This window comes from Phytophthora infestans, genomic scaffold (genome assembly GCF_000142945.1).
Source record: "Phytophthora infestans T30-4 supercont1.16 genomic scaffold, whole genome shotgun sequence".
Lineage (NCBI taxonomy): Eukaryota > Oomycota > Peronosporomycetes > Peronosporales > Peronosporaceae > Phytophthora > Phytophthora infestans.
Genome location: NW_003303743.1, coordinates 1,941,616 through 2,012,576, shown reverse-complemented (window position 1 = coordinate 2,012,576; position 70,961 = coordinate 1,941,616). Strand labels below are relative to the sequence as shown.

Genomic DNA, 70,961 nt, shown 5'->3' with positions numbered 1-70,961 from the left:
CGATACGAGGCGTTGAAGCGGTACTGTGACGACAACAAAGGCATAACCATTTTCGCCTATTTCGAGAAGAACTGGCACTCATGCCGAGATATGTGGTCCAACTTTTCTCGTGGCAATTTTTTACAGCCGGCAATACTACTACAAACCGTGTGGAATCGAATTGGAATCAAGCAAAAATGCTTCTGGGACACAAAACGCGGATCGACAAGACAATCGCGGGACTACTTCAGCATCAAGTCACTGTGGCGCATCAAATCATCCGTACTGTTGGGCAGCATTGCTCGTCCACACGCTTGCCGAAATCTGTCACCCCCTTTTTGAGAGGTGTTGCTACAAGACTCTCTTCTGGTATGTTACTGAAAGTGACAAGAGAGTGGGAGCGTTTTGTGACTCTCATGGCCAACGCCAAATGCGAACGAATTACGTCTAGTGTTTCGCGATGGAAAGTTCACTGCTACAACGAAACACACAACTGTGACAGCGTAAAATGGACGTGCTCATGCCTATTTTACTCGAGTCATAATCTGTTTTGCCGGCATCTGATGCTGTTGGCCTCTACAGAGCATGAACGGGGGGCACTTCCCGCCGCTGCAGTTAAAGAGCGATGGAGTATGACGTCTGCGCTGGATATACAAGAGGAGTTAGCCTCCGCGGCAGCCTTGCTGGAGCCAATTGTGCAGATGTCCAAGATAAAGTCGCCGAAAGGGTCGCCGGAAGGGTTGCCGGAAGGGTTGCCCTATCAGCACCAGAAGGGTGGTTCTTCTCCAGTCAAACAGGTGGTGTACGTTCGACTTCGTCGCAATGAACGCGCAAAACATGTTGTCCTCTCATCGGCTGAGAAATATACTTACGCTAAGGCTATGATGGAACCTCTCCTCGAGCATTTGTCGAACATGTCAAGTTCCGAGTTTTACCAAGAACTAAGTGCGTGGAAAGACACAATCGACGAGGGACTGAAAGGCGGGACGACTAAGGTGAACACTGCCCATGACACTGAACACGCTACTGACTGGGAGAATGAGAGTGACGTACTCAGTGGGATCGATCCTACCGAAGCTATTGAGGCAATCGACATAATGAAGATGTTTGAAAGTGAAACCGAAGATCTCTCTGATAACAAGCACATTCCGGAGAATTACGAAAGACGATACTGTACGTTCGGCTGAGGCAAGCGGTACTGTAGCGACCGGTGCTCCCGCACTAAATCCTAAGACAAAAGTGCAAGAACGACAAGTGGACATTATCAGTGTGCCTAAACCAGTGCGACGAGGCAAAGGGAGAACTCAATTGAAACAGTTGAAGCTTGCTCGAGGGGCCGATCGACTAGCAGCTCATACCTACCCGAGTCACTTAACAGTTTCACTTAAAGAACTGGTGGCGTGGGCTAGGTATACTTCAAATCTAAAGGACGTTCTAGTGATGATGGAAAGATACCCCGTCCAGCTGGAGGATCCGTACCTGCGGTGTCGAACTATGGCGTGTCGTTGGGAAGTCGTGCGCCCATCTGATGTCATGCACAATTTTGTGATCCCTTCGGATCTTGCTCGGTCAATGCAAGCCGTGACGGTAACAACAGCGAAAAATGGTAACGCCCCTGACAAACTGGACAAGGAGCAGAATAAGCAAGGATTTGTCAACGATGTCGTTGTCACTATTGATCCAAAGATCTGATAATTCAGCGGGTGAGTCCACACCGACGTCACGATTGCTTATAGGGTTGCTGTAACCCGTAAGGTTGCTGAATGCTCGCTGTATCAAATATGAATACTGCAGGGTTGCTTTAATATGGTGCACTAACGTTGTGTTTATTTTTTATGCAGTGAATACGTGGGTGCCTTGACGACATTCTACGATGTTACGGCGAAGTGTAGATCTTGGATTGAAGACAGGAAATGGCTCGAACAAGACTGGAGACGCGTCGGGTCTGGATTGGAGCTTTTCGCTGTTGAAACGAAGACTGCAGGTCTGTCAGATGCCGCTGCCCGGAGTCGGCACCAAGTTCTAGCCAATGAGGCTATTTCAAAGTTTACATCAAGTAGATTGCGCACTCAATTTGTGACAAGGTCCAGTTCAGTTTTTGTTGGCTTCGAAAACATTGTGGGAAATCTCTGTCGAGGCTGGTTGAACGACAGTGCACTTGATTTTTGTCTGGAAGCTATTGTCGAATCAAACGGACAGTCACTATTGCTGTCGACCCTAGTGGTGGATTTTGGTTGTACCAAAATACCCAAGACATCTATCCAAGATACAAGGTTCATTGTCCATCCAGTGAATTTAAATGCAAGTCACTGGGGTCTGATTATGGTCCGAATCGACAATGACGATGCAGACAACAGAACACGTGTACGACCAATGATGTATGAGCCTCTTATACGAAGAATATCGTGGTGAAGTTGTTGAGGTATGGCAAGGAACTACGATGAATGACGAGCGGAAAGAAGGCCTTGTCGACTTTGTGGGGCGGTGGCATGCCTACTCTGCATTAAGATATAAACTAAAGATAGAACCGGAATTGTGGATTGAAACACCACAACAGCCTGACCACGTAATCTGCGGAGTACTAGTTGTTGCCCAAGCGTATAGCTACCTAACGGGAAGTATGCAGCTTCAGCAGAACCAAGTATCCAAAGAAGACGTCAGTATAATGCGCCTAAAAATGCTGTGGATGATGATATGTCATTCGCACGAACGCTCGTCATCCGAGTACGAACTAAATAGGGTGAACCATGTCCAGCAGCAGTTGCAGGATCAGCTCAGATAAAGTAGGCCAAGCTGATAACACTTCAACACGATTTTGGCAGGTCTTGATATCTTCTTATCATTATTCAGCTAGTTCATTACAAGCTCCAGCAGCACTCTTGATACCTACTTATCATTACTCAGCTTGTTCACCAGGAGCACCAGCAACATTCCAAACGATAGCGTCTCCATGCGAGATAGGGTCACGTTTTCATCTTTAACAGTCTTAGATAATTCGTACCCGTGCTCCTCCCTCTCTTCGATAAGGGCTTGGACCTCTAGTTGAGCCTTCATGATTACCTCCAGACCCGTGCTGATTTGCTCCAACTTCTCCTTCAACGCAAGCTCCTCAAGACGTGCGCTTACCAACTGCCGCGCCAGTGCTGCCTCCTTCATAGCAAATCTGCGCTAGATGTCAGAAAGTAATGGAGCTCATGCGAACTTAGCTCATATATCTAAATTTAGACAATTGAACGGATAGCTGTCATTTTGTGGTCCACAGGTAACTGACGACATGTAATTTATAATAAATTTCGTTTTGCTAAGGTTGCTTCTGGTTTGGCCAGGTTGCTGGAAGTGTTGCTTTAGTGACAAGGTTGCTATATATTTCGTCGTCAGATTGTAAATGGGGAAACTTATGGTTGCGGTAACGCCATTCCTCCGATCTGGGCTATAAAACGGAAGGACAACAATAATATGAGGACGAAGTAAGATGCAAAATTGTCAAATTCCGGGTGATTTTGTCCTTATGACCTCGATTATAAAGACAATAATCGAGAGACACCTGACGCCACTTTGTATGGAATTAAAACTATATTTCAAAGCACTTGATTGAAAGACTTCCAATAATCGCCCAAGCGCGCGGACCAAACCTCTCCCATCTGGTGGACCATGTGCGTACAAAACTGGTACCAAACATTGGTCAGACCCAAATTACGTCTCACCAACCCATGCGCTTGGTTCGGACCAAGCAATCTGATTAGAAGGGTTTACCCCAATTTAAATGTTAAGTACGAAAACTACCATACAAATTCTAATCTAGGTCAAGAGCTGCGTACATTATGTAGGAGGCGGACCTGGGGCCTCTGAATCGCCCTGCCACCTACATCAACACCATCTAGATCGCCCTCCTACCGCCTACACAGCCCACAGTTTCCGTAGCGCCTCCACTGTTGCTGTGCGGAGAGTTTAACGTTGCGAGTCCTTGGTCCATTTTTGGTGTCACATCCTAGACCAAGCTGGTACTAAACCGGTCCCAAGTGATGTATCATGTCTAGCCTAAATTTGGGTTTGGTACTTGCTATAGGAGATTTTTGGAAGTCTTTCATTATACTATCAAATTTGACAAATTTTGTTCTTAATTTTAGGAGGGGGGTCAGTCCAGACACCTTATGGCACAGCATCTCATGCCATAACGCGTAGGTTTAACGAAGAGTCGCTAGTATGGTTGTAGAGAGCTAATAGAGGGGTATATTTTTTTATCCATTTGTAGGAGCATCTACCAAAACTGAGACCAAGCAAGGTCATCAACTTCTGGTCCTCTTTGTTTTGCCCTTAAACGTTTTGTTGGGATTAATCAAATGAAAGTGATTTCCTCATTCAGTGCAGAACCCAAATCACTTAAATTGTATTTTTCTGGGATAGGTAAGCAACGCAGTCAAAATTAATTGGAGCCTGACCGTCTGTCCACAAACCGTTACGGGCCGGTAATGACAAGAAACAAGAACCGGTGATAATAAGAACGAAAGAAAATTATTGAATGACAGAATCCCCGAATATGCATAATACATATGGTAGTTAGCAAGATACCGGTATAGAGAGCTGTACACCTTTTCACCTTCAAAATGGCAAATTTGTAGTCCAATGTGGCAAAATATAAATTCAAAATGTCATCGTGAAAAAGGGGCCGACGCAACTGCTTATACAGTACTGCTACCAACATATCATCGATTTTCAGACCAGGTGACATTTTGAATTCATATTTTGCACATTGAACAGCGAATTTACCATTTTTAAGGCGAAAAGGTGTAGTTTCTGAAGCTATCCGAGGTTATGGGGCTAGTCGAGGGTTACGAAGCGTTGCTCCAAAATTAGACTCCATGGAGCTAGAGCGACCCCTCATAACGTCACTGGAATTAACTATTGGAGCATCTCAAAATATCTACACGGAAATCTATAACTGGCTAATCCGTTTTTTTACTTAGATATTCCTTACTACAACTCCAAAAAACTACAGTTCTCTAATACTAGTACTCTGGGAGCCCGCTCCGCGGACGCAGAGTATGGTCGGTCGGTGTAACGAGGGCTGGCCACCGCAGCGGAGCTGGGGTGGTCTTAGAAATTTTTACTGAAAGCAAAGTTTGATATAATAAGTATACCGTGTTCTACTAATTTTGCGCTCCAAAAATTCACTGTACACAACATCTTAAGTGTTTACATGTCCATCCTCACCAACCGCCTCTCGACCTACCTCCTATATTTCATGAAGTCACGTTTGACAACATCACATATAGTTATGCATGCGTGACAGCTGGCTGTTACAGATAGGTACCCGCGTAATAGACCTAGCTCGGGATAACATTGTCAATCGTCATGCTAACGGTAGCCATGTTTGTAAATCGTTGCGAAGAGGAAGTATTCGTCGCTACTACCGAGATTTAAAGTGGTCTGCAAGATGAACACCATCTTACCTAGGAAGATTTTTGTCTTAGCTCTCGGTTGAGCGCTTTGCTCCTGAAGGGCACCACTCTGAGGTGCGCACAATTGCAAAGTCACTCTCTCTCTCTCGTTCAGAATGTGGGCCATTATAACTGGTGCGCCAAACCTCAGCATATATCGGTGAAAATATTTCAGATAAACTAAGCGATAGTAAATACGCCTACCAAAGCGAATTGGGATCCCACGCCATCAGGTGTTTGACGACAGGTACTACTTTGTCTAAGCAAGAGGTACTCGTTACCGTATCGTTGATTGCGACGGTCAGGTAGATCAAGTTACGATCATCTCCGCATGCGTATTATAAATTAGAACCGCTAGTATCTATTGATGCTCACCCAAATTACCAATTCCTCCCCTCCAAATGGCTCGCTGAGTTCTTCATATTATCATGATATCACTAAAGTGCCTTTGAGCAATGTTCGCTGAATCGTCTCAATTAATCGGATTGACACTAAGAGCCAATTCCGTCTTCTAACTTTGGCATGATTGGATGTACGCCATTGACTTACTTATCGACTTGTTTGCATAGTTACTGACTAACAGAGTGGCGTAGATTCTCTCCGAGTGGCTGTTACTGGATCCGTTTTCTATGACGAACACACAAAGCCACATGACTGTAGGCAGATTATCATATCGTAGATATATTTATACTAGAATCGAATAGTCGCTCACGTACATTAGATGAAGTACTTTCGCAGCCTTCTTACCAGCTCGGCGTACAATATGATGTGTCCGTGGATATCTCGCAAGGTCGCCGATGAGTGTATATGCCACGTGCTCGTGATAACCAAAACCTATGTATGGGGTCACTGTTACGTTGTCGGTACTATTGCATCGTCGGGTTAACTTACTGTGCTTTCGCTTCTCTGTATGACCAAGCGCCTCACTAATTGGGCACAAGTCATACCAAGGTGATACAGGCAAGCTAGCTGCGCGTCTGCTAGCAGTAATAAAAGCGATAAATACGCGCGTAGCCATCCGCGACTCAACCGAGCTCTTATCTCGATCATTATGGCCAGGGCACTAAGTACAGTACTGCGTACGAGCACATCTACCTGCCACGCCGACCTGTGTGGTCTGCAATACCGCACAAATGCTCGTGTCTATACTGACAGCAACTTACCCGTCGCACGTAGTGCTCACTCAATACTGTTGTAGAGAAATGTCGAGAGCGCTTATAGCATAGTTTTACTTGTGTCCAAGTGAGCAAATGCATTTACCATCTACGGTGGCATATGTCCACATGGGGACGGACAGATTGCAGCAGTACACATTAAATATCATTCGCTAATATTTATTTGCAACGAGCAACGCGTTTTAGTTGTAGTAGCTCATGGAACTTTCCCGTGTGTCAGCACTATTTGCAGCGCCATACTCAGATTACCATATGTGCGACACCAGGCCACACCTTATCCGTCCGTATACAAAAAAACAAACAGCGGTTGGGTAATAAAGGCTTTATAATAGTGTATATTCCAAATTACTTGCGCTTCTGCAGTTTCTTATGCTCAACGTACTTGGAATTTCGGGTGGTCAGCTTGCGAGGGCGGCTGCTCCTCTTTTTCTTCTCGGGGTACCAATCAGGACCCATTGCCTTCTTGAAGCTCGTCAGGCTCCTGGTGACGCACTTCGACCAAACCAGGAAGTGGGGGGGGTTCCAGAGCCCAGCCGCTTTACGGCCGTTCTCGCAGGCAATACAGCGCCGCACGATGTCTCGTCTGCTGTTTGTACGGAGCGCGTTGTCGTGCTGCAACTTCCCGCAACATGCGCAGCGCACCCGTGGGTCCGTCGCGGACCGCTGCGGTTTCAGCAGAAGCAGGTCAATATACGCCTTGCACGTAGACATTGCCATGTTGCAAACGGTAACCAAACAGATTAACCACTAGTGCGCGTCAATACATTAGCTAATCGTCTGCTGGGTGTATAGAATTAAACAAAATATTAGCCAATATCACGGCCATTTAATGCTGATATTCATTATAAAACAAAGAATTGTATATTTTATTGAATATATTGCAATTGAAAATGTTACTTTTTCATTCTTTACCAAGAAGAACATTTTTTTTGGCAATAACAACACTACATATACTACGTAGGTACCATGCGCGCATGCCCATCACGCGCGGTGCTCGTGTGCAGCAAGCCCTATGGCCGTGAAGGCATCACTGATGCCGCGCGTCTGTACTTTAATTTACATAGAACAAATAACTTGAAATGGGAAGTGTGTGGAAAATAAATCGCAGAGCTCTTACAAATTGAGAGATTTACAGTACGTACGGCGGTTTTTGCGTAGCAAACTGTAAAAAAATACTTATATTCAGGTAGGGGTGCAGGTCTGTTTCGGCCAATCGGTGCGTTCCATGCTTAGCAGAAATGATTACGTCACGTCCAATCGTGAAAGTCAGAGACGGTCTGGTCGTGCGACTGATCCAGTCAGTGTCGCAGGTCGGCAAATATCGCTTAATCAGGGTGCGAGTTAATCGTGCCTGCGCTCTGGCTATAAATGTAACTTTTGCATATTTTGGTTGAGTCCGACAGATATGCGCGGTCGGTAAGATGGGAGGAAAATGTATCTGTCAGTGGAAGTATAGACATGCGAAAATTAAGGTCAAAGCAGGAAGACAGGGAATGCGACGGACGGATTGACAGACGGACGGACAGGTTTCGGTATGGATGAATATGATAGTTTATCGGACCATACTTGAATTTTGTATAGGTATATACTGCCAATTACCTGCCAGCAAATATCACCAGCCAATCACAGTATATCTAAACTATGATTTAAACCAATCGGATGTAGTAGGTCTAGGTGAGTCATCCAAGCCACCCGATCGGACGTATCAAGTCCGATAAAACTCTAAAATATGTGTATGTTCATTCAGCTGTCAAGTAGTAGACGTATCACTTTCATATTTCTCTTTATCGGACCTTCGCGATGGGTTTGGAGGAATTGCAACCTGGCAACACATTGCGGGCTACGGCAACTGCTGTCGCAGCATTTTCCAAGTTTTTAAAGGGTGAGGATGTTGAGGAGGAATACGTAAAGAAATGTATTGAGGAGGATGAGAGTGGCAAGAGCTTTGTGTGCGTCATGGATAAGTTTGGAATGTATCTTGCGTTTAGTGAAGGAAAGAAGGGTAAATTGCTGGCACGAAACACTACAATGCAGTATTACCGCCAAGCCAAAATTTGGCTCCTAGAGCAATTTCCTCAGCACCGAGCTTCGCTAGAATCGCGGCTGCTTAAAATGGGAAAAACTCTAGATAACTTTTGTCTGAAAAGAGATGGTGGTGGCTTCGTAGCAAAGGCTCCACCATGTACAAAGGCTGACTTGAAAAAAATGGTTGTGTATTTGTATGTCAATGCATGTTCTGAGAGTGACTACCAAGATGCTGCTCTTATGTGTCTGCTCTGGTACCTGTTCGGGCGAGCTTCGGGCCTGTCGATGATCAAGAAGCGGAACATCTCTATAGATGCCGCCAGTGTCTTCTTCCTTCGCTTGGTCCGTGTGAAGACGTCGGAAGAACAAGGTTTGTCTCTCTCCCCCGACGCCGACTTCGCAACGTGCCCCTTGCTCGCTGTTGCTCTCGCCCTCTCCGTCCAAGCAGCACCGTGCCCAGCTCTCATCGGGAACCTTCCCGACCAAGTGCAGCAAACGCCGACCACACTATCACCTGACGTGCCGCTCGTGGAGCTCTTGAACGCACCACCGGCGACCTCTGGTCTTGCTACGCCTGCTCCTCCTCCTCCTCGTACTGCTGCGGCCCCAACAATCTACGCACATGTCAACCGTGTGCTTGATCGCGTCGCCCCTGCCGCCGGTGTGTCAGCTGCTCTCACGTCGCACTCATTCCGTCGTGGTTGGGCCCAACATGCCAACGGCTGCGAGAAGATGACCGCGCGCTGGATCTTTGATCGCGGATCTTGGAACCTAAGCACCACAAACAAAGGATTCAACTACATCTTCAACACAAGTAGAGAAGACCACATGATTGCCAAGGTATTGAGTGGATACAAACCAGAAGACGTTGTCCCTCTCCAAGACCTGTCCAGCTTTGACGCAGACACGCTTGACGCAATTGCCGAGTTCCAACGAGTCTTGTTCGCAGCTTGCTACCAACTTGAGACGGAAAGCTTCAACATCAACCAGAAGGTTCTGGATGTCCTAACCGCTTGCGTCGTTAGGCACTATCCCGTCGTAAAGGGCTTGAATCCCGACAGTCCAGCGGTGCAACGACTCGAAACCTGTGTTACGCAGGCTGGACGTACGCTTCCGGACCTCTTAGCTTGGTCGACGCATCTTGCAGGAGCGCATCATTCCTGTAAAGACAACATAGAAGCATCCACCTCACCATCCATGCCAATGGAACCAAGCCAAGAACAGAAGATCATCGAGCACCAGGCCTCTGTCATTAAACACCTTATCGAAAATTCCAAGCGCCAAGACGCCCGCATGGATCTGCTTGAGGCAAAGCTTAACGGTGATCCTGTAGCTGAAACGCGAAAAAGAAGCATTCAAGATGAAGACGCCACAGATGTGAGCAAACCCAAGCAAAAACAGCGTAGAGGATCAGCAACCTACCTTCATGCGACTTGGTTTACCTGGTACGCGCAAGAGCCACGCTGGTACGTCGAAGCACCGAAGCAGCAGCGCTCGAAGGCCAAGCTGCTAGTCGCGTACATGAAGCTGTTCCTCGACGACGGCTTCGTTCTCAGCCAAACCTCTGCGGACTACCGCGACCGAGTTCTGGAACTGGGGAAGCGCGCCGAGAATGCCGTACTCACGTACTTGAAAGGCAAACACAGCACCAACTCTCGCGGATCGAGCGCGGTTCTCAAGTACCTCCAGCGGGTCCACTGCGCCGGCGCGCTAAATGCCAAGATCCAGCGCCACCGTCAACTGCTCCTGACAGCTGCAATCAAAGACCCGTCTCCTGGCTACACGCAGGACGTTCTTGAGGAGGTTAGTAAGTAGAACAAACACTTATATGCGAATACATTCACCCTTCCTCACAGCATCAAGCTATGTCGACCTCAACACACGTATGCAATCACCCCATTGCTGATCTCTGCTGCTCACGAAACTTGATCTTCGCTACAAGGCCTCTAACCCAATCATAAGCAATAACGATGGCCCGATTTGAACAGGCATCCTCAAGGCCGAGACCTTGCGCTCTCCCAGTTGAGCTACATCGTTGGAAGGGGGGGGGGGTCAGAGGCGACCTGGAGGCTTGGAAGCCCGTGAAGCCCGTACGGGAGATCAGCGTACTTGCGATGAAAAAAGTAAGACTGACCGCCAACGTGGGCTGTCGGCGACGGATTGACTGAAAGTGAGAGGCTGCAAACCATTCGATACGTGTAGTCTAGCGCAATTACAAGTGGCACGTTTTTACTGGCAGATAATTAACCAATAAGCAGTAGTAGCTCTGATAACTGGCTGTCGTCAATCTTAATTTACCGGACAGATGCAAAATTATCCGGACGATCGTGGCGATTCTGCCTCATTGTTAGATTTGCTAGCTCATGCGCACGTGACTCTCATGCCAAAAATGCATAGAAAAACAAAAAAGTGATTTTCTCAGCCCAGAGGGCGTTTCAGGCCATTTCCTGCCGTCTTTAAAACAGTCTGTTTGACCACTCTTTGGCCTTTTGCGTCATTTCACATCAGGCATGCCCTCCCCTAAACCTCGTACCTATCTGAGATAAACTGTGTACAACACATATCATCCGGTCCGATAAATTTTGGTATGGGAGGGAGACAATCGATTCATCGATTCGGTAGTCTAACAGCTTTGCCAATACGTCGACCATTTCAGAGCTTGCTACCTTTGCCCTCGTCCTACCTTCTCAAAATATAGCAGTAAACTACAGATCACCACGATTGAAAGCTGAGATGGCGTTACGGATTTTGCGTACGAATTAAAAATGTCGACGAAGTTTGACTGAGAAATACTGAGCTCGTTTTTGCCGTGCAGGTCCAGCTGGGCCTCGATCGCACGCACAGAGCTGAGACCACGGGACTCCAGGTAGAATTTTTCTTTGTCGCACCTTCAGCGTACTGAACAGCACGTCTTCTTCCTGGGAGCTGCTAAGGGGCACCGGCAGCGGAGCACCGAGGCTACAGAAAGACCAGTGAGTAGCGTGCCAGGTGGTGTCAGCTTCAAATTAGAGTGCTAGAGTGTAGCTTATCAACGATTTTCAGGCGACTAAATAGATGTTTGGACAGGATGTCGAAGGCTGCGAAATAAGCTGTTTCTCGTTTAGGCCGCTCCCAACTTGCTTCACTTTCTGTATATCACAATATTACCTACAACCATGGTAATTAGTGTAAACACTACCTTCACTATCGATGCACCATCTCCCTGCGAGTATCCACCTGAGCAAGAAGCTGAAGGAGCTATCCATGAGTGAACGAAGACTCATCACTACAACGTTTCTCGCCAAAATTGGAGAAAATTTAAAATAGAGAAGCTCGCTACCGACTATTTGCGTATAATAGATCTGGTAAGCCAAAGAACATAAGAGAAAAATGCAGATGCAGACCGCAAACGATCGATGCGTCGGACGAAGAGAGCTGGATGCCCCATGCGAATTGGTATTGTAGCCATGTAATCTGACAACACAGCCGGACCGTGGCGCATTGTGCACACTTGAGACGAAATCCACACGCACAACCGCTGCTCAAGATTTATTATTAGAACAATACATTGTGATAATAAAATGTATTTATTAATTTCGAGCCATTTAGATTTTCCCAATTGTCTTGGATTAAATTAAGATTATAACGGCAAAATTGAGGCGTTTTGAAGCTTTGATCCTATATTGCATAGTATGGCACACAATTAATTGTATTTGCTCTTTTCGAGATTATCAGCCGTTTCTTTAAGAAAACTTACCCACATGGGTTGACCCTATGCTCAAGAAAGCGCCTAACGTGGCTTATCAGTTCATGGCCCTTAAGCAGTTCATGACCCATGCGCTACTTTTATCCAAGCAGGGCCCTGATTCAGCACTCGGCTGCTTGTGATTGGCTGGCGTGAGTTCCTATCAGTTCATGACCCACGTAATATTTCGCTCGGCCTGGTAAGATATCGCGCTTTTTTTAGGGAGATGAAGGTTGGCTTCACGGACAAGAAGCCCGAGAAAGCCCTCCAGCGTGTCCGCAACGGCGAGACTATGCCTCACGTGGTGAGCATCTCTCGTGTGCCTAGGTCAACGTTAAAACGCCACAAAAAGGCCCAGGAGAGTAAAAAGGAGATAAAGATTGAGCGCATGAGGCCAGGCCCACCTCCACAACCTCCTCTTGATTGCGTGGGCGATATCATAGCCTGGATTGCTGCTCTGCAGAGAAGAATGCTCCCTGTTAGCTCGTGGGAAGTGCTGGAAGTTGCTAATCAGCTCCACCACAAATTTCTGGTAATCTGCGGTCTGTCACCGATCTTACTTGCGGCTGGTACTATCGCGTCTTACGCAGACACCCGGAGCTTAGTATGCGACCGTCTGAACCACTATCGCGTGCAAGAAGCGGCGTTACTGTGTTGGGTGTTTAAGATCTATTTTATTGGCTTGCTAAACTCGAGATTGAGAACAAGCTGGATCGACGTCGCATTTGGAATATGGATGAGACGAGTTTCGTCAGTGAACACACGTCTCGCACTGTCGTAACTGCTCGTGGATCGTTCAGCGAATGGGAAGTAGCTCCAGAGACCTTGTTTCATCTATCCGTTGTCGCTGCAATTGGTGCGGGAGGTGATGCTACAGCTCCTCTATTTATCTTGCCAGGCAAGCGTCTTCGGCGTGCTACACTAGGTGGATGCGCTAATCCCGAAGACTGGCATTATAACAGCGCCAAAAGGCTTTCTCAACAGTGCTATTTTCGAAATGTGGATCAAGCATTTCGTGGACAACCTTGGTTCTAATATCGAGCGCCCCGTAGTGCTGGTTTGTGATGGCTGCCCTTCGCACTTCAGCTTTGCAGCTGAGCGGCGCGCTGAAAAATTGGGTGTTATCATGGTGCGGCTTCCTCCAAACGCAACGCATCTGATCCAGCCTTTAGATGTTGCAGTGCTCAAAAGCTTCAAGGCCGAGGTAATCAAGTTCATGCGGCGCATCTTGCTGCGCTCTCCCGACCCGAAAATCTCTAAATAGGAGGCCGTGTTGATCGTTAGCAGGGTCTATCAAGAGAAGATTAGCAGTAACAAAACGGCAGCTCACAACTGGTTTAGGGATTGTGGTAATTTTCCGTTGGCTCTCCCTAACATGTTGACTCGGCTACGAAAGAGTGACTCAAATGGAATTGTTCGCAAGGAGCTAGGTGAAGCAAATTGACCACGTGTACGTGATGACTGTAGACAGCAGATCCTTGCTCTGCCACCGTCACCAGCTCGCAAGAAGAGCTCGCGAAAGACGGTTGATTCAACAGAAAGGACTATTCGGGTGAAGGACATGTTGCTGTCTCCACCACGAAAGAAAAGACGCCCGACCGACCTGTCAACAGAACAGCAGCAAGATGAGAATGTAGCGCCCACACAGGAGCCCATTCAACCAGAAGTAAGCGTCCTGCTGCTGTTGCTCGCGGTCGACAGTGCAGTCGTCAGATTTTATATAGTTTTTCTATAATGTCATGAACTGATAATCCAGAAATAAAAATATCTTCGCCAACTTTTGACCAGCACTATTACAGTTAAAACGGACTCGTTTTTATGTGAAAGGCTAAGAGAACCTTTTGGCATCTCTCCAATCAAATGCAAGAAACCAGAAGGTCAAAGGACAAATAGGTTTTTTTAGATATGGATCTTGCCGCTTAACTTCCCCCCAGTGGGCCATCAACTGATAAACCACGTTATAAAAAATTGGTTCCAATGGATTATAATATCTGAATTATATATTTTGGTCGAGTCTGAGCTAATATTAATCCAACATTTTATTTCACAGTCCTGCGCACAGCCACCCAGTATCAGGGCTCTGGAAAACCCCAAAACCTTGAAATATCAGGGGTGTATATAAATTGCATATAATTGAATTTTTAACACTTATCCCTTCACCAATTCTTTTAATTGTATGCAATTACTTCATGAATTGGACGAACAGAATGATTGGCTTGCACCGTGCAAGCCAACCATTCTGTTTTGCACGCAGCAGCAATTTTCGACTTCATCGCGGACTCTCATTCTCCAACCCCCCCCTCCTCAAGATCTCTTAAGCCTACACTGCGCCGCTTGTCGTTACGGACCGACGTGATTCCAGCTAGCTCATACTTTCCGATCCCGTCTGAAGAGCGACACCACCAAGCAGTTTCAAAAGCGATTGGCATAGTGAGTGTACAGCACGGGTATGCCCTTCTATAGGATCGGACATACCAGCTTTCTCGAAGCACTTCCGCTACTACATTTAGACGTCAAAGTCCCAAGCACCGAGCAGCTAGCTTCCGTTTTTCTTGATCGTGCGTACAACAAGTCAATCAAGATACTCAAAGTCGCTCTGGATGTTACCTTGGTCACGGATGGATGGACATACATCAATGGCCTTGCTGTTGTGAACTATGTCGTCGTTTGCGGGGAGTACACTTTTTTGGAGAGCGTCTACACCGGTACTTTAATCGCACGATGCCGAGTTTTGGCAGCGGACATTGAGCGTACTATTGCCATATACGATTTTCTCGAGGTCGGCGCCATGGTGACAGATAATACTAGTGCGAACAAGGCCGCTTGGAAAACTTTGTAAGAAAAACGTTTCTCGAAACTTTCTTCCACGGCTGCGTCTGCCACGGCCTACATTTGCTAGTCAAGGACATCGTAAAAAAGAGGAAATGGATGGATACGTTGCAGAGTGGATGTAAGGAAATGGCTACCTTCTTCAAGAAGAATCATAAAACGTGGGCAGCTTTCAGCGCAACTTGAAGAGAAAGATCTACAGGTTCTCGCTAAGCCAGGAGACACAAGATGGGGATCCCTGCTGAAGTGCTTCGAGACTGTGCTGGCTGCAGAGTCCATACTATTCTCTCATGTGTCAGCCCGCGGATGCCTGAAGGTGAAGACAAAAAAGCAAAGAAAGCCCCGCCGTGGCGTCCATACTCTAGTGACATCGGCTGGATTTGTGCTTCGCTTGAAGAAGGCGATCGCCATCCTTAAGCCAATTTCGAAGGCGCTAAAGTTGTTTGAGAAGAACATACACCAGTTATGGAGGTGTACCAAGTTTTTGTCGACCCACCGAACGAGCTAAAAGCTACAGGACTCACTGCAGCCGAGTACAAGAGCTTGGATGCGCTCGCCAGCTCGCGATTTGCGTTTATCTACGGAGATTCTCGCGGCATTGCGTACCTGTTAGACCCACGCTATGCTGGGATTGACATGGATGCTTCTCTTCGCAGCGCTGTCGAGAATTTTGTTGTACAACGGCATGACGATGAGAAAGCGGACGCAGTGATCGTGGAGCTGTCAGCTTATCATCGGCATGTCCGAGATCTGATAGTAGCGCAACCGCGACAATGGGGCCTACTCTGTGAGCGCAAGATCCCGCTTTTCGACTTCTGGTGTGGACTGAATAATCTCCCATTGTTACAGGACATAGCGCTGCGTCTGTTTCGTTGCGCGGCTTCTAGCGCTGCGTCGGAGCGCAACTTCTCGGGTCACGCTTTCATTCCCTCTAAACTTCGCAACCGGTTGGCACCTTATCGGGTGGAGAAGCTAGTACATATTTTCTTCAATGCGAAGAATATTTGTGATGAAGACATTGAGCGCTACTCGCATCTGGAAGACTCACTACGGGTGTTTGCAGAGGAAGACGAGGAAGAGGACGCCGGGATGAGCAACCAGAGCGAGGATTTTGTGTATTGCTAAATCTATTAATAGAATGTAGTTACACCGTTCACGCTAATTAGTCATACCCTGACTAATTGTGGTGCACCGATCGAAGCACTATATACTGGGATTTCAGCTGTCCATTTTGTAAAATCTACCGGTCTAATTTTTAAACCGAGCATACTGGAAACAAAGAGCTCGATGAGATTTGCTCAAAACCGGTCTTTTTCTAAAGATTTGATCATTTTTGTCGAATATCCCGAATTTGTGATGTCACTAAAGTGCAAATCCACGACTAATTGCGAGCTACGACTAATTAGCGTGAACGGTGTACTGAAATATTTGTTTTCTAAATCTATACAAATTTCTAATTAATGAATTTAACAAAAGTTGACACTCTTAACTCACAAACTTCACAGTAGTGATTTTGCTCTGCACAGCAGGGTGGCTAACAGTGTTTGCAGAAGACCATTGCAGAATGCCGTGGCTTTCCGCCCCCTATATCATACTAAGCGCCCAATCAACGACTGCAGTGCACTGTACAAAAGTACGTCGGGGGTTTGATGCGATCGTTTACAGTTCTTCGGCCCGTCGCCCCCTGTGCAGAAGCAAGGAAATTCAAGAGCTATACCTGAGTGGACCTCGACCGAGTTCTGGAGCTCGAGGCGATATATGCTAATTGATGGATGGACTAGATCTGGATTGATAGAGGGATAGTAGGTGCGTGAATGACTGATGGGTGGATTAAAACAACATGGGTGGATGGTTTTTTTAATAATCCTCAATAAAACCTTCCTACAAACTGTCTGGGTGGGAGGGTGGTATAAATGGTTTTTGATTCGACCAATTCATCCCTAGTCCAGAACCCTGCCCAGTATCGCAAGACGTTCGTGCTCACGTTGCACACCGTCAACGTGCAGCAAGGCAAAAACGAGCTCCTGAGGTATTTAACAACAATCTTGTTGTTGTCCAAACAATGGCTGGCGTTTCAGCGTCTAGAATTTATGCTACAATGCTGATTAACGACGAGAGCACATTAGTGATCCAAAAGGGCATCGCCAACGCTAAGCCTTCAATTCGATCGAAATTGCTCGCTAAGAACAAGAAATGAGACGTTGTTTAGGATGCTAGAAGACAAAGAGTTCCACTACAAGTTCGAAGTTGATCCCGATTCTACAAGGCCACGCTACGTAATGTGGGCTCATCCAGCTACCACAACTATGGTACGAGACTTTAGGGATAATTTTATCCTCGATTGTACCTACAGGACCAATCGTTTCCAAATGTCTCTCTTAAATGCGATCATTCTTTCAGGACTAAATACCATCCTTGTATTCACGCAAGTTTGGTTACCCGGTGAGGTATAGCCTGACTTTACGTGGGCACTTACACAATTGAAGAGTCTCATGGAGCGACATTATGCACCGCTACCGAAAGTCATCGTTATCGACCGCGATTTAGTGTGCACTAATGCAACAGAAGCAGTGTTTACCACGTCGAATAAGATGCTATTCCATTGGCACATCCGTCGTAATGTGTTAATGCACGCAAAAAAGTAAAAAAGGCGGTTTTGCACAAATAAATGAGTGAGGAGAAAAACATAAAATAATTTTCAGATTATACTTCAAGGATAAAGTAATGAGTTAGAAGTATTATAATGCTTATTCCTTATTGCTTTATATTCTCTGAAATTATTTCATTTCAGAGGTAAGGAGGGATGCGACTGTCTTTAAGAACCTTACCTCTCGACGTCGAAAGTTACGCCATACGAAAATATCTATGTCGTATTTACGACGTACGGCGTGCGACAATAGAAAATGGCTCGAACAATACTTTAATCAGTATATTTTCAAATTGATAAGATGCGAGAGGTCACAGGGAAAGTGAGCAGAGACACAACAGGGGTGGGGATGAGGAAATAGATACGGGTCAAAGGGATACAGAAGGAACACAACTGCCAGTCATTCTAGAATGCGCAAGATGGCGCGCATCCGGGCCAGTGCCCGTGGAAAAACAGACGCCGTAGCCGCAGTGGCTCGAGACATCGACTTCCGCCATTTGTGGAGTCAGCTTCGCGGAGCCGGATGGACGTCCAAGCGACCCAGCGGCATGCAGACAGACTGGAGGTATGTGAGTCCTGATGGTGTTCATTCGTTTGTTGGCTAGGACGCGGTTGTCGTGCATGCTATTGAATCTGTACTGCTAGAAGACGTTGATGCTGATGATGTTGAGAGCGCAATCGACGCGGTGGATGAAGATGTTGAAGCGGCTGAAGTTGTGGAGATTGGTGACGGTGGGAGGGCCGAAGATGATGCGGATGAAGACGTCCGCCCATCCCAGATTGACACTAGCGCCAAACTCTCCCAAAACACGCTGAATGAACTCTTCGGATCTGAGAGCGACTCAGAGGTTGAGCTCTCGCAGGACGCTGTGACCAGAGCATTTGACGTCTCACCTGGCGAGCTACATGCAGCAGACTCCCAGCGAGATTCTGATGCCAACCTACAGCTTCTATCGGAGGTGTCAGGGGCTGAGAGCGACGGTGCCCAAGTAGATGTTGTCACTGCAGAGCCGACCCGCGTGCTCCGACCGCGAGTTCATGTAAAGAAGGACGTCAACTACGTCCCTGAGGACGAGAACCTGAGCGCCTACGAAAGCTTCAGCTCTGACGAAAGCGAGAGTGGCGAAATCGTGGATGATGACGACGACGCCAGCTCTATTGGTAACGAAAGCGATGACGTCGTTACAGAGAACGACGCTGTGGAGATGGACAACGCGTTCGTGCAGTCACTTCAGATTGAAAACGGCACATTGCCGACGAGTGCAACGCAGCAGCGGTCTGCTGCTCTACGTGGGATGACCTGGTCTCTAGCGTCGGGGTCGTATGAGGAAGACGTACGCCCCTACCCGGGGCTCAATATGGAAGACGCGGAACCAGTCCTTGAGTTGCGCAGCCAGTGTCATTCGCCTCTGCTGACGCTGTTTTATTTCTTACCAAAATCTTTGTGGGCTAGAATCATGGAGGAGACGAGCCGATACTGCCAGCAAAACATCGAGAGACGCGCCCAAGCCATCCTTACCCAACATGGACCTCGTCAGAAAAAGACACTGGCGCAAGTACGCCGCCGATTGAAGGCAAAAGCTGGCTATCAGACACACGAAGTAATGCATGTCATTGGCCTTCTCATCGCTCGAATGCTGTGCCCACAGAAGAGAAGTTTTGCAGCTCACTGGTCAATGACGGAGGACGGTGCAGTACCAGCAGGTTACTTCGGGCGGTTCATGGGACGCAACAGGTGCCAGGAGATTCTCCAAGACTTACACTTCGTAGATGACGAGGCCGATAGCACACGCGACAAGCTGTGGAAACTTCGCCCAGTTATCGACAAGCTGCAGCAGCGGTTTCTGTCTGGATGGACTCTCCCTGCTGTTTTTTTCCTTTGACGAAGGGGTGCTTCCATCCACTTCTAGGCGCAACACTACTCGCATGTTCATGCCCGATAGGCCTCATCAGTACGGGTCGAAAATGTTTATGATGTGTGATTCGAGAACCGCCTACTGCTACAGGTTCGTCTGATGTTTTTGCTAATGTCGTATGTGACGGGTTCGGTACTGATATCTGACTGCCTATGTCGTCACTTACTAGATTTGAGATGTATGCTGGAAAGCGCAACGCAGGAGAAGGTAGAGACACTTCATTTGATCACAAGACAGGTGCTGCAGCAGTCGTCCGAAACATGAAGATGATTCTGGAGTCAAAACAGCGTCACCCGTGGCATCTTGTGGTTGTGGATCGTTTCTATTCATCGATTCTGCTGGCCATCGAGTTGCTAAGTATGAGTGTCTACGTGGTTGGGACTATAATGTCCGATAGACTTGGATTTGACAAACAAGTAAGAGAGCATCGAAAAACTAGACCTGCGGCTATTCCTCGAGGCTCCTTCCTGGACTCCCGTTCGACGGCAGTCCCAAGCATGGTAGCGTTTCACTGGTGGGATCACAAACCCGTGCACTACTTGTGCACAGGCTCCGCCATGACAATCTCGTCGATCCAAAGAAATGTAAAGAGGGTTGGGCCGGAAACGGTCCCATGTTCGGCAGCTGTCAATGATTGCCAGCGCTGGATGGGCGGAGTGGACGTCCATGACCAGCTCCGCCTCCAGAGATTCTCATTGCAGACGTCTACAAGGTTCACCAATTATTACACGTGTTTGTTCTTGGGGTTTGTGGCTTTAGCGCTAGTGAATGCTTATATTTCGCACAAGGAGACGGCACGACTGGCTGGCACACCTGCGATGTCTCGTGGCGACTGGTTTTGCATTCTGCATAACCAACTACTTCAGCTGAAGGCAGCAGACTTTGCTGGTGTGGATGTGACGCCGCCTGCCAACTCCCAGAAGCGCAGAAAAACATCTGTTCGGCTTTCACATGCGCTCGAGCAATCAGAAGACTGGGTGACGGTGAGTGGCGTACAGAAGCGTCGCTAGCGATCCTGTAAGGAATGCGTGCTGCTGCGAAGCAACCCGAAGAAGAAGTCGTATGCAACCACGTTCTTCTGTGAGCGCTGCTCTGTTGACTCGGCGAAATGCTGGCTCTGCAACAAAATCCATCATAGCTTCAAAGGTGAAGCCAAAACGTGCTTCGCGATCTGGCACGAAAACTTTGAGTGCGGACAAAGCATTCCAGTAACATTGGGCAAGAAAGTAGTGCTCCGTCGACCTGGACAAGTGGCTGGGGAGCGGAAGAAAACGCGCCGAGAACTGGAGCTCCACGAGGACGATGCAGAAGGTAAGGAATGTGAAGCTGATGAGGTATAATTATGGCGCGTGCGCATCTGTAATGGTGTGATGAGCAACGTCCAGGATGACTGCTTGTTCTAGGCAGGCCATAATGTATAGTTTCTTGCATTGATGTGCAGGATTCATGGTACAACTGTGGACGCCTTTCTTTTCTTGATCGGGGGCAAGTTACGACATTTAGAGCAGTAGGAGCTTACTTATGCTGTATAAGTGACGACATTGCTGAAGAAACCTGTTGAGAACTTATACGTCTTCCCGCGTGCGGTTATGCACCTCATATTGAAAAGAAGTAAATAGCTGTGGAGTAAGTTACGACATTAAAGTACCGTGAATAACGCATTTGGTGTCTCAAAATTCGGGTTAATAGTGATGTGCTAAAATGTACATCAATCAGGGAGCCCGAAAAAATACTATGCGTAAAAATTAATCCTAATTTTTTAATTTAATTATTAATTTATGGCTGTCAACAACGGTTAGCCTGCGCTGAATTTAGGTCGCCTGATCTCGAACGGTCGTCTTCAAGAGCCGCCGACGAGCGTTCTATTGTGAGAGCGGCGTTCAAGAAACGCAATTGCGCACTACGTCGACGTCGCGTACATCCCGCCAACGTCTAACGAGTGTGAGCGCTTCTTCCTTCTCGCTAAGCTGGTGCTGTCTGATCTACGGAAGCGAATGTCTCCAGCCAGGCTCGAGATGATAATGTTTCTGAACTACAATCGTGACTTGCGAAGTTTTGCAAATAATTGAATTATTAATTTTCTCAGCTCACATCGATGTATTAATCTAAGTATTGCATTTTCGGGCTCCCTGACATCAATGCGTTAGTTCAAACCTAGGGAGCATGTAAGCAATGCGATGCGTTTAGCCGCTGAAGTACATACCACGGACTTGCTTATTTATGTCTTCTTTTGTTTATTGAGCACGTATACATGTAATGTGAATAAGCCAACGTTTATTCTGATGCTATCTCTTGAAGTCATAGTCCGATCCATCGGCCTCTTAATGTGCCGCCTTTGTCGATGGCGTTCTACTCGAAGCTGCTGCCAGCATGCGACGTCGTTCACGGGAGTACCAATGATTTTTTATGGCATTCTCACATCGACCTGGCAAGTTCTCCGCAATCAAACTCCACTGCGTCGAGTGCGCTTCAATAGCATCAGTTAGGATCTTCTCTTCGGCGTCTGACCATGGCTCCTGTCCAGTAGCAACATCAATAAAAAATATAAATGCTCAACTGTTTCGTGAACTACTGTAGAGACTCATCACCGTGTTGATCGTCGGGTCCAAGTGGTTCAAGTATCGCTCGCGACACTGGTTTCCCATCCTACCAGGTAAGAACGCAGCAACCTGCAAGAGATCCGTCGTCAGTACGCCTTCCAGTCCACTCATCACGTCACAGACTCCTCACCTCCGTCCACTTCCGCCCCAGCTCTGCCACTTTCTCGACCAGCGATTGGTCCTCACTCGGCGTCCACGTCCCTTTGCCTTTCACTACCTTGCTATCCAGTGTCCGGTACCATTGCTGAAGACACTGCAAGTCTGTGCGTCCAGGCAGTTGCGAGGCAATGAACAGCCAGTTCTTCGCTCCGTGCATCGTCACTAATGCCTGTAGTTTATCTTTCTCGGCTGCTGCCCACCGTTGCGGCGGTGCTCTCCGGTGTTTTGAGCTCTTATCCGCTGTCTTCCTGGCCAACACGAGACAGCGATTTTTTACGTTCTCTGCGCTCTTCCCACTGAATTCTGTTGCTATTCTTGTCCACTTGGAGCCCATTGTTCGCTGCAATTGTAGCAGCCTTTCGTCGTCTTTTGCGCTCCACATACTCGACGCTGGAGTTAGCGACGGCGCCAGGTGGTTCACAAACCTTTCGCGACATCGTTTGCGGTCGCGGGAAGGAAAATACGTAGAAATTTCACTCCAGTTACGACCGCCAAGTTGGTGCACCAGTTTCCTGAGCTTATCGTCCTCCTGCGGCGTCCAGGACGAGCGTCGCGCAGGAAAAACTGCCGAAGTGGTGCAGGTTGAAGACGAGTTGTGCGATAAGCTCGTAGGCACCTTTGAAGTCGTTTTAAGCTGCCGTTCTTGCTGCGCATTAGCGAGATGATCCCCTCGCTGGATCAGATGCTCAATACGCTGCTTCTTGGTCCCCAAGTCGCTCGTAGCAGCAGTCGCTATCTCTGCCTCATCTAGCCTCTTCATTCATGACAGAAAACTGAGAAGTAACGCTAGGACGACGTATAGCTACGCCATCGTCGCCACACAGACAGTACTTAAGGCCATCACGACAGATTTTTAACTACACTATCGAGTCCACCACACTATTCTAATGTCGCGCACACAAAGTCCCTCTCTGAACCATTGGCTGGCGAGCGCGTAGCTTGTAGTCGCCTTGCTGGACCTCACTCAGGAATCTCCAAGAGAAGACGACAAGAATGGCTGCCAACATCTCCAAGAAGCGTAAATTCGTGGCCGACGGTGTGTTCTACGCCGAGCTGAACGAGCTGCTGCAGCGTGAGCTGTACGGCGATGGCTACTCTGGAGTCGAGGTGCGCGTGACCCCCATGCGCACTGAGATCATCATCCGTGCCACGCGCACCCAGGAGGTGCTCGGCGAGAAGGGCCAGCGCATCCGCGCCCTGACGTCCGTCGTGCAGAAGCGTTTCAACTTCCCGGACGGAGCCGTCGAGCTGTACGCCGAGCGCGTGGCCAACCGTGGTCTGTGCTCGCAGGCCCAGGCCGAGTCGCTCAAGTACCGTCTTCTTGGCGGTCTGGCCGTGCGTCGCGCTTGTTACTCTGTCGTGCGTTTCGTCATGGAGGCCGGCGCCAAGGGTGTGCAGGTCATTGTGTCCGGTAAGCTGCGTGCTCAGCGTGCCAAGGCCATGAAGTTCAACGAGGGCTACATGGTGAAGACCGGTAACGCTTCGCAGGAGTACGTCGACACGGCTGTGCGTCACGTTCTGATGCGCCAGGGTGTGCTCGGTGTCAAGGTGTCTATCATGCTGCCGCACGACCCTACGGGCAAGCAGGGCCCCAAGCGCGCTCTTGACGACGTTGTGACCATCCTGGAGCCTAAGGAGGAGGTGCACCGCCCCTACGTGGAGCCCACGGCCCCCGTGGTGCCGGCCGCCGCTGCCCCCGCCCTCGTGGACCCGGTGTTCCAGCCCACCGCTTAAGCAGGAGCCTAATTAATCCTATGGAAACGTCCTTCTCTTCCTGAACCATACAATAATCGTTTAGTCTGTCCATCAGTTGCGTTCATGTTTGTCTTTGAGGACACTTTGTGTCCATCTTCCGCTTCATTGTCAGAATTTGAATGGAGGACACACGTCGAGACGTCTGTGACAGGTGTAAGCGTCCACTGCGCGTCTGCTACTGCGCGTCGCTGCCCAATGAGCCGCTCGCTACCAAGTCGACGCACGTTGTGGTACTGCAGCATCAGCACGAGAAGCGACGACGTGCTGCGATCTCCTCGGTGCCGCTTTTAGCTCAAACGATTGAGAACGTGACGCTCGTGACGGTCGACGAAGCGTGCGATTGTGGTCCAGGGAAGAATGAACAGCTTGATGCCTTTCTGTATGATGAAGGGGGAGATGACACGTTCGACACGGCGATGATTTTATTCCCCGATGAACATGCGCAGCCTTTGGGCGAAGGAGTGGGGAGGGAGACTCAGCGCGTGCTGCTGATCGTCATCGACGGCACGTGGAAAGAGGCCAAGAAGATCGCACACAGGAACAAGAAGCACTGGGAGAAAGCGGCAAGGGACTGGGAGATACGAGGCGCCAAGCTGGAGTATGTTTGTCTCGCTGGCGAGCTTAAACGGAGTATCTACGGCGACTTGAGGCGGTGAGGAGCGTTTATACTGTGTTGGGAACAGAACTGGACTAACTATTCTGTTACAGGGAGCCGATGGAAGGCTGCGTGTCGACGTTGGAGGCTGTGGCGTCGGCGCTAATGTTGCTGGAGCCGAGCGAGACTGGACGGCGAATGCACGACGCTCTTTTACGTGCATTTAGAGGGATGGTATCCATCCAGGAACAGTTCCAGAAGCGTGGAAAAGTGGCTAAACTGGAGCAATATGGCGGCGTTTTCAAGGCTGAAGCAGTGGGAGCTAAGAGACGAGAACAGCACAAGAAGACTGAAACTAATATCGATAAACACACGTCGACGCTCGTACAGCGTGAGTACGTCTTCTACACTAGCCACACGGACTTCCGACACCGTCAGCAGCTCACTCAACAGGTAAGCGAACGCTCGTGCTCGTGTTATCCGTCGTACATGCACTAAAACATACGTTATAACAGGGTGAAGTGGTCGCGTGCACGTACGACGAAGCCAGAGAGCGTTGCATGGAGCTCAACCGCGACCGGAAACGTGGCCAACGGGTCACTATGCTCCCGCTCGACTCCTTTGAGAAGCATCTCCAACGATGCCACGACGTACAGCGATCCAATATTCCAGATGAAGGCGGAAACGACGCGCTCTGATTGCCCCAGCATCTCCTCTCCATTAAAGAGAAAGTGGGTCCATGCCACTATACGCGTCTTGCACCATTCCGTACAGGTCCTCGTCGATCTGGACGTCAGACACTGGATGAGCTGAGCTCTGTCTGTCGGGCTCTACCACTTAAGAGTCGGAGGTAATAGCGAGAATCCAAGCGACTTGTTCATTCTCGAACGGCCATGACTCTGCTGCGGTCCCTCGTGCTGGTCTCTCTGTTATTTAACCCGAGCTTTGCAGCCGTGTCCAAGGCGATAGCGTTCTACCATGGCAACACGTGCTCGACGCCATTAAGTATGCAGGTCACCAATTCCTCGTCAATCTGCTCACCGCAGCCGTGTACCCATATCGAGTTCGGCGCCAATATGTATTACTACAACACAACTTGTATGGACATTGACACGGACACACACACGTATATAACGGCAGCGTTCTCAGGTACAAGACACATCGTGATCGACCAGTTCCGACAGCCCAATTGCAGTAGCGAGACGTACGCATGGACACACGCACTTCAAGACTTGGCTCACTGCGTTCCCTACGCGATTTCCTCCGTTTCTTTGGCTAAAAACGCGTCAAGTATCGCCACAATAATCGACAACGAATCCATCAACGTGCAATTCTTCCCTGCCACCAATTGCAGCTTCCCACCTGCGTCTGTAGCATTACCAAACAAGACTGAGGTGGCGTCACACAAATGTTACCAAGCCAGCAAGTTTTACATTACAGATAGCAGCCAAACGTCAAACTCCATGCACGCTGAAGTAACAAACACGTCGTCTTCAGGAACATTCGTAGAGCCTCAAAGCACGACTGCTAGTGTACAAAAGCGTCCCGGCGTAACATTCGTCGCTATTACCATCGCAGTCGTCTTGATTCTCGGCGCAATCGGCGTCGTAACGTGGAAATGGCGATCAACGAAGCGAATGTTACAACCACGTAACACTGAGAACGACAGCGTCGCAATGCTAGAAGATGATGCAATCTTCATGTCCAAACCTTTAAGCGGTCGTACATTTCTCCCTAGTAGCACGTGCTCAACTTTCCAAGAGCAAACGACGCGCTCCTTCGCTCCTGCGCTCTCCAGTTTCAACTCGACTTATCACGTCTCAGGGCCTGGATCGAGTTCCAGCTTGACACTTCCAGGGACGACAATGACTCGTCCGTGGGAAGACGATTTCGTCCTGGCAGCGCGTATCCCTCGGGATAAGGTCGTTGTGGTCCAACTACTCAGTCGAGGAGGCTTCGGTGTCGTGTATTCGGGTCTCTACAATGGTCGACGTGTCGCTGTCAAGATGCTGTTACCCGAAACTCGACGTAGTATTTCCCACGCTGTCGACCTATTGGCCGAAGTGAAGATGATGGCAGCTATGGACCATCCTCATATTGTCGAGTTTATCGGAGTAGCTTGGGACTCGTTGACGAACATGTGTGTCGTATCGGAATTTATGGCTGGAGGCGACTTGAAGGCCTTGCTAAGTGACTACGAAGAGCAGAAACACCCTAAGGGTTTCAACAGGGATAAACTCAAGATCGCTCTACATCTGGCACATGGCTTAACGTACATGCACTCGCTGGATCCTCCGATAATCCATCGAGATCTCAAGTCTAAGAACGTCTTGTTGAACGAAAAACTAGACGCAAAACTCACGGATTTCGGTACGTCTCGAGAGCGAGTGAACGAGTCGATGACTGGAGGCGTTGGAACGTGCTTGTGGATGGCTCCAGAGGTGATGATTGGGGACAGATACGACGACAAAGCAGATATGTTTTCCTTTGGCGTCGTGTTGTCGGAGCTGGACACACATCTATCACCCTACTGGCATGCTAAAGACCCGAATGATTCGAGTCGGCAGATGCCCGAGCCAGCTATTCTGCAAATGGTAGCGACCGGGAAGCTACACGTCAAGTTCTCGAAAGAAGCGGTTAAAGCTGTTGTGGAACTGGGGAATGCCTGTGTATCTCTGGATCCTGCAACACGACCGACAGCGTCTGATGCACTCTATAAGCTCCACACGATTCTAGCAAGCAACGTTGAGAAAGATGGCATTGCTGTTAAGTAACAAATATATGCGTAAGAAGGGCTAACTAGATGCACTGTCACGTCTTAAATGGTTAACCTGTTTTCATTGGGTCCATACTAGCGTCTTCTACCATCACGACATGCTCTGACTGCGCTTATTCAAGGTTTCGACCCCCTTCTTGTCAATGACGTGAACTCACTCGACTTAGATGGTACTTCACTCGAGGATCGTTCTCGAGGTAGTCCTCCACCGCAGCATTCCACGTTGGGACTTGCAGAACGCCATCACTCGAAGAAAAGCAGTCGAAAATATCTCCAACCTTGATCCTGGCATTTAAGGGGGGGGGGCATTCGTGGTTGGTTTCGCCAATTTCCAGATTGTAGACGTGTTATACAAACGGGACCAGAAGGCCTTGAGCCCGCCTTCTTGCGTAGACACCAGAGCTTACGATCACCGAGGATAAGCTTCCACCTGTAACTGTCTGGCGAGCCGGGGCAAGAATTGCAGAGTGTCTCCATCTCGAACCATGGGCCTACCACACTAGAAATTGGAAAGGGCCCGATATCTTGGTCAGGTGACGAGGTCACTTCAAAGTTGCTCAGAGTAAGTTTTTCTCTTCAACGTAGATGGCTGGAGCTGATCAGTAGCCGATCGAAGCGCAGATTAAGTTGTGCGAGTTGAACGACCTCAGCTAACTGTAGCATCTCTAAGTTGAGTTGCGCCTGAGACGGGTGATACACGCCAGCACTCTAAGCGTGAGTGTTGGCGTGCGTTACCAGCTAGAGTCTAGTTGCTGTTTCAACGCATAACGGCTTCAAGTATTCGACACTCTCGAGTCGCCCGTTGGATGAGCTTTATGCGTCTCTTGTAAGGAATCTACTACTATTTTCTGCATTTAAAACATCTGCGCTAACACTTGTCACATTCAAAATTGTTCACTTACACTGTCAGAATGCCATCGCCTATCTCCAATTTTGGGTGGGTGCTGATGTTCGATTGGTGTACATTAGCTGTTGAATTCAACCCCAGTGGAGCCACTAGTCGCAAGGACAGTACTCCATTAAAACACCGCCGTATATCCTGATTCACAAGGTTCAGAACATGATTGAATCCGCGCTTCAGCTGTTCAGCAAATTGCGCTGGGGTGGCAGTCCCGGAACACTTCCGACGAACAAAGCGGAGCATCCGCAAGACCTGATCCAGTGCGCGGTTCTCCACCTCGACCAAGATACGCGAGTAGATTGCGTCGAAGGCAGCCGACTGTGCTCGAGGGCTATCAGTCGGGTGCTCGGTCGTTTGAAGACCCTCAACCAGGTTCGCATACAAATCTTCGATCGTTGGTAGCACAACAGGAGTCGATTTCTTCTTCACTGCTTGCTCGGGACTACTAACCGATGGAGCTCTGGGCCTCGCAGCAGTTGACGTAGGTCTGCGTTTCTTCGCGTATCGATCCACTTCTCTTCGGATCGTAAGAGGCAGCGAGTGGTACACTTCCGAGTCCACTTGGGACAGCCGGATATCATTCAGTGCGTCCTCCTTCCCATCCCCACCACTCGAAGTATGGACACTACGTGCTAATCGGCTATTCGACTTGGAGTCAAAGATGTTTCTAGCCGGTTGTCTGCGTCGTAGTGGCGCCTTCCCATTAGGTTTTCGCTTATGCAAAGGCTGTCGATTCGCTTGAGCAGCAGCGGACGGCACACCTCGGCCATACGAAGCTAAGATCTCTCGCTGAAGTTGTTCAGGCAACTCTTCCAGCACCCCCATGTTAATCTGCGAGAACCTTGTCACTGCAAAGTCACTCGTGCTTTGTTCATTCTCAGTTTTTGCTTCACACTCTTCGGGTTCTTGCATCGACGACGTGTCCCCTGATTGTTGTGCAGAGTCTTCGAGCCACGCTTTGAACAGCTGGCCACTTTTTTTTTTACTTGGAGCATCCGAGATTAACTTTGTCGCTTGTACGCCGACACCACGAAGGTCTTCACTTGGGAAATTAAGTTGCCGAAGGAGCTCAATACACGCTTTACCAATCACAACCTCGTCGTCTGTGGGTTGAGCTAAAATTTGACTTTTTGAGAAATTATCACAAACGCCATGACCCATAAACTTCGACGGCTCAATCGGAGCTCCTTCCGCGCGTTTCTTGATCAATAACGTCAGACATTTCGTCCGTACCTTTAAATTCCGAAGACGATGACTCAGTTCCTCGCCTAGCGCCATCAAAAACACAGTCGCGTCTTCCCATTTGTCGAATCGAATCCCGAAATTCACGACAGCTGACACACTTTTCCGCATCATATTGGACTCCATCGACAGCGGACGCATGTCGACGCCTCGAGCGTAATTAAACAGCCTTTCCCCCGCCGCTTTACCGAGTGATTGCACCAGTTCAGTTCTCGTCATGGAGACTAGTTGGCGAGCATCTTCAACTCCCAACGCTTCGAGCTTTGCAGCTGTCATGTGTCCAGCTCCTGGTAAGTCCCGGACCTTAAGTTGCAGCATGAACTCTTTCGCTTGACTCGGGTCACTGATTGCGTAAACTCCATCAGGTTTGGCCTTTTTAGAAGACAATTTTGCTAGTAGAATATTAAACGACACTCCAACACTTGCAGGGCATCCGGTCTGCTCGAAAATCTCTTGTCTTATGGCATTTGCCTTCTCCATACCCTTCGTTCCTTTCTCGAACTCAAGGAACGCTTCGTCACAACTCACTGCTTGTACATACGGAGTGTGGGAGAAGAAAATATCATAAATCTGGAACGATACACGTTGGATATCGTCAAACTGGTACGGGAGGACAATTAATTCGGGACAGAGCTCTTTCGCCGTCTGCATGAACATGCCTGCACCCACTCCTTTGGCTCGCGCTGAATAATTGCACGACGAGATCTCGGACGACCCAGCGTTGCTCGAGTGCGCAACAGCAACGGGAACGTCCTGTAACTCTGGCTTGTCTCGCACAGCCACAGCAACGAAGAAGCAGTCCATATCTACGTGAAGGATTACGCGATCACTAGACGTCGCTGAGGCTCTAGTTACGGGGCCTCCTTTGTATTGGGCTTGGAACTCGGCTGCTTTCTGTTGGAATGTTGCTCTCCACGTGCCGATGTGGTGAAGTCGAGACTTGGCGAAGAAGTGGCGGACGAAATCGGGGCCATCTTTGGTGGAATTGGTGCGCAACTTAAGCGACGTAGTGGAGCAATTCTTACTTGGCGGTGGAAACGCTGGAGGGTCTTCCTGCACATCGAACTCGTCTTCTTCATCATCTTCTTCCAAGTGTTTAAACGCGTCAACGACAGCGTCAGAGCTTGCTTTGTCTTCAGCTTGAGTTGCCGATCCGGATAAACTGAAGATGCTGTTTTGTGTGGGATCAGTGAAGCCTGCATACAGGAACGACTGTATGGGTAGGAGTTTGTTCTGCTCGATGCTCTGTACGATCCAGTCTGGATGTACGACTGGCAGCGGCTTCCTTGCCTTCCTGTAGTCACAGCAATGAGTAAAGTTGCTTTTGCTCATTGAAGTCAGCTTCAACTTACTGAAGTTGCAGTAGTTTAGACGCCGGGAGATGAGTTGCGACAAGGTGCGTCACTCGACCTGTGTCGTAATGTTCGAACCCGCCGCCATGCAGCAACATAAGCTGCCGGATTTCCTCCTTGCTGGGCTTTGTATACCCGTCTACGTATACATGAATGCCCTGGAAGATGCCAGATTTACTGCCACTAGGTGCGCGATCAGGTGACGCCGCCGCAGTGAAGCTCTCGTTCTGGTTGCGGAGCTTCTGGACCTTGTGCGACATGTACACGCCGAAGCTGCCGTCATGGTGCTCGCCAACACGCTTCCTCCCTGCATCGACGCGGCCACCTTGGCGTCGCATCAATTCTTGTTTAACAGCGGAATGAAAAACAATGCCATTGACTGGTCGAAACAAATATCCTCAAATCACATGGCTTGTTAGGATTCGAGTATCTCCCAATCACATACCGCCCAGCGCCATTCCCAATCACCGCAGCTCGTCTGCCCGCCGGTCATTCGCAAAAAGTGACTCAGTACCCGAAGAGCTCCTGGCCAGTGCCCATGGCCCCCATCACAACCACTCTCAGCACTGCCGAGCACGGCCTGCACCCCACCGACTCGTTCCTAGTGCAAGCCAGCGCTGCGAAATCCCAAGGAATGCAGAACACTAAGGAAGAGCGACTAGAGCAGCTCTCCATGACGCTTCCTTCGCGTTCTCCCAACGACTACGTTGAGGACAAGGAAAAGCTCGAGAAGATGGCTGCAGCCGTTACCACATTGCTCGAATGCATCGGAGAAGATCCACAGCGCGAGGGTCTTGTCAAGACGCCTATGCGTATGGCCAAGGCATTATTGTACAACACCAAGGGCTATGGCCAGAGCCTCAGTGATGTCTTGAACGAGGCTGTATTCGAGGAAGACCACGACGAAATGGTCATTGTACGAGATATTGACCTGTACTCCATGTGCGAGCACCACATGGTGCCGTTCACGGGTAAAGTGCACATCGGATACATCCCTAATGGCAAAGTACTGGGCCTCAGTAAGCTGGCGAGAGTCAGCGAGGTCTTCTCGCGTCGTCTGCAGGTGCAGGAGCGTCTGACAAAGCAGATCGCGAATGCCATTATGGGCGTCATTGAGCCCAAGGGCGTGGCTGTCGTCATTGAGGCCACACACATGTGTATGGTCATGCGTGGCGTGGAGAAAAGCGGAGCCAGTACCGTCACGAGCTCCGTACTTGGCGTGTTCAAGAGCGACCCACGCACCAGAAGCGAGTTCATGTCGCTCATCCACAGGAGATAAAAACACAAGATCGAAGACGAGTCGTGCTGCACCTTGAATGTCGCAACGGCGTGTACTCGGCCGAGTCAAACCAAAGGAGTGACGAGAGATTAGAAACTTTTTGCTTTTATGAGGCCGAGAGGACTTAGAAATACGCCCTTCCGACAGGCGCGCTTGTTAATAATGCTTTTTGTCTTTTTAATGTGAGTGTTGATCATTGAATAAAGAATGTATGTTTGAAGCAACACATTTCTTAGGAGTAATCTGAGTCGACGGCTTGGATGAAGGCAAGGTAGTTGACGTCGTTGGTGAGCTTGCGACCGTCGCGGTGTGCAAACTGGTGCGTGAGTGCTTGAACCTCTGCAGGCTTCAGGGACACTTGCATCATGTCCAACACCGCAGCGAATTGGAACTTTGTCACATGTGTAACATTGTTGTGGTCGTAGTCCTGGAAGTAAGGTTTCATGTGTAGACGACGGTGGTTCACTTCATTGCGCAGTTTCTCAAGGATGCGGTTGATAGAGTCGGTCCCGCCACTTTGCTGCCACGAGTTCATGCCGTGGGAAAAGTCCAGAGCCCCCAAGAAGCTTCTCCAGTCGATCTTGTCCGGATTTTTAGTCGAACGGAAGTGCGAACTCAACGTCTGAATGTCGTCTGCGTCAAGTACGCAGCCACTGCGGTTGAGTGCCGTGTGGAACTTTGCCACTGTGATCTCTCCGGATCGCAGTTTATCGCCTTCAACAATAAATTCTTTCAAGCGAATACGCTTGACGCTCAACTGACGACGCAACTCCGCCAATAGTTGCGGTAAATTGGCAGTACCAGAATGATGGTCACGAGCTTTGCGCTTGAAGTGATCATTCATGATGCCATTCTGATACTGTTCCTGTCGGAATGCAACACTGCCAGGCAACACCAAATTCTTGATGGCTTCACTATCGCCATTTTTCGTGTACGCTCCGAGGATCTGAAGCGCAAGGAGGAAAGCTCGATAATTGACATCGCAAATGGAGCTCAGAGTTGCACTCGTGCCAATTGCCGCTTGCTCTCGAAATTTTATAAGCAAAAGTCGCAAATCTGACGCTTTGGCTGGCAACAAAGTTAACATTGACAATACACGCTCAAATTTCGTAGCAGAGATGAAACCTTGCTTGGAGCGGTCAAAGTCCTCAAATGTCGGCTTGATCTCCATGCGCTGGCGGTCGATCGCGCGCTTCATAGTGAGCATAATCTGCTTCATCTCTTCCTCTTCTGCTGGCGTAAGATCTTTGTCAATAACAACGCCGCCAAATTGGCCTTCACGAGTCTGCAACGTTTTCAGATCATGATGCGGATTTTTCTCCAATCCCTTGACAGTAAACACACTCTCCACGTCATCCACGAAAGTCTTCCACGCGATCCAGTGTTTCCCCATACTATCGACCTCTTTGCATGCATATTCCTCTCCTAGCAGTGTCATCTCTTCACGAGACAAGAGAAAACCTGCAGCATCTAATCCTGCATAGAATTGTGCCGCAGTGATCTTCCCATGACGTAGTTTGTCAAAGTCTCGGTAATACTCTTCAAGACGAATACGATCGCGCTTGATTGTCTGCTTGATGTAGCGAATTAACATCGGAATTGAGCGCACGTGCGTCTCCGCCGCAGTGTCTTCAAAAGTGTCTGTACGGAGCTTAGAAGGTGCTATGATCTCGGACACAACACCTCGGGAGGACGGACGATTATTCGAGTGTTGGTTGTCATTGCCCCAGTTCTCAAGATCGTAGCAAAAAGTGACGTAGTTAACGAACCGTTCGCCATGAGAACTCGCGTATCGTCGCAACAACGCTTTCTTTTCGCTCTCTCCCTTCAACTTGAGCTTAAACATGGCCATGACACGGAAGAACTGGTCCACTGTGATATGTTCGCGTCTACCTTTATCAAAGTCTTGGAAAGTTGGCTTAAGTAACATTCGTCGGGTGGAGCAAAAGTTGTGAAGACGTTGCATCATTCCCTGATGAACTGTGGCATCGTTATCAGTCAAAGAGCCTCGCATTACACGCGAACATTTGTCGATACTCGTGTGTGTTGTGTTTTTCGTGATTGTCTCAAGAATTTCCTCGTAATTGTTATCTTGAATTCCTCTGCCATCAACAGAACTGCAAAAACGAATATAATCCACTTTGGTTGACTGCAAGGTCCCGTACTTTTGCACTAGCAACGTCAAGTCGCTGTCACTTACAATTGGGAAGCACAATTTCACACAACGTCGGAATTGCGCCTCCGTGCACTTGCTTGTACGCAGCTGATCGAAGTCCGTGAAAAAGTTTTTTAAACGAATTCGATCTCTCATGGCGAGCTCCGACAACTCGGCCTCGAGTTGCTGGACTGCATCCGAGTGATGTGTTCCTGACGGCGTCGCCAAGTGGCGTCTCTCGGGTGATCGCGGCTGCGCTGCTTTGGTGCCAGCGCCAGACGCACCTGGGCAAATGTCGAAGTGCAGAGCGCGGTAATGCACGTCCAGTTTGTCTCCATACGCCTTTAAGAGCACATCCATCTCGTCGGAAGAGAGCACGACGATGTCCGAGATATCTCGAACGAACTGCGGTCGAGTCACTTTGCCAGCGTTGCTTCGATCGAAGTCGTGGAAGACGTCCTTTAACACGATACCTTTGTGCATCACAGCAGCTAAGAGTTTCTGCTTGACGACGGCCAGTGTCTTGTCTTCAGCGGGTGTTAATGTCTCGAAAGCGAACGTCTTGAGTGGCTCAAAGTCGGTTGAAACACCGACCTGCCACGTGCGCTTGGCTTCGAGTCCTTTGACGGTAAACACCTTGTCCATTAAGTCGCAGAAGCGTCCATAGTCCACGAAAGACGGGTCTTCAGCGATGCGGTACTTGGCCAGCAGTAGGTTCATCTCCGTAGTCGACAAATGGAGTCCACTGACGTCAAGAGCGCGTTTAAATTGCTCCGTCCGGATCTTTTTAACGCGATGAGTGTCGAATGTCTTCATGAACTCTTCCAGCCGGATGCGGCGCTGCTTACACAACACGCGGATCTTGGCCTTCAGCGAGCGAAACTCGGGCAAGCTGTGCATCTTTTGACTCAAGGCAATTTTCAATGTGAAAAATCACTTCAACACAACTGACCATGGGAACTTGCAACTGCAAAAATAGTTGCAAAACACCCGTGCGAAAATAAAAAACTGCAAAAAATAGCACAAAAAACGTCCGATTCCTAATTTTATGCCTTCACGCAAAAATGTTCTCAGGTGGATACGCGATCCACCGCCGGGATGTGCTCCGCAAAACGCGCTGCCTTGGAGATCTTGATGTCCGCGTACGGCGCAGGCTGCTCCACGTCCACGTAGTCGAGCGTCTTGAGTTGCAGTAGCTCGAAGAACAGCGCGGCTGCTGTTCGTCGGTCTTGCGTCTTCTTGGTCAGTTGCTTGTACGTCACTTCGTCCTTGTCGTCCAGCGCCTTGCGCAACACTTTCATCACTTTCACAGTGTGCGGGTGCCACTTGTGCTGCGCCGTCGACGCCTCAACGCGGTCGCCTTGAGTCCCGCCGTTGGCTTCGCTTCGAATGTCATTCACGGCGCCTAACTCGATGTCCACGTTCAGATCTTCCAGGTCCTGCTCAGGCTCGAATGGGGCTCCCACGTCGTAGTTCGGGAACGTCTCGTCCACGCGCTCACTAACGTCATTAAACCCACAGTATTCAGTTAGTGTGTACCACACTAAATAGGGAATAATTACCGATTTTACACGTACAGTTCGGGAAGACCCATGTCGGCAAACTCAAAGTGGTTTTCATCCTCGATATCGTGCAGCATCGAGGCGTCACACGACCCATTCGTCACGTCCAGACCAGTCTAAATGCAGCAAAGTATGTGTAAGGCATTGCCGTCCCTACCATAGCTAAAGGCACGTAGTAATAACGTACCGAGTTGGTGCTCAAGCGCGAGTTCGAGCTCATACGTCGAGTAAGTTCAACGTCCTCGTCTTGTGCCTTGACACTGAATGGGAATTTCCTCTTCTTCATCGTGACCTTGAACATCTTGAGAAGTTCTTCCGACATGGTGGCCATACAAGGTCGAGAAAACATGTCAGCTCCCGTCTGCAAGTCGAATTCACTCGTCTTTGCACGTGTCTGGTACGTGATGCCTCGTCGGGTGATACTGGACGTGTCTTCCATTCCTCGTTTCAAGGACGCAGAGGTCAACTCCGTGACGGTGTCACGAGCGATCTTCCTCTTCTTCTTGGGTCTGTTCGGCTCCATCTCCACACTCCCCAGTGCTGCATCCAGCGACGCACGTGTCGAGCCGTTAATACTGACATTAAGATCTGCACTGACATCCAGAGCACCACCACTAACATCCACATGGTCGTCCATAGGGTTGTCCACCTCCAGTGGCATCTCGAACGACGCCTCAGTGTAGCCAAACTCTGGCTGGTCTCCTTCTGTGATTATTGAGCTTCTGTCCTTGTCTCCAGCGTTGAGAATACCCGAGTCGTCCAGGGGCAACATGGGTGCATCAGCCTCTCGAGCCATTTCGACGTCACTGACAGCGCTGATATCCAGTCCAGAGCTGCCAAAGTTGTCGTCCAAGTCGAACGCCTGCCAGTCTTCTTCTCCACCGCCGAAAGAGTCCTCCATTGCAATTACATCTAGACAGGAATAATATTTTTTCAATAAGACAATATTCACCTTCCAATAAGAATAACGTACCTCGCTCAGCAAAGCCATTTGCCTCTCGAACTTTGTCCAGTGGATCAGCTAGAGTGATGTCCTGGCGTCTTGCCAAAGTTTGGCTGGATGCAGCGATCCATTCGTCCAACGACGGCGCTGCAATAGCTCTACTTACATACAAATAGTTATCAGGGGGTTAGTCATATCAGCAGCTAAGAAAAAATGAAACACCTTTTTGTTAGAATATTGAACGCACTCGATGGAATATGTGACTTCGGCCTCGAACTCGCCAAAGTTCGACACGTTGATGGAGTGAGACGCCGCCTGCTGGTTGTTGGCAGGCAGATCCACGACGCCGGGGCGAAAGGCCAGTTTGATCTTGACCAGCGCCTCACTGCAGTCCGTGTACAGGTATTTCACTTTGCGCGAGTAGATGCGCACGACGCCAAGCAACAAATGGCCCGAAACGCGCAGAGCGAGCGGCACCTGTGGGTTCAGGATGCTCTGCACAGAGCTGTGGATGTCGGCGGTGAATATCTGCTGCTTGTTGAGCTTCTTGTCCCAGTGAGCAGCCAGCCAAATCTTGCCCAGAGGGCCCTTCTTCGCCAGGATGATCTGCGAGTAGAACATGGTGGCCAAGATGAAAGTTGCCGACTGACATGTTTTTGCCGCGCGCGCCAAGGAATCCTTTAAGTACGATTGTCAATCATTTTTTTTTACAATAATTGTCCTTTACTTAAGAAAAGTACTTAGGTATTAATAATTATCCTTCAGCTTTCGTACTTAAGGGATATCGGTAATGCTCAGTACTAACCGGGTTTAGCAGTTTTTATCTACCGGCAGTACTGGGATAGGTCACTGTCACTTTTAAATTTTCAACAAGCGTCGGACGAGCGGGGGCATCTATTGTGGTGTAGTGATTTCTCCGTAGTTGCGGATTATCACCCGTCGACAAAGACGTGACACCGCCCAAGTTGTTCAAGCGACGAACCCTCGGTCAGGTGATGTACGGAGACGCCAAGGTGCAAGGGACTCGACGGCGTCACCTCCTAACATTCAACGAGCATTGGATACGGGCATATGTCACTGAATCCAGGCTGTCCTTATTATTAATAATGGACTGGCCGGATTCGCATTCAGCGGACCATCTACGGTACGAACCCTCAGTGGCGGTTGGGATGAGCTCGCGGAAGACTCAGCGACCCTTGGAAGGCACGTTCACCGTCTGGGACAGGGCGCGGACCGTTAAAGATGCTCATGCGATGGTGCAGACGACGCTTGGCATGCAAGAAGATCCATAACGGATCATTGTTCACTTGATATTTGTATACTTGATTAGGACTTCTTATTAGGAATAGACCCGAAAGGGTAAGCTTAAATACAGAACAGAATTTCCACTCAAGCACACAGAGCGACGTCCGGCTTCAAGGTAAGCGTCTGGTCAAGCTTGTTTGAGTGTGTTATGCCTGTCGGTGAACTCGAAGCTCTGTAGCGAGGGTTCATCCGGCAAGGCCAAGAGACTGTGTATTTTGGCCGATTACTATCGGGAGGTTTTACGTGACGGCTTATTGTTGCCTATTTGCACGACTGGGAGTGCTTTAATTGCCTCCCTTTTATTTCTTCCAGCCGAGTGTTGAACACTCGGTGATCTCGTAAAAGGCTTACCCGTGCCTGGTACCCTTCCGCTGTTGGGACCACGAGGATTCAAAACACCTGCTAGCTTTGCTCGTGATAGTAGCGTGTTCTTATTTTTACTAGTTGGCCTATATAAGTAGTTTACAAGGTCCAGTTTGTCCCGGTGCAAGGGCAGAACTGGGGTCTTCAGGTCCGCCGGAACGATCGTTTACTATCCTAGTAGACGTATTGTTGTGGGAACATCCTAACTACATTTGTAGCTAGAGTTCACGTGGGATTTCCAACACCACAACTGGTGCCGCGACCCGGGAGCAGATTGTGACCATTGTGAACTGTTTGTATAGCCTTCCAGTTTACGAGCAACCAAGAGAAGAAGAACAAGAAAAAGACAAGAAACATGGCGAAAGGACAACCGACGGTACCAGTTACGCCTGCCAAGTCTGGCGGGGCTCGCAACGAGAGTTCAAGCCCGGCTGCGCGCTTTGCAGCCGCCACCGAGCTTTCAGTGAGCTTCGGCGACGAAGCGGACATCGGTCTTGACGCCCACGATTATGAAGATTACGAAGACAAGACGCCGGCTCCAGAGCCAGGCGCAGCGACGCCGGAGACGGCCACGCTATCATCGGGGCTGAGCGGGGCGACCAGGTCCCTTTCGAGGAACCTCGCCAACGTGCTCGATGATGTTGCGGGACCGGAACCGGCCTATGATGATTATGACGATGGGACCGAGGGTTCTAAACCTTCGGTGGCGAGTGCAAAGCCTTCAGCACTGCTGAAGGCACCTCGCCCACCTATCAACGGTGATACACCAGCCGCCAAGCGCGTTTTCGACCGCGTACAAGCGCTGATGCAGAATGATGAGTGGATGCAGCTGTTCAAGCCCATCCCCAAGAAAAAAGCCGACTGGCCTGCGCTTGCGCAGGAACTTCAATACCCAGTCAACTCGGTTTCGACTAGCCAAGTTGCCGAGGATTCAATTTCGCTACTGTTGTCGCTGGGGTTCGAGAACGAGACGTACCCATCGACGATGTCGCTCCAAGATTGGAGTCCACATGAAGCCGGAGCTGCTCTCCAGATATGGAAGAAGAAGCTTCGGAAGGCGTTTGGCGCTGTTGGCATTAACGCCGGAAAACAGCCTGTGAGTCGACCGATGATTCAAGAAGAAGATCCGTCCACGATTCCACTACCGCCGACACCCCAACGACTCGTTCGTACTCCTCCGACCAAGCGTGGAGCTGAGCGTGGTGCCTTTGGCACTACTGAAGCTTCACCGTACTTTCAAGACTCGCACATGGTTACGCCACGTTCGGAGAGCCGTATGCAACGTATTTACGCACATAACGAGGGTTCGTTCGGTCGCCGAGGCGGTGCGCGAGCTCCCAAAGGTGGTGCCGGACGTCGTCAAGTCGACAGCGATGGTTCGTCCAGTGATGCTGACTTTTGTGCGTACATTCGACGAGGAAGATCCTCAACTCGAGTTGATGCGTCAGATGAATGAGCTAGCGACGCTGAACGACGTGGACCCAACACCGAGGATTGAAATGGCTTCGCACCGACCACTGGATCGCATCACGCCGTTCTCAGGCTCTCGCAACAAGAGCGAGAACTGTATGCAGTGGCTCCGTGGGTTCGTCTATGAAATGACTGGAACCCACACAGATGCCGACAAATGGTGCATTCCATTTGAGCTAAGTCTCCGGGACGGAGCCATTCATTGGTTCCGTCAACTTCCGAAGAAGACGAAGCGCAAGTGGAAGCTGTTGAGCGATGCGTTCATCCGCTACTACTGCTCGCAGTTCACTCAGACGGCACTGTCGCGTTACTACTCCGCCAAGCGGGAACGAAATGAACATCTGTGCGACTACATAAACAGGCTGAATGGCTACGCTCGGACCGCCCGTCTACACTTTGAGAAGAGTGGTCGCGACGCGAAAGAACACGTACAGCAGTTCCTGGCAACATGCGACGATGACAAGCTAGCTGAGAGTCTCTACCACGCTCGAGTCGCCGACATTCACGAGCTCGAAGAGATCATCGAAGATGTTCTCAAGGGCAAGGAGAGAATGACCAAGCGTGACAGTGAGTACCGATACTCCAAGAGTCGTGATACGCGACGCGACGATGGATACGCCCGCAACAACCGGCGTGATGACCGTCGCCGCGATGACAACCGAAACAAACCAAGAGTGACGCTCATTGAAGCCACGGTGGATGACCTACTAGCTGAATTAGAAGGTCGTGAAGCTGCTCAGGGAGGCACCAAGTATTCAAACGAAGATTCGAACGTTTACAACGATGTCCAAGACGAGTACAACGACTTTCAGCCCGATAATACGGATGGTGATTTCTCATTGGATGAAAACGACCGATACCTCGCCGCTGCTAACGAAAATGAGCGCCGTGCAGCTGCTGAAGGCACCTACGCACGTTCAGACAACCGTCAACCGCGTGGAAACACGCCCGATCGCGAGAATGGCTTCAATCAAGATCGCCGAAGTGGTGACCGTGGGTTCAATCAGGACCAACGCGGTCGACGTGACTTCAACCGCGACAACCGACGCCCACAGTACGGACCATGCGCGGTGTGCGGTGGCATGAGTCACTCCGCCCACTACTGTAACAAGCGATGCAAGTTCTGCAAACAACTCCACGATGCTGGACAATGCGAACTTTTCCGCAACTTCCAAGACCTTGCCAAATTTGTGCGCACCAAAGGCACGAAGGAGGAACTCCCGCCAGAGCTCAAGGCCGTCGTTCAAGAACGTCATTTAAACTAGGCAGCCCGCCAACTACAACTGGGTTGGTCCCTATCGGGCTGCCACAGTTAACCGAGCCTTCAATGGAAGCAGAGTGTATCTTTGCTTTCATGGGGCAGAGTGAATGGCCTGATAAATACGTAACAAGTGTGAGTGCGACGAAAAATTAAAAGGAGAGGAGTAGAATCCTCGGTGGAGGTGTTGGAGAGAGAGTGGAGTGTGCTGATGCTGATGAGGGCACCAGCGAGGGTTCGTTCGGCTTGGTGTCGAGTGCAGCGCGAGACGAGCCCAAGGGTCACTCCAAGATGATGAAGTTGAACCCTGGCGAGAGACAGGGGTGGTGGTCGGCCAAGAAATTCGACCGACGGATCAGAATGAGAGCTCTGGTGCAAGGCGCTGTGAACGACCAGCGAACGAGGATCCTCCTCGACACAGGAGCGAACGTTAGTGTGATCACTGACGCCTTTGCCAAGAAGTTGCGACTCCGAGATGTACCTGATCACGGACGCCGCATTGACATTCAAGGAATCAACGAAGGCAAGGTGTCTACGACGCGACGAGCGTGCGTCAAGATTACGCTTGGATGGGAGATGGTGTACGAGTTCGAGATGTGGGTAATGGCGCATAGTGCAGGCGTCGACGTGGTACTCGGGACCGACTTTATGATCCCAGCTGGGATCCGGATGGACCTGTTTCACGGCGCGGTGCAATTACCGCACGAAGTTCAAATCCCACTGATCAAGACCAAGAACATGATCGACAGCGAAGAATACGGCTCCCATGTTAACGCCGGGCCACCCGAGCGTTTGGACATTCAAGCGCACGAGTGGCGAGAATATCGACTAGCGAAGCGTCAAGTCGGGCTGGAAGAACACGTACTGTGGGCTCGTCGAACGAGCAAATTAATCCCGTCAGTGACGAGGTTTCGACGTGGACGGCCTCAGAGCATTCGATTGACCAACGTGTCTGATCGAACTGTGTACCTACCAGCACACGACTCGATCGCGATGTGGAATCCAGATGGGGATTTGCCACGAGGTGACGGCTATGTGCGTCTGGAGTCCAAGAAGTACCAAGACTGGCAAGTGTTGGCCTGCGAAGGTTGTAGAGACCGCGAGCTCTTTCAGCGTGAATGCGAAATCTACGAACAATGGCTTGCAACTCAGCCTTCGGCAGCTGATCGACCGAACTATCCAGAACCCAGTGGGGTGCTAGCACGACCTCTAGAAGACTCGCTAGTGGATTCTAGTGATCGTCTGACATGTGCAGAGCGCTGGGCACTGATCCTGGAAGAACGTGAACGAGTAGAAGCCTGGGGTGACAGCCGGGGATTCGGCCGACGGTCAGCCTTCCGCAGAACCTTTGGACACGTACACGACCACCCATGGCGGAAGCAATAACGTGAACGAAGCCTCGGTAGTGCGTACAAACGAACTACTGAGGCCGGTAAACGCGGTACATACGCCAATGAGTGTTAGTGTCCAGTCAGGGGTGACCACGGAAGCGACAAGCAACAGCACTGGATTAAATGGAGTCACCCGTTTTGACGAAGCTGTCCCGGCCTTGTGTGTCACCAAATCTGCGAACGAGACATCGGTGGTTGATCCAGAGGATGCAGGCATCGCGCAGAAGCTGTTGAGTACGGCACCGAGTGTTCATTGCAAGATTGGTGCGAATGCCGAGCTGTCGAGACAGCGGCAGAACGAGGAGCTGAACAAAAGTCAGCAACCCAATATGTCGGCGGCCCGCGCATTCAATATTGCGAACAACGACTCGGCAGATGGCCCAGAGATGGGAAACCAGGATGGGAAAGAGATGGACCAAGTACCGACTGTTGAAATCAAAGCGGATGTCAATGTTGAGTCAAGGGAAGAATCCGTAGCAGCGTTGGACGGAACATACATCTCGGTTGCACGAGTGTTAACGACCGAAGGAAATGAAGCAATGGAGGATACGAGAAATGATTTCTACGAACACCCAGCTAACAACATTGGCTTGGACGACTACGCGAAGGAGCTGGCATTCCTGCCGGATCTGACCGAAGAGATCAACACGACAATCGACTACACTGCGCCTAATGTTGCTGATCCTGAGCTGTCGACTGAACGCCGAGAACGTCTGGTCGCGACGCTAAAGAACCACGAGCACATCCTGATTGCTAGTGGTAACGCACTGCTGCCGCCAGCATACGGTGCGGTATGTGATATCGACACACAGGGGCACGCCCCAATTAAACAGCGTGCCCGGCGCGTGCCGCTACGATTTCTCGGCAAGCTGTACGAGCTGCTGCGCGCGTTATTGCGTGCAGGACTGATCGTCTTTTCAGACAGTCCATGGGCATCGCCGATCGTGATTGTGATGAAAAAGAACGGGCTGGACATCCGGCTCTGCATTGATTACAAGATGGTGAATGCGATCATGGAGTATGCAATGCCGCTAGTCGACGACCTGTTAACAGACCTCGAGCACTACCTATGGTTCTGCTCGCTGGATGCAGCAAGCGGCTTCTGGGCGGTCATGATGACCTTGCGAGCGCGTAAAGTGTCGGCGTTCGTCTGCGCACTCGGACATTTCGAGTGGTTACGCATGCCCTTTGGGTTAAAGAACGCGCCGATGATCGACCAGCGTATGATTGACAACGCACTCTGGGGGCTCGTTCAACCTAAAGGAGGTTGGTTTGAATACTCGAAGAGGATGCGTTTAGCTGAAGAACAGGCCAAGGAACGTCGTGGGTCAAGCGCCGAGGGTTCGTTTCAAACGAAGTTCGCGGCAGACCGCGAAGCATCGGTAGAGACCGACCCTGTACTACAACTCGTCAACAGCCCCGTCGCTGACATGTTTACGAACGGGGAACCAGACGAATCATCGCTGGTACCTGTATTTGGTCGACGGTCGTTTGTGGATGACATTTGCTTCGGTGGCGAGGATTTCGACAGCTGCCTGGCGACGCTGGACCGATTGCTGGCAAGATTTGCACAGTGTCGGATCAGCATTAGCTTCACCAAGAGCATCTTCTGCGATCCCAAGGTGGACTTTCTGTCGCATGAAATTTCGCCAGAAGGTATCAGAGCTGACCCCAAGAAGCTTGCGGCCATCACCGAGCTTTCGTTTCCAACGAGTAAGAAGGGCATGCAGTCGTTTCTTGGAGCGGTTAATTACTACAGTCGCTTCATTCAAGACTTCGCGGTCTACGGTGCAGCGCTGTACCAGCTCAAGGATGAAGACTTTACCGTTGAAGGCGGCCTTTCTGTGGCACGTCGTTCCTTCGAAAATTGAAGACGAGTGTTTCACATTCACCCATCCTCAGGCACTTCGATCGGTCGAAAGCAGTTCACGTCATGCTCTTTGCGAATGAATGGGCGTTGAGCACTACGCTAATGCAGGAACATGAAGGCAAGTTACACCCCGTACGGTTCCTCGGTCGGGTGCTTAAGGAAGCCGAGATGAACTACCATCCTGCTGAGAAGGAAGTTTTGGCGTTACTTCTGCTGTTGAAGATCTGTTACGTCCAGCTGGCAGGAAAGACGCTACATGTCTATACACGATTCTCGACGTTAGAGTGGGTGCATAAGTCGAAGTCTCTCTTCGGACGCGCGGTCCAGTTCGCAGTGCTGCTATCGCAGTGGCACCTGAAGTTGCAGCGCGTGAAGGAGAAGGATGTCGCCTTCGCACAGCTCCTCCAGTCAAGCATCACGAGCTTCGTCGACCTGGAAGACTCGCTCGCGCCGGTGGCACCTCCACACAAGGGTTCCCCGACTATTCGAATGGACCCCGCGTTGCTGTACGCCAAGCTTTCCCGTAATTACAGCGGATTCGTCATGTCTTTTGACGGATCAGCGAAGACAGAGAAGTACGGTGGCTACGGGAGTTGTTCATGGGTGCTGTGGAGCCTTCCTGAGTGGAAGGTAGTGATTGCTGCAAACGCTTACCTCTCGGCTACCACGGTGAATGAGGCAGAGTATACAGGTATGATAAACGATGTCAAGGCTGCTGTTGCGCACGGTGCCGAGGATTCAGTCATCGTTGGTGACTCAAGGCTCGCGATTCAACAATCACTAGGGGTGATCGCATGCAGGAAGGAAAGTTTGCTAGCGCTGCTGAATACTCATAAGGAACTCACGGCCAAGCTTCGATCAGTTAAATATCTTCACGTTGTACGAGAATACAACGCTGCCGCGGATTCGTTAGCCACTGAAGCGCTGGATTCGAAGGTCAGTCGGGTAATCTTGGCTGAAACTCGCAAGTCGGAGTTGGCATCGCTAAATCGCATCCAGGAAATGATCTACGAACCGGATGAAGACTCGGTAGATGTTTTGTCACGTGGAACAGAGCGTCAAGTACATGTACTGTCAGGCAGCGAATCTTCAAAGTGGAAAACTGTCGAAAATTTCGTGGTTGATTACAGCTCACCAAAGTGCGATTATAGTAATATGGCAGTGATGACTCGGCGACAGACGAAAGCCAAGAAACGCGTCAGGTTTGCAGATGAACACTCGGAGGATGTCTCAAAAGCCCAAGAACAGCATGAAGAACGACGAGAGACGTCCACCGAAGATTCATTCGGCGAAGATTTGCCAGACCATCCTCACAAGACTGTACCAGCGGCATTTCCCGATGCGAAGATGTTGACCCGGTAGCGATACAGCGGGAACGACGCAGACGGATACAGGTGGCACAAGACGAGGAGCAGAAGTGATTTAACATCAAGAAGGTGCTTCAGTGCCAAGCACAAGAGCTGAGTTACAAAGAAGCTCGAGATGCCTAAAAATACGCTGACCGGTTCGTGTTATCAGAAGACGGCGTGCTTCACTATCTTGGATTGAATCGTCGGTACGACCACGGTTGGCAAGAGGAGACCAAGCTGCGGCTTGTGGTACCGACAACGATGATTCAAGAGGTCTTGCAGAACTGTCACAACTCGCCGGAAGGAGGACATCAAGGTGTGGTGAGAACGTTCCATCGCGTTAAGTCCGATTATTATTGGATCGGCTTGTACGCTGACGTGGAGAAGCATGTGAAGTCATGTCCAGATTGCAGCTCGAGTAAAAGCCGTCCACAGTTTCGTGGATACTCAACTGGTAACGTACTAGCCGAACGACCTTTCCAGATTGTCTCGATGGATTTTGTGATCCCACTACCGAAATCTCGTAGGGGCAACACGGCGTTGCTCCTATTTTGGTGCTCGTGCACAGGATTCGTTATTGCCAAGGCTATGTCAGATACGACTGCACTGAGTGTTGCCCAAGTGCTCGAAGAATGTGTGTACCGACGGTTCGGAGCCCCATCATTAATAAGGCACGACCGCGACCCACGCTTCATGAGCGAGGTTTTCCAAGCGTTCGCAGAGATGATGCAGTCAACATCAAGAGCGACTTTAAGCTATCGGCCACAGGCTAATGGACAGCAGGAACGCTCGGTGAAGTCGGTGATGGGTTCCGTACGGGTGTACGCGGAAGACCCTCTACAGCAAGACTGGGACGAAATCGCGGAGAAGCTAGTATTTGCTATCAATACTTGTCAAGACACTACGAGGAAGGAAACGCCGTTCTACCTCGTTCACGGTTGGGATGCTCAGTCGACGCTGAGGGCAATGTCGTCATCACTTAAACGAGGACTCGACAAGCCGTCTGACGCACTGGCATGGCGGCGTGAGATCAATCGACAACATGAGGTCGCCCTCACTATGGCCAAGGATTATCAGGCTGTAGAAAAGGAGCGAAGGGCTAAAAAGCATAATGATCCTCTGAGTCGACTGGAAAAAGCTGCTGTACCTCAACCAAGTGGAAACGAACACTCGGCGGACCCCCTAGAAACTTCAGAAGAGATAGAAGATCCTGCTAGAGCCCCACCGAGATCTCGTTTTGAGATTGGGAGCCGGGCGTGGCTGTACATGGAACGCGTCAAACCGGGCTTGACAAAGCAATTAGCTCATCGATGGCATGGACCTTTTCGGATCAAGCGCAAGGTGGAAGCGTTTGCGTACGAGCTGGAACTGCCTGACCGAAGTGGGTATCGCTTCTACCCAGTAGTGCATGTGTCGAGACTCAAGGCTGTCAACGAGTTCAGCGGTCGACCGAGCACTCGGTTGGTACTAGACGCGACTAATGAAGCAAGACTCGACTTCGATGAGGAACTACTGCCTGAAGACAGCTGGATACCAGATCAAGTTGCCGGCGAATATGAAGTCGAGGCCATCCTCGACGACAGAGCGCCACTGACGACAAACACGGAGCGTGCTGTACGCGAGCTCAAAGTCAAGTGGGTGGGCTATGAAGATACAACTTGGGAACCATCATCCAACTTATCATGTGGAGGTCTGCTGTACGACTATTTGCGAGCCAAGAAGAGCGAGAATCGGCTGCAGATGGCGCAAGTGGCGGACGAAGACTAGCGTGACTGGATCACGTGTGAACTGTCCACAGGGCGATGCAGCCTGTGATAACAGACGAAAAACGTTACTGCAACAACAAATTGTATATGCATTTGAAGAACAACATGGACATGATAACGCTGTGGAAGTGGATTAAGAATAAGAAAACATGAATGCCGACCGCGGAGCGACCACTGAAAAAGAAGTCACGCGGGACACCTCAACAGTTAGCTGAGATGCTGGAGAACGTCGTAGAACGTGCAGCGAGGATTCAAATCGATTCCAAGTGTCTGGCCGCGGTGGCCAAGAGTGTCAACGAAGTCGAGTCACCACTCTCCTTCTCCTCTTCATCAGGAACCTGAGCCTCGACAGCTGGAGCTGCAGCCGGACCCTGCGAATCCTCGGTACCAGCTTCAACAGGAGCAGCAGCCAGAGCGGGACGTGGAGTACCCGGTGGCGAGTCAAACAACGAACGCCAGGTCGGAATAAGCTCGGTTGAATCGAGAGACGGGTCAACAACCACGCTTCGGTACACATTCACGAAACGCGTACCACGAGGATTGAAGAGCTCCGGATTATGCTGACACGGGAAGTACGTGGTGTTGTACGGGTGCTGATGCGGTGCATTCATCCATCCAGTACGCCAAGGCTGACGAGCGTCGAGAGCCGGAGCTTCGGAAAGCCAGTCAGATGTCCGAGGTGCGAATGACAAGTTTTCAATGGAGTACCACGGTTTCGACGGCTCCAAAAACAGTTCGGGACGAATGAACGACACGCCGGAAGCACTAGATGTAACCGAGTCACGACTCCACGCCATGTACTGCTCACGGTACTTGTTACGAAGACGATCGGCACGACGGTCGCGCTCACTGAAGAGCTTCTTTAACACAGCTCTCAGTTCCTTCAAGCGTTCCTTGTCGTGGCCAACCTTTTTAGCTTCTTCAGCGAGACCTCGTTCAATACCAGCTAGCGGAAGCCAGTGGAGACGCTCCCACAATGCGAACCCGAGGTCACCTTGCTTACCGCCGTCACCCCGAAGGTTCGCCCAGATCATCTTGAGACGGGTCTCAATCGGAGCACGCTTGGAGATGGGGACGCTTGGATTGAAATCAACAGTGTCGAAGAGACAAGCTTGAAGAGGATAGAGCTGCCGAAGTTGCTGGTACGGGTGATCAGGATGCGAGTAATCAAAGAATGCTTGGAGACCCTCCAACGTTGTACGCACGGTCACCTCACCAGCTGGTTCGGGAAGCGCTAAGCTCAAGAGTCGCTCGAATCACTTCTTGGCGCCTGCGTTAGTAAACTCTATGTCCACGTACGGGAGAACCCACGGTGGCAAGGTAGACGAAGCCGGCACCGTAGGGCGAGTACCAGACAACACTCGGTGAGGCAACGGCTCAACCGACGGTGCACCACCACGACGCGGCACCGAAGTGTAGGTTGCCGTAATCATGCGTCCAGGTCCAGCATCGAGAGTCCAAATAGGCGGACGAGGAGACACTGGAACAGGAAGAGAAGATGCTGGTGCCGGAGGCCTTGCTGGTGGCGAAGGAGGCGGACCGGCAACGATGATTGGGGAAGTCATCATCGGCGAAGGATTTGGCCGAGGTGGAGTCGGAGAACGAGCTGGGCCAAGATTACTCCAGTTCCTATTTGAGTCTTCAACATCTTCGTCATCGAGTATGCTTGAATAATCGGTGGGGGGCGGAACATCACCGCCACCACTGGGAGCATCAGGAGAGTCATCCACCGAAGGTTCATTGTCATCCACGTCATCTCCATGGTCGTCATCAGCATTCCCATCGTCATCAATCTCCATCGAAAAGTCGGGCGAAGACACGCTTGGTACGACAGCCGTCGGAACATTCGGAGCCGGCTTTGAAGACACGGAGGCTGGTGGAGCAGCTTCAACAGGGGCAGGCCCTGCTGTAGAAACCACTCCCGAGACCTCAACTGTCTTGGACGTCGGAACAGAAGCCGAAGCAGACTTGCCTTGTGGAACAGTTTGGTCCGACTCTTCACCTTCGTCACTCGAGCAAAACATGAGCCGCATTTCCTCGGCCTCGCGCAGAGCTTCTTCAGCAGCGCGTATGTCGGCTGGAGAAGGGGAAATTGTTGAAGCTGGTGGCTTGGCCACATCGTGTGGACCCTGAGGCGGGGGCGAAGGCGCGTCAGGAGAACCGGGAACATCGTCGTGATCCCCAGGGTTCACATCCTTACCCGAAGGCTCTGTAGCAGTTTCTTGAACCGAAGGGACGCTACTTGGATCAGCAGTCCCCATGTCCACGTCACTCCGGTCGCCACTGAGGTCGACCACGGCGGGAGTCGAGGAAGACGCTGGTGTAGGAGGTGGCGACCATGAACTTGGAGAAGACGGTACGGACTTGGACCGAGTCTTCATATGACGTCGGGGCGACTTGGCAGGAGAATGAGGACGAGATTTCTTGCGCTTCTTCTGGGCCGCCTTCTTCCACGCCTTCGGACTGAACAGCGATCGACGAGCCGACTTGGGAGTTGAAGTATCGGCAGGTGGCGCATCACCGAGACCGGCAGCTGCCATCGAAGTACTGGCCTTGTCCGATGGGATTGGAGCCTTGTCTTCGTCAGAGTCTTCCGACTCGTCGTCTGAATCCTCGCCACCTGGTCTAAGACGCTTATGGGACTTCCCATGGGCCACTTGGTGAGCGGCTTTGACCAAAGCTGCAGGAAGGGCTTGAGGATCGTCCGAAGACGCGGTGGCAGACTGAATGCGCCGCAAAGCGACTAACGTCTCCTGATCCAAGTCCAGCGCGTCCAGGTCCAGCTCACCCGCAGTCAGACCTATCACGAAGGATTGTGAACGAACGTTAGTTGCTGAACACACGGTGGAAGGAGCGACATTATGAGCGTACCTTCAACAGCCAGACGAAGTACCTCGGGATCCATCCCTGCCAGACTCACGTGTGCACGGAGGGTACGATTCGCTTGGAGGAGGCGAGTGTTACGGTCTTGCTGGTTCTCGAGGACCTTAAGCGTGTCGTTATCAACGTACTTGCCCTGGGCAAGCTTTACCAGAAGGAGGTGAAGCTTCCGAGTCTGCTCGGTATTCGCTCCAATAGAAGACTTGTACACCTCGCGTTCGCGAGCCAGCTTCTTTTGCAAAGTACTGATGAAAACGTCCCGAGCTTGGACCTCGCAGTGAAGACGATTCAAATCCTCTGCGTGTCGCTCCATAGTGGCTTGAACACTTGCGAGCATGGCGTCGTTCTTGGCGTTCGACTCGCGGAGAATCTTGATGTTGTGATGTAAGGCTTCAATCTCAGCGTTGGCAGCCTTGAGGAACGTCTCCGCGTTCTCACGGGCCATGATGTGGGGTGCCACCGAACGTACGGCGGCAGCGGCCTCGGACTGAGCAAACCGCAACTGACGTTCCAAGTCGGCAACTTGTTCGGGTAATGCCGACAGCGCGTCAGGAACAGGTTGTATCGCAGCGAGGACATCATCGAAACCAACGGCAGTCTCGAGGCGACACTGAGTGTGTATATCGCCGTGGAGAGGAGGCGCAACGCTGAGCTGCACTTGGTGACGAGCCATTGCAGTCAAGTACGGGATTATCGAGGTCATCATGTGATCGACCGATGCCTCCGTACTTTCAGCCAGCATGGCGCGCAGCGAATCTTCGGTGAGTGGTGGCGGACCACCAGCTGGGGCAGGAGGGACAGCAGGAGCCATCTTCGCGGGTTCAGCGACGACGGGGAGTGCTGCAGGAGCTACCACATGGAGTGAAGAGGCCGGGGCAGCGGGCGCCGGAGGACCGGTTGATGACGCTGCTGTCGGAGGAAGTGCAGCAGACTGAGGGGCGTTTGAACCCTCGGTCTTGCCCTCCTGAGAAACAAGTCGAGTAATGCGAGGTGATGAGCAAGGTACCGATGATTCAAGAGAAGGATGGGCTAACGTACCTCCAGCTGTTCACGTTCGCGACGTCTAAGAGGACTGAGACGCTGAAAAGCGTCGGACACGGCTCGATTCAGACGCTTGGACATACGGTGGCGAGATGGTGAATTGAAGAATGAAGAAATGTCACAACGGGCACGAGTACCGTGGCTTCCATTGCGACAGGGGCAGTTGTGGTGTAGTGATTTCTCCGTAGTCGCGGATTATCACCCGTCGACAAAGACGTGACACCGCCCAAGTTGTTCAAGCGACGAACCCTCGGTCAGGTGATGTACGGAGACGCCAAGGTGCAAGGGACTCGACGGCGTCACCTCCGAACATTCAACGAGCATTGGATACGGGCATATGTCACTGAATCCAGGCTGTCCTTATTATTAATAATGGACTGGCCGGATTCGCATTCAGCGGACCATCTACGGTACGAACCCTCAGTGGCGGTTGGGATGAGTTCGCGGAAGACTCAGCGACCCTTGGAAGGCACGTTCACCGTCTGGGACAGGGCGCGGACCGTTAAAGATGCTCATGCGACGGTGCAGACGACGCTTGGCATGCAAGAAGATCCATAACGGATCATTGTTGACTTGATATTTGTATACTTGATTAGGACTTCTTATTAGGAATAGACCCGAAAGGGTAAGCTTAAATACAGAACAGAATTTCCACTCAAGCACACAGAGCGACGTCCGGCTTCAAGGTAAGCGTCTGGTCAAGCTTGTTTGAGTGTGTTATGCCTGTCGGTGAACTCGAAGCTCTGTAGCGAGGGTTCATCCGGTAAGGCCAAGAGACTGTGTATTTTGGCCGATTACTATCGGGAGCTTTTACGTGACGGCTTATTGTTGCCTATTTGCACGACTGGGAGTGCTTTAATTGCCTCCCTTTTCTTTCTTCCAGCCGAGTGTTGAACACTCGGTGATCTCGTAAAAGGCTTACCCGTGCCTGGTACCCTTCCGCTGTCGGGACCACGAGGATTCGAAACACCTGCTAGCTTTGCTCGTGCTAGTAGCGTGTTCTTATTGTTACTGGTTGGCCTATATAAGTAGTTTACAAGGTCCAGTTTGTCCCGGTGCAAGGGCAGAACTGGGGTCTTCAGGTCCGCCCGAACGATCGTTTACTATCCTAGTATACGTATTGTTGTGGGAACATCCTAACTACATTTGTAGCTAGAGTTCACGTGGGATTTTCAACACCACACTATCCACAGAATCTGTTTCCTTAAAAATAAGTCGGGGGCACAGATCCGATGTTGTGCTCGTCCATCTAAGCACGAGAGCAAGAAGCAAATTGTCGTACTTTCTCCTTCGGTAGCCCTTTTAAGCTACAGACCGAATCCAAGTTTTTAGAGGAAAAAAGGACGTCTGAGTACGAAAGTCCAGACAAGTCCGTAAGCTGTAGCATCGAAAAAAATTAAGTCAAACCGAAGCCCCCCCCCCGAGCTGTTTAATGGCGGACAGCGCGAATAGTGACTGCCTCTTAGACAACCTACCGAGTACATTGCCTCTCCAGCAAGGACAAGTAGCTCCTCGAACATCCTTAGGGCATGATGAAACCGTACAGCTGACGGCAGGACGCGACGATGGGCTAGAGGGCTGTGTGACGGGGTCACACAGCACCTTGCGCTAGAGGAAGTTATCTTCCGAGAGTATACAAACTCTCAGTGAACGGCAGTTCACAGGTCCCCTCTTTAATTAAAGAGAGCGAAGTGACCTAAATAAGGTAGATTGTAAGCTGAGTATATTTATAGGTAGGTTAAGTTTGGGTTTAATACAAACTATAAGTTACCTATAGAAATGCAATGTCGTTTTACCAATGGTTGGCTTTGAACGACCTTGGTACCTTGTACCAAATATCCCGGAGTATGACGTGTCATACTCCTGAAGTGTGAAGTGTCACACTTCATATAACCAGGGTACACTTAGGGCTACGTACCCCGTTACATCCTATCCCACTTAGGTTCGGTTTACCGACCAATCAGAATGAAGAGGTGTTCGTCACAAACTCTCATTCTCAAAGTCGAAAACCATCGACTTGGCCGCGCGAGCGCGGCGGAGGCTCACTTCACAGTTAGAGCCTCGAGCAGCAACCTGTGCGCTCTTCGTCTAGGTCTCCACTTCGACCGTTATCATGCCTCGTGGCACTGCAAAGAGTGGTGCTAAGACACGCTCCAAGGCTGCTACCGGTAAGGCGCAAGTCAAGAGCACTAAGCCTCACGGCAAAGGCTCTGCACTCAAGGAGGCTACTCAGGTGGCCTCCGAGGCAATCGGTTCCTCGGGTGACGCGGCTGTGAACAAGCGCGCAAGCAAGCGCCGCAGCCCGTCGCCCTCATCATCAGACAATCGTCCGAACCCTCGGTTCGTGGAACGTGAGTTCAACTCGGGCAGTGAGGACGACGCCGAGTCCGAGAGCACTCACTATGCTCCTGCGGGCTCTGTGGGAGGGCACAGCCCAGTGCCCAGTGAGCACAAAGATGAGAGCGTGCAGTCGCTTGCTAGTGATCAAGGTGATCACAGTCCCAGAACGTATGTGCGCTCCGAGAGTCCAGCCGTCAAGGCTAAGGGCGCTCCCAAAGCCGGTGGCGATGAGGAAGAGAATCCTCGCAAACGTCTCTCGCTTGCCGAGGGTCTTGCGCGTGCTAAGGCCTCCAAAGCCGAAGGCGCCAAGCCCTCAAAGAAGCGTACTGCCTCTAAGTCTCCACTCCGCGAGGAGAAGGAGACTCGTCGCGTTTATCGGAGTATCTTCGACTCCTCGGATGAAGAGGAGGAGAAGGAGGAAGAAGAGGAAGAGGAGGGTGCTATCGTTGAGCCCCGGGAGGTCTCGAATGACCTCGACCAGCAGCAGGAGGAGTTCCAAGCTGCCCAGCGTGTGCGTGGGGGTTCGGTGGTGGCACCCGTCAGCCAGGGAGCTGCCATCAACTCAAGAGGGTATTGGCCTCTTGAGGAGAGCTCTGGGGCTGACCTCTTTATAGAGCTTCTCGTCGCTCCTCGTGGCCTTGTGGGCGGCCACACTTCTAGGGGCATCTATGAACGAGCCCTTGTTCAGAAAGAACAGTTGTTCGTCGACAACTTGGAGGCTGCTCGGTGTGTGCTTCTCGCGCCACACCGCATTCCCCTTAAGGACTTCACGACTTGTCGTAAGAAGCCCGAGACCCGGGGTGGTCTCTCTCCTCTTTGGGGATACCCCTGGGTTGTGCCCGAGAACTGTCCCACGTGGAGTTCTTGTGAGGGCATGTTCTGGGCGTGGGTGGAGACTCTTAAGTACTCACCCACGGCGTTACGGTAACTCCATGAAGATCAGCAGCTGTCCCACATCCTGGACCAGCGCGATCTTCGTGTGAGGTTTGCCCACTTGATCAGCAAGCGTATGCTGCCAAGGGACATCCTGAAGCGCGCGGCTTCTAGCACTCACGATGAGCGCGGGTAGGAATGTATTCATCATCCGTACCCCGTTCGGGCAAGAAGCCCCGGACTACTTATGAAGCTGCCGCCGCTTCTGTTCCCAGATTGCGACAGCCTTCGGGCAGTCAATCAGGAGCCGTTCAATCGGCTCCCACGAGTTCTCGGAGTGGGCATAACTCCTCCACTTCACGAGGAACTGTCGCTTACCGCGACGCCGTTGCTCCTGGAGGATCCGCTCCACGTGGAAGTGGACCTCTCCATTCCGGTCAAGCAGGGGCGGAGGTGCCCTCGTACGAGTACGAGTACTCGGCGCCTCCCGAGAGACACTCTCGTCCGAGTGCTCCGACTGCGGGTCCGACACAGGACCCTGAGGTTGACCGCCTCCGTCAACGTGTCCTCCGTGCTTGAGATTGCAACTTGGTCTTGGGACTGGCGGTTAATGCTGCCCGCCCTAGGCCGGGAATCAGGGCGAGCTCGCTCGTCTTGCGGGCCGCCCTAGACCTGGTGGAGCGAGAGGTCGCGAGCCTGCACCTGCGGGTGGATCGCCGGGCTCTTCGTCCGATCTGGACGAGGCCTTTCGCATGATCCGACGGATCGAGGCTTTGTTTCCACGTCCGGAGCCGCCTGTGACACACTCCCAGACGTACGCGTATGGTGCGTACCCGGCGTACTCAGCGTACTTGGCGTATGGCGCCGGGGTCCGTTCGTATGGAGCCCCTCCGGCGTACGGTCTTGACCGCAGCCTTGCCGTTCCGACCGAGGCTTGGGTGCCTGCTCCGACGACCTCGTCGACGACTGTGACCGGCCCTCGCTTCGAGGAGCTGGGTCAAGGGGGGTCTGCGAGTCAGCAACCCCCTGCGGGTCAAAGTACCGCTTAAGACGTCCGGCATAGAACGTTGGGTGCGTCGTCATTGACTATGGAAGGTCGATGGTGTACGACGCACCATGTCTGGCCAGGACTGCAAAAGGTCCGATGAAGCGGTGATTCAGTTTGTTGCTGCCGACAGAGCTGACAGTGTCAACAGGTAGGTTCCTCGTGTCTAGCAACACTAAGTCCCCAACCTCAAATATACTTAAGTTTCCTCGTCCTTGTTTGTCTGAGTACTCCTTTTGTTTATCTTGGGCCGCTGCCATGGCATCGCGGACCCTGCTGACAATGTTCAGCTTGGTATCCATAAAGGATTTCACCTGTTTCCGCAGCGAAACTGGTCTCACATCCGAGACCTGGGAGGAAAGGGCTTTCCGAGCCTCTCCTCCACTTAGAATAGAGGAGTCAGTGTCTCCTCGAAGAGTGAGAGGCACTCTGGGGTGGCGGAAGCGGTTCAATTAGAACGGCGTGAGCCCCGTGGACGCGTGCTCCGCGTTGTTGAGCGCAAACTCAACAACTGGAAGCTGCGTCGACCACGTACGTGGTGCTGCCGCGCCCACACTGCGCAGAGTGTCCTCGAGCACTCGATTGACGCGCTCTGTTTGGCCGTCTGTCTGCGGATGATCCGCAGTGGACATCTGCAGACGAGTTCCCAGTAAAGGGAACAGCGTTTTCCAAAACGCAGCAGTGAACCGCGGGTCTCGGTCCGAGACAATCGTCTCCGGGGGGCCGTGATAGCGGAACACGCCATCGACGAACAACCTTGCGGTTTGTTCGCCCGTAACAGTGACGGGAACTGGAGCAAGATGTACCATCTTGCTCAGCCGACACGCGAACACCAAAATCCCGGTGTTGCCGTGTCCGTCGGCGGGAAGCCCAAAGATGAAGTCAAGGCTCATCGACTTCCAACAATCAGCCGGTACGGGCAGGCTCTGTAGTGGAGCCGAAGAGTGCCCTGCGGGTTTGACCCGCTGACATGTTTCACATGTCTTGACGTACCGGGCGACCCACTTGTACATGTGGGTCCACCAGAAGGACTGAGAGACCGACAGAAAGGTCTTCTCGCGGCCCAAGTGGCCGCTGGAGGGCGCGTCATGCGCCTCCGCGAGGATATCGAACTTCAGATCCTCGTCGTTGGGTACGACCACCCGTGGAGGATCAGTGGGCTCCACCCGATAATAGAGGAGGCCCTCTTTCAACTCAAATTGGTGGAGCCGTGAGCGCTGTCGCGACGAGAGCCAGTCGGACTTCGCGCTCGTTCCGGCCTTAAGGAACTTGGCGAGAGGCGCGACAGCCTCATCGTCCCGATACGCCATGCGTATCCGATCATATAGATACGTTGTCACCCGCGTGATGTGAGCCAACTCATAGTTGGGACGCCGAGAGAGGGCGTCCGCAAGCACGTTGAGCTTGCCCGGCTTGTATTCGACGTGGAAGTTGTATTCCGCGAAGAAGGACAGCCACCTCGCCATCCTTTGGGAGAGGTGAGGCGAGTTAGTCGCCGTCCTCAAGGACACGTGGTCGGTGTAGATCACAAAGGGCCGAGAGCCCAGAAGGTGAACACGGAACTTCACAAGGGCATATTTCATTTGCCAGGAGCTCCTTGTCATGGACAGGGTAGTTCCGCTCGGCGGCTTTGAGCTGCCTGGACTGGAACGAGATGACTCGTTCGTGTCCAGCCGTGTCGGCCTGCAGCAATGCACACCCGATGGCGTAATGTCACTAAAAGCTCCTGATTTCAGGCTCAAACGTTTGCTAAAGACCCCCATTGTCGGCATATTTCGGCTTTCGTGCTTGTCGTGATCGCACCAGTTTTTTACTACGCAAATTGAGCACTATTGAAGTACATAAGATAATGACGATATCTCAGAGCTACTTTTGCAACTAAAGGGCGCCTCATAGCTCAGACGCACGCTAAGAAGCTCGATGCAGTGACTAAGACGCAGCGACTGGAAACCACAGGGCAGGGACTCATGAGAACGTTGAAGGAGAAAAAGTTCTAGCTTCACAAGAAAGAGCTTCAGCTACGTCGCATCAAACAATAGTAGCAGAAGCAACTGCAAGAGCTGCTGTGCAAGCAGATGCAGCACCAAGCAGCTCAAACGGAATCTATCTTAAAATTACTAGCTTCTGTAATCGGTAAGAAAGCCAATTGAGTGTGCTATTTTATTCAACAGCAAATAACTTTTAAGCAATGGCGGATCAGCGCAACAAATCTTGCTATATTAGAGACCTTTCTGATGATATGCACGTTGTAAGCTGCAGGAACCACTAGGGGTTATCACGGCTGCAAAATAAGTATGTTTGGTCAGCGAATAAAATCAAACCTTCATCCGTCAGCTGTGAGCGCCAAAACCGCTCAGAAACGGCACTTTATTTGACGCTATTTCAGTTCTTCGACGAATGGCCCCGGGCAGTACGCACAGGTAAATGACACGAAGCCTGCGCGCGGTGCTTCTGCTTAGTCTGCAACTCATAACTATGATGGAGCTGCTCGATGGCGACGACAGCGATGATGATGAGAGTGATAAGCACTTCACAGCAATATCCTCGCATCAATACTCTTGTCATTCAGCTGTTACGAAGACAGCTCAATGGAACCCTAGGCGGAATTTTTTATGGACCCCATGGGAGCTCGACATGACCTGCGAATTAGAAGAAACACATTTGCATTTCTACTTCGTCGTATCGAAGCCGACTCTTCGCTTGCACGTGTTCCAACTAAGCAACAACAAGCTCCCATACAGCTACAGCTAGAACGTTTTCTGTTTCTCTACAGCAGCTGTCGATCCATCGGATCGCCCAGCACTTCGTTATCGCGGAAGGTGTTGCTATTGGAGGGGTATACGTTAGATGTTTTCTAACAAAATTTGAAAAGGCTCTGTGTACACATTCAGATATCGTGTTATCTGCGCAGTGCTGGCTTTGGAGGGAGAATTCCTTCGCTGGTCAATTAAAGGGGAACGGGGAAGAAATGCTGAAGTAGTTTATGCTTGCTCAGGATTTATGTGTTGTGTTGGATGTGTCGATGGCACAGCGGTCAAAATGCTGAACGCCCCTGCGGCAAACCCAGAGTGTTACTTTTCGCGGGTGTCAGAGTATTGTGTCGGTACTCAAGTTATTTGCGACCCTCAACGACGTATTATATATTATCAGGTAGCTAACAGCTGTATCTTTATTTCCTTACTTTCTAGCCTTTCATATCAAATTCGCAAATGACTGTGTAGGCTGGACAACTGGATCGCTGCATGACAAGCGCGCAATGCGTTTGACCGTTTTGTCAGATAACCCAGGCAAATTTTTCGATCTCGGCCCATACGTCCAAGGTGATACAGCATATTCGTGCTGCTTTCCGTTCATTCTAACGCCCTCTAAACTGCCGACAAGCTCTTCGCCACGCAACAAGACTTCAACTGGCAGCTGGCACAGCAGCGAATTGTTATTGAGCATACAATCGGGGTGCTGAAGGCTCGATTTCCAATACTTGACACAATAAAAAAGTAATTCAAAACGAAAGCGACGTTGAGAGCGTAAGCAAGCGGATCGTTTCCTGTTTATTATCCACAACGTATGCATCGACTGCGACGATACCTTCGATGTATCTATAGCTCCTACCGCAGATGATGCTTTGCAAGAAGACGAAAACGCTGGGGTGGTAGACTGGAGCACCGACGACAGCGAAGATCTACGTACATATATGCAAAGTGGTGCTACGCCGTCGCGATTAAAAAAAGAATTCTACAAACACGAAACATTATTTTAGTTTTTTTATTTGTTCATTGGCTTGAAAATGCATTTTATTAATCGAGTTTTTCGCTACCACGAAGCTGGGTAAGCTCACTTTTCATCTTTTTGTCTGCAGTTCCTTTTTCTGTGTCATTATAACAGAGCCCTTCAATTCGTCATAGACCCGCTTATTGCTGGTCAAGGTAGAGCCCTTGTTTGCGGACCCAAAGCAGGCAGAAACGGTCATTGGTGCAGCACTTTCGATTCCAGCACTTTTAGCAGGCGACAACTCCGTAGTTGCAGTGACTGTCGATGCGTCCACCGCGGTGGTGGCTTCGGCCGGCTCAGCCGGAGTCGCTGTACATGGTAATTTCTCCTCACCGGGGCCGCACCGCTGAAGTACGAGCCCATTACTTACCGTAATTGCTGGTTCAAGGATGACGGGTGGAGCTACATTGTGCCTGCAGCGGGGCTGCCGTAGCTTTAGCGTCAGAGGAAGACGTTCGACTCAAAGAGTCACTAATACCAAGTTCCTTATCCAAAGGACACTTACAGCCCAATACCAGGGCTCAAAGTTAATACCTTAGCTTTTATGCTTCAAAACCAGAAGTGTTTTATTTACTATTATTGCGGCCAAGCCGCCTAGGGTAAATGTATCTCTTTAACTATCTAGCATAGTTAAACCTAACCAAATGCATAACGTGTGGCTTTCAGCCAACGTACTGAGAGACCTTGTTAGCTCTCCAACTTATGTACTGAGAGTTTGTTAACTCTCCGGGTACTTCGTACCCCTGTGTGCTCCACACCATGTAACCCCGTTACAGTGCCGCACACCGAAAATTGCGTCCATTTAGTAAAAATATTTTGAATTTTTCAACTATCATCTCTGTTTCCATTCACAGCGTCAAATTATTTCACTATGCCTTAAAACACGCACCAAAGAGAGCTAATTTTCTTACCTTTGATGCTCGATGGGTCGGTGGCCTTCACCAAGACCGGAGCAGCTTAGCTTCGACTTGTACGTTGTATATGAGCTTTTGAGCTCAATGCACTTCGACTTCACCTGCGTAGCAGTTTTTTTGCGAAAAGGAGGCGACAGCGCTCTCGTAAAACTTGACCTTGACCCCCTTCGTGTACTTCGCTAAATGCAAGACACAAATTTCTAAGAGGGTGTGCCCCTCTTATGCACTCCATCTCCTGCTGGATAATGAGCAAATGACCAGATTACTAGGTGTAGCTACTAGCAGTAAGCTTGCGTATTCATAACCAACCAAATTAATCCTTCTGGCATGGGCTTCCATCAATCGCAGCTAACCTGCCTTCCACTTTTCAAGGAAGGTTTGAGCTAAAAAAAACGGAACGCGAAGATTTGATTCGATTGGCCGATCAAACATATTTTTCAACCGTGATAACCCCTACTGTATCGTACAAGCTACAAACTGCAAAGTTAAATGAGTTTCATTCGGACCCTTTAAAGTGTATAAGCAACCCATCAGATTTTTTTAAAGAGGTTTTCATCATTTGATTTATAAACCAAATTATGGCAGCGCGAACTTAGAAAAGATGTTCATTGGTGCCGGCAAAGACTACTACTTGACGAGTTAGACAGTGCAGAGGATGTGTGTGTCATGATACTCAGTGCCACGTCAGTAGAGCTCCCTCTAATCCCAGATGTCCGCTTCACCTTGGCCACGCACCCGGACGCTAATATCGACAAAGATTTTCGATTCACTTGCGCAGAGCTGAAGCTTGCCACCGTCCTTCTAAGTATCATCATCTTGGCCACGCGAGACACTTTCATCGAAGCCCCCTCTTCTTTCAATTATCCCTCTCCGCCACTGCCCGTTTCGCCATCAGGCTGCGCGAGATGCTCACTCATCGCCCAGCTGTTTGCCGTTTTGCTGCTGGTTGCTTTACACGGGGACACAGACGTAAGACCGTCGGTTGAAAGTGAGACTGTGGTAGCTCCCAGGGTGCTACGGGGTCGTCTGCGTGGGTGCTGTGTATCGCAAAGCCCCACTGATCTTCGTGGCTGTGCTCTACCACATTTCAAATATAAATGGAGCAGGGGGATATCATTTTCCGGCGGTGTGAATACCCACAAAGATGCAGAAAAAAGGCTCTCCTTTTATCGATATTTGCTGGAGGCTTTGGAACAATGCATGTGATTACTAATCAGGGGTAATTTCCAGACAGTAGTTGGTCACGTCTCTCTCTAATGAAGCCTTTCACAAAGTAGAAGATACTACAACGTACACTTGGCCATTCCCCGTAGATCTGGATTTCTGCATTCATCCTGTAGGATATGTGAGGTGGTGACGCGTGATACAAAGACCTCATACACCACACGAGAGAGCGAACCTGTTCAAATAACGACTGGTAATTCAAATGCAGCATAGTTGCCGCCGGGTAAAAGGGTAGAAGATCAGGCAGGAGTCGTCGGTGACGTCGTCGACGTAAATTTGGACACAGGGCGGCGAAAACGTAGGTTTGGACTCAATTTAATAGCTGTAGACCGTGATAACTCACCTTGTTTCTGTCTCCCGTTCGCATCGGAGACACAGCACTAATGAAGCATTTAATATCTTCGTTCCCACGTGGCGATCCGCGAGAGTGTCGTCGTCGCTGCCATCGGAGTCCATCCTGTTGCTTGGTTGTGTATTTACTACTGATCAGGTCTGCGCAGTAATACATATTTGTGAGGGGTATATTTTAAGCGGCAGCACTTCATTATGGCACTCTCAAACGATACTCTCGTGGTAACTGACGCACGGGTGTCTAGCGAATACTTGTTCCCCAAGAACCGCGTGGGACTGCGAGTGAATCGGAACTATGATGAAGAGGTGTCAAATACTGTGCTTAGCGACGTACTTCATCGCAGGGCACGTAAAGGGCAAGTATGCGATGGTCATGTATAAGGCGGATTTATTCGGCTACGATATGGTCTTCAAGCCTGGCTTCGTAGTGGTGTCCGGAAAACACAAGAGGCATTATGTGGACTTATCGAGCTGGAGCTGCTCGTGTTCCTTTGCATCTGCGATGCGTTTACCCTGTCAACACTCTATCGTCCACCGAAAGTGTAAAAATGTGTCCAAACGTGTCATCCCACTGAGTCAGATCACTCATCGGTGAGTAACAGACCCTATGAAGATGTCCAAGTATTATCCATGTATTGAACATGTTTCGTCCATTTGTAACCACTTTATGCTGACATCCCCTTTGAAATGGATACAAACTACAGGTGGTTGCATCCGGCAGATCTAGATCAGACACCTAGCCTATAGCTGTAAATGAATTCAAGCCTGGACAATGAAAGCGGAAGATACTCGATGCAGCGACCAAGTACAAATATGCGCTCAGTGCTACACAAGCAATCTGCCGTGAACTGGCGGATATATAGAACGATGACGAGTACAATGCGCATCTTGATTTCCTTCTCAAGCAGTGGACGAACATCTGACAGCAGAAGCGTATCAAAATCACAGAAACGCGTCTTTCTGTGAAGACTGATGGCAATGAACAGGACACGAAAGCAGCACCATAATTGTCTGTCAAGCTGATCCCAAAGGCTGTAAAGACCGGAAGACCTAGCTCAAACAGGAAAGAGCGCGAGGTCGACGACAAGATAAAGCGTGCACTGTTTAACGAGTCTGAAGAGCATCACCCGAAAGATGGGGGGCTACTCCAGTAGACTCTAGACCACGTAAATCTGATTCCGATCAAGTGGGAGAGAGAAGGCAACCAGAAACCAAAGTATGTCCGACAGAGCGCCCCTGTGCTGAGCTACAACGCTTATATCTTCTGCCGAAGAAGCTGCTGGACAAATGCGTCTCCATCCTTTCAGCGATTAACATGAGAGATACTGCAATCGAGGTCTTTATCCAGAGCCAACATCGCAAGCTGATAAAGACGACACGCTATTACCTGGACAAGCCCTGCAAAAGCATGGACAAAACCTGAAACATAAGGCGTTCAGATCCCAGGCATTGAAATGTTTTCGCGAACCCACATTGAGGCAATGTGTTATCTTTCGACCGTGAAAGACCAATGCGACAAAGGTGTCAAGTTTTGCACATGGCTACTCCAAAACGTGATAAGAATAATGTCTTCAGCGAAACATCCGGTATTGGAAGAGATGGTGAAAAAAGTGGCGATGTCGAGCTTACAGAGCCCGATCGTGATCGAGGCCAGTGAGTATCACTACGAGATGCTATACCGCTTGAAGCCACCATCCTGGTAAAACGACGCACGGATCCATCTTTTCTGCTCAAGACTGTGCGCGGCAAACCCTACCGCTCGTGTGGTGGGGATCGAGAGCACAGTGGCGGGACGGAAAACGATAAACATGAAATAATTTCTTAAGACAAAGGCGCAAGACCTGGTGGGAGACGCAGACCTACTCATGATCCCGGGTAACTTTGGAAATTCGCACTGGTGCGAAATTGCGGTAGATGTGAAACGAACTCGAGTCCTGTATTACGACTCCATGAACCAAAAGATTTACAATACCGTACTAGATCGAATGACCTAGACTCTGGCAGAAACCTTGAGCGATGAATACGATGTTGTATCCCGCGCCAATTCAGACGGACGGCCACAACTGTGGTTTCTACGAAATGCTACGATTCTGGCGAATGGAGGGCAGCGGCACTAGGATGGATGTGACTCCAAATGGACTCACGCTATTGCGCTTTCAGATTCTTCAGTTAGTGCTTCACGGTAGCTCGAACTAACCCATCTAATGTGAGTCTAATACACGGATGCTGTATGGCCAATATATGGACTCGATACATGACCAATAATACTAACGTTGCCTGTGATCATGCCTAACCACCTCGGACGCGGAGGTGTGACACGAATAGGCTAAGAAAAGTGCTTATACCCTCCCGGAGGGTATAAGAAAATAACTTCGTTAAAATAAGATATAATTAATTCAAGGTTAAAAATGCACTTTCTTAGCAACGAGTGTAGCTAACCTCCTTGGTAAATATTCCGCAGAAGGGGATGGTGTGATCAGCGGATTTAAAATTCTCCAATCAACTGTTTCCTGGTCATTCTATGCAAGCCCTAAATTTGGAGACATCCACAGCACACGCATCACAGACAAACATCTCCCTCCTTCCCCCAACTAGACCCCAAGCAGCGGTACAAACTATAGCGGCATAGTGGCAGTAACAGGATGGCCAAGTGAGAGCTAACAGAGGCGAATGCATGTGCAGGTACGGTGCCAATAAATGGTTGAGATTGTGAAGGTACGCGTATTGACAAGACTACGGTCCCGAATGTGACTCTCCTTTGGCGAAAACTCACCGTTCTGCCACAGGATATGCCATATCTGTGCACACGTCATTCCTTCGTTTGCTGGATGCCCTCGGACTTTGTTGCAAAGCGTCACCACACCCTTCTTGTCCTCCGAACACTTTGGGCAATAGAATGTCGATGTCCCCCCACGCCGCTTACCTTCAGGATTGTAGCAGGAGCAGACTTTACACTGGCGCTGTCTCAGCCTCTGGACACCGTTGTTCATGCGCGTATCTGGCGTTTGAACTAGTACATGCCCGCCATGTACAGTAACTTGTTCAGTAACTGTAGTAGAAGGTCGAGATAATCCGGTTGTCTCTGTAAATGCTGTCTGTGTTTGGAGGATAAGTTGCTTGTGCATTCTGGCCAAGAACACGTAATGCGACATCTTCTTCTTGCTCTGTTTCTCCCACAACAGCGAATGTACAATGTACGCGTTCACCATGGCCATGTCTAATAGCCCAAGGAAGAGACTCTTGTAGTATTTCTGAAATCTGGTATACAGAACAGCATAAATTAGAGACCATAAGTTGACATTGTCAGGGTAGCATTTACCTTGCTGCTAATTGCATAGAGTACGACTGAAGTAGCAATTGATCATGGCGATCAACACCACCCATAAAGCGCTGGTATTCTCCAACAATCCCCGGGCATGGAACAGTGCTCTGCTCTCCATTCTTTTCACGGCGCTGAACACTCGTCATAGCTGTTCCAACTTGGGATGCTAGGAAGTAAACCGATCTGTTATCAGCCCAGCCCAGTGCCACTAGACCCGGATTGCTTTTAGCGATCGCCATTTTGAAGGAGCCCCTTCTAACGTTTGCTGGTCGCTTCTTGAAAGGAAATTCAACCCCTTTGCACCACCCTTTTCGATTCTTTTGTATAGTCCCAACGAAATTAAAGCCCATAGTCCGCAGTTGTTGCGCTAGCGGCACAGAAGTATAAAACCGATCTGCAACCCGAGACGCCTTCCTTGGTAAGGGAGTCCACGGAAAACACTCGCAATATTTTGTATGACAGCCGCCGGGCCGCTCTTTGTGTCCATCGATTGAGCACCCTCCTTGTCCTTCTTCCGCCCAACGTCGACTTCAACTCTGTCATGCATCAAATAATGTACTCTAAGTCAGCATAGCTTCAATGATTTATCGTGACTATGTCAGCATTACCTTTTGCAGTAGCCCGACTCGGCGCAGCACGTCATGACGCACTTGGTTCCCCACTTATGAGGCTTGTCCTTCATGTACAGGCGTGTCGGATTGCGTCGATTGAACGAAGGTAACATACCTTCATCAACAGCCACTCTTGAACCCAAGACATACCCCTCCTTGAATGTGGTTTCCACCGTTGCCAACACCGAACGAATTTTCCAGCTCCTATCATTAGAAGCCGCAGGATCTTCGTTGTCAGTGAAATGCAGAAATCTGGTAACGAGCCGAAAACGGTCTCGAGACATAGCTTTTCCAAATGTTCCTGCAGGAATTAGGCCATCCTCGGCCATATTCCAGTGCATCTCAAACGACTTTCGAGGACTCAAGGCATGGGCCAACATCAGCCCAACCCATTGAACAACTTCGTGCGGCAGAATCTTATCAAATTTCATCAGGCGCTTTCTCAGTTTTTCTCTACTCTTCTGAAGCCGGTACATCACCTTCCCTTCTTGCTGTACCATTTTCTCGAGCCGTGCTTCAAGTGTTTGCTTCCAATATCGGTTAGATTCGCTTGCAACATGCCGCCAGAACGATTTGGGCAGGAAATAGTAGAAGAGGTCGATAGGTGACTGTGAATCAGCTATGACGCCTTGTGAGGGTCCACAGTACCCGTCGTACATGTTGTCTACACCAGCATCATTAGTGACAGGCGTTGTTGCATCGTCCGGTAGAACAGTCCAGCCATCTTGTGCCATGGCAGCAAGTTGAGTAATGTCATAAATCTCAGACGACCCTGTCAGCATAATGTCCGTTAGATAAACTCTCCTTGGCTGCACAATAAAAAAACAATACACACCTTGAACGCGCAACCGCATATCATCAATTTCAGCTGGCTTCATAAGGCCGATCATACGACTGACCTCTTCTGCGACTGACTCGTTTGTTTCTTCACTCTCGCTGGAATCTTCATCCACAAATGTTTCAGCGGTCTCCACCAAATCATCACTCCCTTCTCCGTCCGAATCGAGAAAATCTTCACCTTCTCCCAATACGAGGTTTGGATCAGTGGCTTCCATCACCGCGAATTCGATTCCTTGAAATTGAGACGAACTGACAGTTGCAGGCGGAATCGTCACTCCGTCGTCGTCTCGGGTCGTGTCGACCAGTATCACCTTCAGACTCAGAATCATCCCCATCACTCTCATCGAAAACGAACTCACTGTTTTCGCCATCGCTGCTATCGGCGATGACTGAATCCACATCACCATTTATATGTCCGACTGGAGATTTATTGGCATCATCAATAGTGTCAGCTTAGCATAACGTCAGCATATTATCGGGTTCTTATACCATTCTTGTCAGTGCTCATGAAACCAGGTTCTTGATTTGTCTGAGGGGGGTCTGCACGAAGTCCATCGTTTGCTACAAATACCTAGTTAGATCTTTATAGGCACCAGCACTGAAACGAAGCGGTACCTTGGGCGTTTTCGCCTCCCCACACTCTACCGAACGACGAGAGCTCTCGACGGCGATCTGCTGCTTCTTTGTTAAGCTGCTTCTTCGTCCTCTTCTTCGTCTTCTTTGTAGAAGGCTTTGCGGTCTTCTGCTCTGTAGATGTCTGTTTCACGCGTTTCTTCGCCGGCGCTTTACCTGACGCAGGAGCATCTCTCTTTGGTGCAATTGCAGCCTCGATTTCGGGCGGATCAGGCACTGGAGTGGGAAAGTCTGACGCAGCAGCGCCTAAAGTGCTTTGGACTAAATTTCAATACAAACAGTAAGTCACTTTTGTAAACACATAGTAACAGCAAGATACTACTTACTCGCTTGAGAAGGCGGGCGCACCCATACGTTCGCGATATTAAGCCGCGCGCACAGCTCTGTATCGCGACGCACATACGCCAGTAGTTCATCCTCGCCGTTGAAATAGTCCGTGCCGCGTTTACCTCCCCTAACTTTGCTTCCTGGTTTCAGGTAGCTGTGACTACACGCATTTATGCAAGTTAGTACATTAGTGTGGTGCAACAAAGTAGACAAAAAGGTAACGTACTGGATCTGGATGCCGGCTGCAGGCTTCCACGTCCAACCCTCCTTTCGTAGAAGTGGCCATACTGACTTGAAATCCATAAAGTAAGTCATTCTTGCGCTTGACGTGGCAAAAACGAAGAATGAGTGGCTTGGCGCGAAAGCGGCAAAGGGAACCAAAATTCATTTTTTCCAAAATATGAGAGTCTGCTCTTTACGCGCGGTACATCAAGCCACCTGTTTCATGAACCAATAAAATTGTTGGATTTGTACACGTGGACCAATAACAGTCGATCAATTTATGGGAAGGGGCGTGGATACACTTTTGCGGATTTCGTGGCATAGTGAATCTAAGTAATTGTTATGCTGTTCTGAACAGCATAAGACCATATTACAACCCTCCGCGTCCAAGGGGTGCCTAATAAACGCATGATTTATGGATTATACATGGCCTCAATACATGGACTTCAAGACTAACATTGCAACTCAGCAAAATCTTAGTGCGGTGAAGAATTGATCGGCGGTAATGATCTCATTACGTATGGTTAAAATACGCAGTACGTAATTTATGGACAATTCCTGCATGGTCAAAACATACACTCGGCGTATGGACAGGAGAATCGGCCCTTTTCTAGTACATTTCGAGTTTTTATATGAATGCATACGATAAAAATAAGAAGGCACAATATGACCCGGTTTTGTGAGCAAATTCACTCATTTCGCTGTCATTTGACGTGCTCATTGCAAAGTGGACAGTGAGTCAGCTTTTTACATCAACAACGTCTATATACAAACATATCTGGGGGCCGCCATTTCCTGTATTAACATCGCCGAAGTGAAACCGGACCTCAAATCTGTTAGGCGCCCAGTATTAATAGGAAGCTGCTTTCCGCCGCTAAGGATTAGCATACCAGATACTTAATTGTATATACAGTAATTCGCTAGCTTTTGTGGTATGAGGCCGCGGGCAGGCCCGCAGCAGCGGACCTGCCACTAAAGAAGCAGCCTTTGCAGCCCCTCTATATCTTATTAAAATGTGCTATTTCCGCCTTTAAAATTTCGTTGTTTAAGCTACGACGTTATGTTTTTTGCAAGTACTGAACACTAGCTAAAATAATAAGTTTCACACCGCTTTTACCGTCCTCCCAGCCTGAAGTGTAGAGCCCTAGTTTATTTAATAACCTTGCAAAGCTAATTTTCTATCTTTTGACCTGGCAACAGCATTATTTACAGCACATATTAAATACACTTAGCGAATTTCATGGTCGTTGTCTGCAAAAGCTAAGCTCATTAGCTTTTTGACAAAAACCGGTGTTCCTGTACACATCATCCGGTAAAAACGGCAGCTCCGAATTTAGTGTAAAATAAGAAAATATACACAGTTCGATTACACATGTCTAATTTGAGCGACTGCCAGTTCGAGTAGCGCTTCAGTTAATAGCAAGCTGGAAATTTCATTGCGAGGTACTACGCAGTACATCACATTAGCCCGTCAAAATGTTAGTATTTGAGATGCTATCGTGGTAAAGAAGATATTACTTTTTTTAACTAGTAAAAAACGAATAATAGCTTCGTCAACTCGATTGGTGGTCAATGCCACCATCACGTCGGACAGACATCGAATCGCATTTTTTAATTGAGGCTGGTAACAATGGTGGTAGCCAGCCTATTGCCGCGGAGCTCTTAGCTTCATTTGTCACCATGAATTTTCAAATGCTCAACTAGCTTCTTTCAGTCGGCATCCGTGATCTTTTCCTCGATCTCTTTAGCCTTGTCCTTCGCCTTTCCAAAGCTTTAACCCCCCAACGCCCAAGCCGTTTTTTGACGTTATTTCAAATCATCCAACATAGTACTCATCCAACATGTAAAACCGTGCAACACTTGACTTTACTATAGTCTCGTATAATTCCGAGCACCTTTCTTGTACATGCACAACAAGACAATTTCTGCAAATCCCGTCACCATGTTGTATGTACACCAGATCAAAGTTGTATATACACCGGCAGACTGCTTGAATATGGCGTACATCCAGCATGATGGAGGTTTCAAAAAAAGGTGTCGATGTATCTTTTATCAAGAGACTGTACGAAGCCTATCAATCCGGTGCAAAGCCGGGAGGTTTGAAGACAACGAAAAGCGAAACCAAACACACATCAATTGAATACAGTAAGAAAAAGCACATATTGCAGCACTACGTTCATCCACCACCAGTTATCGGCTCACTCAGTCTCGCTACCTTCCCTGTCGTCGTCGTGCGCTACGCTGTCGCTGTCGCTCCCCTCGCTAATACCTTCCTCCTCCTCTCCATCACTACTTCGGCGGCGGCGCTTAACCTTTCCTCCAGCCTCGCGATTCTGGAATCCTCGTCCACATCGCGCCCTGGGGCATTTGGCTCCATTTGCCCACTTGTGATGCCAGATCTGGTGGCAGCTCAGAGCGTTGCCAGGATAGTGGTGCGGCCAAATACGAGTACACAGATACATGCTGTACATAATGAGCAACAGTTAGTAGTCGTTTCAGCCATATCGAATTCGTATGTACCGAGCTTTATCAGAAGTGCTGCAGGCATCGCAATAGTATTTGGTGGCTCGACGCTCTCCCACCCGGCGCTTCAGAATTGCGCACACTTTGCATTGGCGCTGCCGGCGCTTGCGCACGCCTTTCACGATCTGGTACTCAGGACATTCCCGAGGTTCGTGGCCAGGTGGCAAGGGTGGAAGCTCGTCGCCAGCTGCGGTCTCTTGTGGTCTTGGCTGTCAACATACAG

At 50.0% G+C, this 70,961-nt stretch overlaps 9 protein-coding genes across 9 annotated transcripts; 4 read left to right on the top strand and 5 right to left on the bottom strand.

Annotated features, from left to right (window-relative positions):
- Positions 1-22,054: 22,054 nt before the first annotated feature.
- On the bottom strand, positions 22,055-23,252 carry PITG_08960 (myb-like DNA-binding protein, putative; the record flags this gene model as incomplete). Its single annotated transcript, XM_002902954.1, has 3 exons — positions 22,055-22,249; positions 22,322-22,402; positions 22,464-23,252. 3 exons carry the CDS (start codon positions 23,250-23,252, stop codon positions 22,055-22,057), a joined length of 1,065 nt encoding a protein of 354 aa, XP_002903000.1.
- A 208-nt stretch (positions 23,253-23,460) lies between these two features.
- PITG_08959 (40S ribosomal protein S3-3) lies at positions 23,461-24,301 on the top strand (the record flags this gene model as incomplete). Its single annotated transcript, XM_002902953.1, has 1 exon — positions 23,461-24,301. The coding sequence occupies one exon, from the start codon at positions 23,486-23,488 to the stop codon at positions 24,224-24,226; it is 741 nt and encodes a 246-aa protein (XP_002902999.1).
- Positions 24,302-24,366: 65 nt separating this feature from the next.
- PITG_08958 (protein kinase) lies at positions 24,367-24,903 on the top strand (the record flags this gene model as incomplete). The annotated part of the gene is made up of 1 exon (XM_002902952.1): positions 24,367-24,903. The coding sequence occupies one exon, from the start codon at positions 24,367-24,369 to the stop codon at positions 24,901-24,903; it is 537 nt and encodes a 178-aa protein (XP_002902998.1).
- A 788-nt stretch (positions 24,904-25,691) lies between these two features.
- PITG_08957 (protein kinase, putative) lies at positions 25,692-27,616 on the top strand (the record flags this gene model as incomplete). Its single annotated transcript, XM_002902951.1, has 1 exon — positions 25,692-27,616. The coding sequence occupies one exon, from the start codon at positions 25,850-25,852 to the stop codon at positions 27,614-27,616; it is 1,767 nt and encodes a 588-aa protein (XP_002902997.1).
- A 900-nt stretch (positions 27,617-28,516) lies between these two features.
- On the bottom strand, positions 28,517-31,451 carry PITG_08956 (DNA repair protein REV1; the record flags this gene model as incomplete). Its single annotated transcript, XM_002902950.1, has 3 exons — positions 28,517-30,826; positions 30,872-31,055; positions 31,114-31,451. 3 exons carry the CDS (start codon positions 31,449-31,451, stop codon positions 28,517-28,519), a joined length of 2,832 nt encoding a protein of 943 aa, XP_002902996.1.
- A 170-nt stretch (positions 31,452-31,621) lies between these two features.
- On the top strand, positions 31,622-32,593 carry PITG_08955 (GTP cyclohydrolase I; the record flags this gene model as incomplete). The annotated part of the gene is made up of 1 exon (XM_002902949.1): positions 31,622-32,593. The coding sequence occupies one exon, from the start codon at positions 31,652-31,654 to the stop codon at positions 32,390-32,392; it is 741 nt and encodes a 246-aa protein (XP_002902995.1).
- Positions 32,594-32,624: 31 nt separating this feature from the next.
- On the bottom strand, positions 32,625-35,447 carry PITG_08954 (uncharacterized protein; the record flags this gene model as incomplete). The annotated part of the gene is made up of 1 exon (XM_002902948.1): positions 32,625-35,447. The coding sequence occupies one exon, from the start codon at positions 35,445-35,447 to the stop codon at positions 32,625-32,627; it is 2,823 nt and encodes a 940-aa protein (XP_002902994.1).
- Positions 35,448-35,565: 118 nt separating this feature from the next.
- On the bottom strand, positions 35,566-37,690 carry PITG_08953 (double-strand-break repair protein rad21; the record flags this gene model as incomplete). Its single annotated transcript, XM_002902947.1, has 5 exons — positions 35,566-36,047; positions 36,125-36,225; positions 36,297-37,021; positions 37,083-37,210; positions 37,300-37,690. The coding sequence occupies 5 exons, from the start codon at positions 37,671-37,673 to the stop codon at positions 35,618-35,620; spliced, it is 1,758 nt and encodes a 585-aa protein (XP_002902993.1).
- Positions 37,691-64,917: 27,227 nt separating this feature from the next.
- PITG_08952 (uncharacterized protein) lies at positions 64,918-65,250 on the bottom strand (the record flags this gene model as incomplete). The annotated part of the gene is made up of 1 exon (XM_002902946.1): positions 64,918-65,250. The coding sequence occupies one exon, from the start codon at positions 65,248-65,250 to the stop codon at positions 64,918-64,920; it is 333 nt and encodes a 110-aa protein (XP_002902992.1).
- Positions 65,251-70,961: the final 5,711 nt, after the last annotated feature.